A 71,711-nucleotide genomic window follows, 5' to 3' on the forward strand; every position below is an offset into this window, starting at 1 on the left:
AAAAAAAAAGGTTACAACATGTATGAATAGGAATTCATATCCCTAATCTTCAGAGCTCTCAAATGCTAATAAAAAACGACTATATCAATATACAAATACACAAATCACTCAGAAGTAATACAGGAAAGAAAAAATGTAAATTGCCAATAAACATGAACTGTTTTAACTCTCTCTAGAAATTAACGAACATTTAAAAATAAACAACAAGAAGACATCACTCTCAGTTAACAAATTGTCAAAAATGGTACAGGTTAACAAGGACATGCTGAAATGAATACTCAGGTTCTTTTGGTGGAATTCAAACTAGTGTAATCTTGGGCAGTCTGGCCCAAGGACATAATTAGGTATGAGTGCAAATGTGTAATACAGATGTTGTGACTCCGGACTTTTAACTAACATATATTTAAAAACTATACACAACTTGAGTATCCATCACTAAAGGCTTGTTTAAAAATTCTATTGGCTGGGCACAGTGGCTCATGCCTGTAATCCCAGCACTTTGGGAGGCCGAGGCAGGTGGATCCCAAGGTCAAGAGATCGAGACCATCCTAGTCAACATGGTGAAACCCCGTCTCTACTAAAAATACAAAAAATTAGCTGGGCATGGTGGCGCATGCCTGTAATCCCAGCTACTCAGGAGGCTGAGACAGGAGAATTGCCTGAACCCAGGAGGCGGAGGTTGCGGTGAGCCAAGATCGCGCCATTGCACTCCAGCCTGGGTAACAAGAGCGAAACTCCGTCTCAAAAAAAAAAAAAAATTCTTCTATTGGCCAGGTGTGGTGGCTCACACCTGTACTCTCATCGCTTTGGGAGGCTGAGGCAGGTGGATCACCTGAGGCCAGGAGTTTGAGACCAGCTTGGCCAACACGGTCAAACCCCATCTCTGCTAAAAATACAAAAGTTAGGTGAAGCTGGGCTCAGTGGCTCAGGCCCGTAATCCCAGAACTTTCGGAGGCCTAGGTGGGCAGATCACCTGGGGTCACTAGTTTCAGACTAGCCTGACCAATATAGTGAAACTCCATATCTACTAAAAATACAAAAACTAACCGGGCATGGTGGCAGGCTCCTGTAGTCCCAGCTACTTGTGAGGCTGAGACAGGAGAACCGCTTAAACCCAGGAGACAGAGGTTGCAGTGAGCCAAGATTGTGCCACTGCACTCTAGCCTGGGTGACAGAACCAGACTTCATCTCAAAAAAAAAAAAAAATTAGGTAGGCTTGGTGGTACACACCTATAAACCCAGCTACTCAGTTGGCTGAGGCAGGAGAGTTGCTTGAACTCAGGAGGTGGAGTTGCATTGAGCTGAGATCACCCATTGCAGCTCCTTCAAGCTGCCTCCCAATCCCTTGTCCCCTACCCCTTGCCCTGCTTCTGCGGAAGGTAACCCTGCTGTGGGTTGGAGAGCCAGGCTGCAGGCACAGGGAAACTTCCTTCCCGGTAAATGGATAGCAGGGATGGGACAGGAGAGAGGAGTTGAAGAGACGAGAGGGATGCAAAGGGAAAGGAAAAGACCCAAGAATAAAAATCGTATCTAGAGACACAAGAAGTAAATATTAAAAATTTTAAAATCGGCCAGGCACAGTGGCTCATGCCTGTAATCCCAGCACTTCGTGAGGCCAAGGTGAGTGGATCACCTGAAGTCAGGAATTCGAGGCCAGCCTAGCCAACATGATGAAACCCTGTCTCTACTAAAATTACAAAAATTAGCCAGACATGGTGGTGCACATGTGTAATCCCAGCTACTCGGGAGGCTGAGGCAGGAGAATTGCTTAAACCAGGAGGCAGAGATTGCAGTGAGCTGAGATCTTGCCACTGCACTCCAGCCTGGGTGACAGAGTAAGACTCAATCTCAAAAATAAAAAGAAAAAAGAAAAATGTTAAAAATATTCTTCTGTGAACCTGCCAATAAGAGAGGTAAGCCTACATATAAATAAGTAAATAATGAGTAAAATAAGTGCATCATAAGCAATATGGTATAAAAATTGTGCCATGAACTAGGTTCCATGGTGTTTCTTTTGAGAAGGCTCAGACCAAGGCATTTCCAGACAAGGCAGGTCCCTTCCTGGGAATGACCCCTTATCAGCCTCAGATGGTTTGGTCTTAGAAATGTTTGCCCTAAATAGAATGGTTTCTTCTCTGTCAGAAACCACATGTGTTAAAATGTGCCGCTGATTTAAAAAGTTAGTCAAAGGCAGATGCTGAAGACTTCTACAGGCCAAACTAATCAAACCTTATTTATGTGTTTTTTTTATAAGACATTGGAGAGCATTCCTTGATGTTCAGAAATTCCACAGGTTTGTTGGAAGTGGGACAGACTAGAGCTAAGGGAATCTATGTGGACAATAAGTCAGAAAATACAGAGCCAGAAAAAGCCAAGGGTCTGCTGGAATGGAAAGGAGGGGGCACTCTCAAGAGATGAATAAACAAAAGTGAGTGACTGATTGGGATGGCGGGTGGGCGATGGGGAAGGGATGTATAGGTAGACTCTAAGTCAAAAGCCTTACTGAAATCAGCCAGAAAGAGCTGGATGTTCTTCAGTCATGATCTCAATTAATGAAGGCCCAACATCCTAGCCCTTCAATCATCTCCACTCCCCAGAAACTGTCTCCGTCAGTATCACCCTTCACCAGGCAGCTCCATGGAGACATCTTTCCCTGCCTCTTCCAGTAGCTCACCTCCCCAGATTTCCCCCATTAATCACTGCAGTAAGAATTCACCACGATCTCCCATTTTTAAATTCCCAATCGTTGAGCTGACCCTCACCATACATCTGCTTCATGAACCACAGAAGAAAAGGAAGCCACCCCATTTCCTTGTTTTTTCACGAGAGTCACAGGCTGGGGATCACCTTAGCAGTGCTTGTTTGTCCTTAGTTCCAGGACTTGGATGGCTCAAGGCTGAGGGGGAGCATGGGAGGGGGCGGGGGGCAGGGCAGATGGCCGGAAGGGGTTGGGTTCAAGGTAGGGTACCAGTCCTCAGACTGGTGTGGCAGAGCAAAGGTGCCTCCTGTGGAGGGCTGGGAGGGGAAGGCGTGGCTGTAGGGGTGAGGGAAGCAGGTCACTGGTGGAGGTGGCGTTGTATAGGAGTAGGGGCCAGCAGGGGACTCTGGCAAGAAGCCAGAGAAGGTGGCAGGAGACAGATGGGCCAGGGGCTGGAGCAGTGAATGCTCTTGCTTCCGTTGCTTAGCTCTGCGGTTCTGGAACCAGACCTGAAAAGGGCGAGCAAACACATCAGAGCCTATACCTCAAACAGGTGGTGACAGACACCCTGCTCCAATGACAAGAGGTGCAGGGACAGGGAGCAGGCCTCTCCAGCATGGCCAGAGGCAGTAAAGCCCTTCCACAAGGCCTGGCTGAGCCCGGTCTGCTGATTCAGGAACCCACAGACTTATCCCCAATCTGTGTCCAAATGTGCCCATTTCTACCGCTCTAGGCGAGTAAGAAATGTCAGCTTCCAACAAGGAGATGACTATGGTAACAATGATGTTTCCCTTCTCCAGAGAATGGGACGTTTCCCCTAGGGTTATGTTTAGCCATTAAGACTGGATAAATCTAATTATTATAGACAAGTTTGGATTTAGGGTAGGGTTTACCCTTACGGCTAACCAACTCTGTGGTTAGGATTGAGGGAGCATCGGGCCGGATGAGTTTCAAGGCTATGGTTAGGGACAAGGTTCAGTTAGGATTGAATTTCTGTTGGAATTGGCATCATTATTGTGGTTCTTTTTTTTCTTTTGAGATGAAGTTTCGCTCTTGTCACCCAGGCTGGAGTGCAGTGGCATGATCTCGGCTCACCGCAACCTCTGCCTCCTGGGTTCAAGCAATTCTTCTGCCTCAACTCCCAGAGTAGCTGGGGTTACAGGCACCCACCACCATGCCCGGCTAAGGTTTTTGTATTTTTAGTAGAGATGGAATTTTGCCATGTTGGCCAGGCTGGTCTTGAACTCCTGACTTCAGGTGATCCACCTTGGCCTCCCAAAGTGCTGGGATTACAGGCATGAGCCACGTCACCCAGCCAGAATTGGCATCACTATTAAAAATTGGGGGAAGGCGTTGAAATTCAAGTTAGATTAGCTTACAGCTAGGGTTAAACTCAAGGGATATTCTCGATGCAGATGCTCTGATGCTGGTGGTCAGATGAGGCCTGTGTTCTGGTGACCATTTTGCTTAGGCTTATAATGCCTAACATTCTATGAAAGCACCAAAGAAATCTGCATTTCTTCCCTGAGGGAGGAGGGATCCTGAGCATCACCTGGATTCGGGCCTCACTGAGACCAGTGTCCTGGGCGAGACTCTCTCGGGCCCAGATGTCTGGGTACTGGTTCCTTCCAAAGGCTGACTCCAGCTGTTCCAGCTGCACTGCGCTGAAGGTGGTGCGGTGGCGACGCCGGGAGTGTGGGTGGCCCCTCTGTCCTCCTTGCGGGGAGAACCTTGGTCTCCCTACTCCTGCACTGGGGAGCTTCCTGGAGGGTGGAGCACTCAAGTCTGAGGAGGGAGAGAAGGGAGAAGCAGCTTCTGAGTAGGACGCTCCTCGGTGCTGGACCACATGCACCAGTCCTGGATTCCGCTCAATGCTTCCTGTGCAGCTCCACTCTTACTTTATTTTCTCTTTTTTTGAGACTGAGTCTCACTCTGTCACCCAGGCTTGAGTGCAGTGATGTGATCACAGCTTACTGCAGCCTCAAACCCCTAGGATCCAGTGACCCTACTGCCTTAGCCTCCCAAGTAGCTGGGACTACAGGTGTGCACCAACACACCTAACCAATTTAAAAAAATTTTTTAGAATGGGGCCTTGCTCTGCTGCCCGGGCTGGTCTCAAACTCTTGGGCTCAAGCAGTCCTCCCATGTTGGCCTCTTAAAGTGCTGGGATGATAGGCCTGAACCACCACACCCAGCCCTGCCTCACTTTCATTTGCCTTGCCCCACCAGGAATCTTTTAACTGCCATAGCCTGGTTCCTGCACCCTGCTCAGCCTCGGCCCCTGGTTGCCTCTTAGTCCCTGACACCAGACTGTGCTGTCTACATAGGGCACGCCCTCAGACTCATTCCTGGCCCCAGTGCCTCACGCCCCGTCTACATGCAACTCTGTCATCTGCCCACTTCCTAATGCACCTCCAGACACATGCCCCGCCATGTGCATTCCCCTGTTTGGACACACACGACCACCTGAGGCTCACTCTGCGGGTCTGCTGCCTGGACCTGCACCCAGCAACCATCCCAGCTGCTCACGGAAGACACCAGTGCTTGTCCCCGGCTGGCGAGGCTCATGTTCAACTTGCGCTTTCTTCAGACTGCTGCCATCCTCCTGCACCCCTCACCTGGGAAGATGAGCACCCCCCTTTCCACCCAGACATACCCTCCCTACTTACTTTTCATCTTCTTCGGACCCTGCCCTGGCCCAGCCACCAGGCTGCAGGAACTTGAGCTCGTGGGAAAGGCTTGCCTCTCCTCCCCACAGGCTCCCTAAGCCCCCACACTAATTAGTCTGAGAGCTGCTGGGAGGAGAGAATAGGGAGGGAAAAGGACACACCTGGAGGGTGCATACCAAGAAAAGATGTCTGGAGCTGAGGCACTATCCCCATGGGGACCCAAGGGTGCGGCCCCTCCTAAAGCTCACTGTCCACCATGGGGACACACACACTGAGCCTGCTCTCCCTGGACCCAAAGCCCTGGCCCCTCCAGCTCCCTTCATCAGAGAAGGTAGTGCCCTGGGCTAACAAACTTTGAGGTCAGGAGTGAGGGGACAGAGGCAGCTGCCTCACACCTGCACTGCGATGAGAGCTGTTTGGCCGCCCCTCCTTCCAAAGGCTCAGTTCCCCAGTCTATAAAGCCAAGGGGTGCTCTGGTCCCTTACTTTCAAAGGTTCCCACAGTTTTCACATGCTAGATTCTGGGTTTATTTTTATTTATTTATTATTTTTTGAGATGGAGTCTCGCTCTGTAGCCCAGCCTAGAATGCAGTGGTGCGATCTTGGCTCAGGGCAACCTCCACCTCCCGGGTCCCAGTTCAAGCAATTCTCCTACCTCAGCCTCCCAAGTAACTGGGATCACAAGCACGAGCCACCATGCCCAGCTAATTTTTCAGTTTTTTAATAGAGACAGGGTTTCACCATGTTGGCCAATCTGGTATTGAATTCTTGACCTTGTGATTCGCCCACCTCGGCCTCCCAAAGTGCTGGGATTACAGGCGTGAGCCACCACGCCCGGCCCAGATTCTGTTTTTAACTCCTCCTCCTAACCTTCACGGAGCCTATGCTTTGAGCCTCACACCCGCTGCCTCCTCAGGGACCCAGGCACTCTGGGACAGTCACTCACCCACCATGGTGGTCAGGGTCCCGGCGGCCGGGTGTCTCTCCAGCAGGAGGCTGCTGCAGACTCGCCCCTTCTCCGGCTTCCCTGGCAGGCTCCTCCTTTCTGCTTCCATGGCTCACCGTGGGGACCAAGTGTCCCTGAATCTCTGATTCAAGATTCCTCTGCTTCGCAGGTCCTCCCCACACCTGCTGTCCCCCAACTTCTCCCTCTGGGTATGCCACTCCCTGGGTCTCTGTCTCTGAATGTGTGTGTAGGTGCAGGTAGCTATCTTGGACTTTTTTACTGTCTCTGCGTTTTTTCTAATTATTTCCTAATTCCCCATTCCTTGGCTTGAGTGTCATCTCATTCTCCTGGCTTGGCCTCACCGGTTGCTCTGTTTCTGACCCTACTTTTCTCTGCCTGCCCCTTCTCTCCACCGGGATGCTGCTCTGTTCCGTCAGCTGCCTATTTTCCCATACCACCCCTCAGTCTTGGAGGAGTGACCTCCTCCTCGCCCCTGTGGGCCCATCCAATCACCACACGGTCACCAGAGCCCCCTTGCTCAGGGAGGATCACAAGCCGGATGAGGGAAGGTGTTCTGTCGGAGGGTCCAGGGACTGAGGCCAAGGGCTCGTATTCCCAGAGGACCGGATTCTTTTGTCCTGTTAAATCCCCTCCTGGGAGCAGGCAGGGAGAGGAGGAGAAAAATGCATTCCTCCTGAGACCCCTCCTCAGAACCCCACTGTGGGTAGAGGAACAAAGAATGGGGGAAGGGGACCCAGGATCGGGGCCTGCCTGGTATCTCAGTATGGGGGTGATACCCAAGGACCTGTTTCCAGGAAATTAAGAAAGGAGAGTCACAAGTGCATGCCAGCCCCTCTTGGATACCCTGATAGTTCAGAATGCACCAGCCACTGCTCAGGCCAACCTGAACCCGCTCAGGAGAATGGGCCTCCAGGACACCTTAGCTCTCAAGTACTCTCTGATTTCCTCCCTCAAACACCACCTCCTCATTCACCCAGGACCCCCAGGACACCATAACCTTCCAAGGTCACCCGGACCCTCTGAAAACCCTGACCTAAGGAACACCTGCATTCCAGATGCATCCTGACCCCCACCCCACCTCAGACTTCAGGACTCGGAAAGAGACTGAGATTCCCGTGACACACTACATTCTGATTCTTCAAGGAAATCCTGACACCGGGAATCCCTGAGCAGTCAGGATGGCCCAGTCCCATAGTCCTCTGTCCCTTGAGGTTACTTAGACCCAGAAAGTACATTCTGACATCCCCAGGACACCCTGACCATTTAAGAACAGTGTGACAGCCCAGGACCTTAGGATCCCCCAGGACACACTGACACCCAAACACTTCACCTCTACTTCTCAGGCCACACTGACCTGATGAGGACACATGGACCGCCCCTGGAACACACTGTGCCCACAGGACAGTCTGATTCCCACAGTCATGCCGTCATACAGGTCCTTTAGAAACATCCTGATGATTCAAGACAGGAAATCAGAATCCTTTAGGATCTCAGTGCTTACAGTGTGGTCCATGGATCAGCAGCAGCAGCAGCAACGGGAGTATGTTGGAAATGCAGAACCCGGGGCCCCAACTCCATCCCACTGAGTCACAGTCTGCACTGTAACAAGATCTCCAGGGGAACCGAGTGTATGTGGGTCTTAGTCAGCTGGGGCTGCCTTGACAAAATAGCAGAGACTGTGTGGCTGAAACAGTAGACTTACTGCTCGCAGTTCTTGAGGCTGGAAGTCTAAGATCAAGGGGTCGGCCTATTAGGCTCACCTATGAGGGCTCTCTTCCTGGCTTGCAGGTGGCTGTCTTCTCACTTGCCTTCACATGGCAGAGAAAGAACCAGATCTGGTTTCTCTTCCTTTACCTGTAAGGACACTATTCCCATCATGGGGTCTCACCCTAATGAACTCATCTAAACCTAATCACCTCCCCAAATCCCCACCTTCACATACCATCACATTGGGTGTTAGGACTTCAACATGAATTTTGGAGGGACACAAACATTCAGTCCATACCAACAGTGAAGTTGAGAAGCACTGCTCTAATACCAATCCTTCTCCTCCTACCCTATGACACACTACGACCCCCTAGAGCACCCTGAACCCCACGGCAGTCCTAACATAGCAAGACCCAGTGACATGCAGTCAGCTCGGACTCACAAGAGAAACTGAATTACAATGCACCCTACTGCCTGGGAGTACCCATTTCTGGCCCTGTCAGGTCCTTGAATCCCAAGAGCACTGAGGATACATTCACTCTCTAGGATACACAGACCCTCCAAGGGGCAGTGACCTCAGTACCTTAAAGTCACCATGATAGCTTGGGCTCACATGGACTCCATGACCCTCTAAGACACCCAGACCACAAGGACATGGTGAGATTTGGGAAATTCTAACCTTTTAAGGAATTCCTGACCTTACAGAATCTAGACAGTTAAGGGTATCTTGTCTTCCTGCCAATTAAGAGCCCCTCGCTTGCTTGAATCTTCCAAAGTGAATACTGACACTGAAAAACCACTCAGTGTGGTTTTTCCCAAGCCAGGAAATACCGTGACCACACTCGCCTGACCCGCAGGACATGCTGACGAAGTAAAGACATATCCTGGCCTACCAAAGCACTCTGACCATCCAACATACCTTTAACATATGGGATGTCTTAATGCCAGCACTCTCCAACCTTCCAGTGTACTCTGGATGTCTCAGTCCTAGAGTTGTCAGTAGGCACCCTAATCACTGTCACTGCTCACCTTCCCAACATGCAGACAGCCCAGCACAACTTCAACTAGGACCCCCTGGATCCAACAGGCGATTATTCTAAGCCTCAAGAAATTCTGTCCTCTCAAGGGTTCTATTCCCTGCAAGACACTCCGTAGAATACATATCCCCAGAACTGCGAGAATATGGTGACTTCCTGCATACTCTCACCCCTGCCTAGCACACTCTGCTCATCTAGAACCCCCTGACTTCCTAAAAATGCTCTGATTGTACAAGAATACCTTGACACTCTACTCCATGATAGGTCCATTCAAGTCTATCCAAACCTTCAAGGACCACCTGAGCTCCAGAAAACCTTGATCTCTCACATTCAGATACCAAAAGGATATGCTGACCTACCTGGAAATCTTCACAGCTCTGACTCCCAGCACGTCTAGGAGTTTCTGAATCACACAGCCAGACCAACCTTCAAAACACGCATACGAGCAATGTGATCTTCCAGAACAGGCTGACCTCAAAGCCGGTGATGATGTAAGGATACTTCAAGTGTTCTGACATAATAAAAATGCCTGTAGGCCCAGAACACCTGCCTGCCTTGATACCCTGTCTGTCCAATACCCCTGCCTTCCCAGGATTCTCCAAGTCACCCAGACTCTCTGACTTTCACTGTTAAGATCTCATCTGATCCTATGTGGTTTCTTGGAATCCTCTAAATATCCTGTTCCCCAGGGTCCTCTGACCTTTTAGAATCCTACAAGATGCCAGGCATGGTGGCTTATGCCTGTAATCCCAGCACTTTGGGAGGCTGAAGCAGGTGGATAACTTGAGGCAAGGAGTTCAAGACTAGCCTGGCCAACACGGTGAAACCCTGTCTATTAAAAATACAAAAAAAAAAGTAGCCAGGCATGGTGGCACATGCCTGTAGTCTCAGCTACTCAGGAAGCTGACGCTGGAGAATCGCTTGAACCTGGGAGGTGGAGGTTACAGTGAACCAAGATCATGCCACTGCACTGCAGCCTGGGTGACAGTGAGACTCTGTCTTAAAAAAAAAAAAAAGGATCCTACGAGGCAAACCCAGAAGACACTATTCTGACCATACAAGGACCCCCTGAGTCTCCAGTGGATGAGGTCTCTATGAGGACACACTGATTGCCCTGAATACCATAAATCCTAGCTTACTCTGAGCACATGAACACCCTACCTTCTAGGTTATTCAACCCTATAGGATCATGTGTGTGTGTGTGTACACACACACATATATGTATACACTTTTTTTTTTTTTGAGACGGAGTTTTGCTCTTGTTACCCAGGCTGGAGTGCAATGGCGTGATCTCGGCTCACTGCAACCCCCGCCTCCTGGGTTCAGGCAATTCTCCTGCCTCAGCCTCCTGAGTAGCTGGGATTACAGGCACGTGCCACCATGCCCAGCTAATTTTTTGTATCTTTAGTAGAGACGGGGTTTCACCATGTTGACCAGGATGGTCTCCATCTCTTGACCTCGTGATCCACCCGCCTCAGCCTCCCAAAGTGCTGGGATTACAGGCTTGAGCCACTGTGCCCGGCCATGTATACACTTTTTTTGAGACAAGGTCTTGCTCTGTCACCCAGGCTGCAGTGCAGTGGTGTGATCATAACACACTGCAGCCTCACACTCCTGGGCTCAAGTGATTCTTCCACCTCAGCCTCCTGAATGACTGGGACAACAGGTACGCACCACCACATCCAGCTAATCAGATGCAGTCTCACTACAATGCCCACGCTGCCCAGAGGAAGAGCTTAGTGTACCAAGTCACTCTGATTCCTAGAGCATTCTAGTCATCCAAAGTTACTTAGACCTTCCAGTGCCTCTGACACCTCAGGAAACTCCAGCCCCATCAGGACACCATCCCTACCTAGTCAACTGTGATGCTGCAGAAAACTTTTTGAACAGGAAAGAAATTCTGCCCCTTAAGGACACTCCGATCCTAGAAGAACATCCTGCAGGTTGGGTTGTCTGAATTCAAATTCTAGAACCAGCCCTTACTTGCCGTGTGAACATGAACACGTTATTTCATCACTTGAAGCCTCACCTTCCTCATTTGTAAAACGATCACAATACTAGAACTTTCCTTCTGTGTTCAGGCAGATATGAAGAATGCCTTATGAAGACGCTATCAAAGAAAGGAATTCAAGTTTTTGTTTAGCTCGTCTGTTCAGAGAAGAGAATGTAAAGACACTAGTATATTGAAATAAGGAAATACATTAGACATATGAGTAGAATGAGGTCCTGGAAGTCAGATGTTAATCTTAGCAAAGAGAAGAGAATAGGCTCATATTAATATAATTTATCACATCAGCCAATTAAACAACCATATGATTATCTAGTATTTGATAAAACTCAACATTTATTCAATATTTTTTGAGACAAAGTCTCATTCTGTCACCCAGGCTGGAATGCAGTGTTGTAGTTTTGGAATCACTGTAACCTCTGCCTTGAGGGTTCAAGTGATTCTCCTGCTTCAGCCTCCTGAATAACTGGGACTACAGGTGCCTGTCACCAGGCCCAGCTAATTTTTGTATTTTTAATAGAGACAGGGTTTCATCATGTTGGTCAGGTTGGTATCAAACCCTTGGCCTCAGGTAATCTGCCTGCCTCAGCCTCCCAAAGTGCTGGGATTACAGGCATGAGCCACCACGCCTGGCCTAAACTATTTTTTGTGAGACAAAAGTCTCACGCTGTTGCCCAGCTGGAATGCAGTGGCACGATCTCAGCTGACAGCAGCCTCTGCCTCCTGGATTCAAGCAATTCTCTTTCCTCAGCCTCCCCAGTAGCTGAGATTACAGGTGCATGTCACCACTCCTGGCTAATTTTTGTGTTTTTAGTAGAGACAGGGTTTTGCCATGATGGCCAAACTGGTCTCAAACTCTGGCCTTAAGTGACCCAGCCACTTCAACCTCCCAAAGTGCTGGGATTACAGGTATGAGCCACTACGTCTAGCCTTATTCAAAAATTTTAAATGACATAGCTATTAGTAAAATATTTAATAAAAGCTATCCATTAAAACTTACAAGATATTTTGATAAAAGTGATCTGTCAAATACTTGCCATTCTTAAATGACAAAATGTAACTAGCATCCTCCTAAAATCAGAAGAAACACAGGGTTGGCTGCCTTTACTCCCTCTATGCAGCACTGTGTAATGTCCCAGCCAATCCAACTAGATAAGATAAAAATAAGAGGTATAAGGATTTGAAAGAAAGAAAATTGTTTTCATTATTTGTAGATCATATCTTTGTCATATAAAGCATTCAAGAGCATGTACATAAAACTGTTAGAACAAGACAGATCAACACATTTCTAAATACAAGATTTAAAACAAAATCAATTACATTTACATATACCAGCAATAGCCAATTAAATAATGCAATAGAAAAAAATTCACAGTAGTACATAACTAGCAATATTACCAAACATTTGTAAGAAACTTAGAGAATAGGCCGGGCTCGGTGGCTAACACCTGTAATCCCAGCACTTTGGGAGGGTGAGGCAGGCGGATCACGAGGTCAAGAGTTCACGACCATACTGGTCAACATGGTGAAATCCTGTCTCTATCAAAAAAAACCAAAAAACAAAAAACAAAAATTAGCTGGGCATGGTGGCTCGTGCCTATAGTCCCAGCTACTTGGGAGGCTGAGGTAGGAGAATTGCTCGAACCGGGACCCAGGAGGTGAAGGTTGCAGTGAGCCGAGATTGTACCACTGCACTCCAGCTTGGGGTACGGAGCAAGACTCCATCTCAAAAAAAAAAAAAAATTTAGAGGATAAAGAAGTTATAAAAATGATACTAGGCCAGGCACAGTGGTTCACATCTGTAAATCCAGACCTTTGGGAGGCCAATGCAGGTGGATAACTTGAGGTCAGGGGTTCGAGAGCAGCCTGGCCAACATGGTGAAACCCTGCCTCTACTAAAAATACACACACAAAAAATTGCTGAACATGGTGGTGTGCACCTGTAATCCCAGCTACTCAGGAGGCTAAGGTAAGAGAATTGCTTGAACCCAGGAGGCAGGCGTTGCAGTGAGCCAAGATTGTGCCACTGCACTCCAACCTGTGCAACTGAGCAAGACTCCATCTCAAAAAAAAAAAAAAAAAACACGAAAAACAAAAAATTATACTGAAGGACATGAAAGATAACTCACAAATTAGAAGATGCTCCATTGACAGAATACTCAATATTGAAGGGTGTCAATTCTCCTTCAAGTTAATCTATACTTGATATAATGTCAGTCAAAATCTAAAAGCTTTGTCATAGATTTTGAATGCCTGATTTTAAAATATGTATGGAAAAGTAAAGGTGCAAAAAAGCCAAAATTATTTTAAAAACAAACAAAATCAGACAAACAAAAAACAAGAAGAAGGAATTTGTCCTCCCAAATATCAAAAGGGTTTTAGAGGTGGAATTTTCCTTTTTTCTTTTTTTGAGATGGAGTCCCACTCTGTCGCCCAGAATGCAGTGGTGTGACCTCGGCTCACTGCAATTTCTGCCTCCCGGGTTCAAGTGAGTCCCTGCCTCAACCTCCCAAGTAGCTGGGATTACAGGCGTGTGCCACCACACCCGGTTAATTTTTGTGTTTTTAGTAGAGACAGGGTTTTGCCATCCTGGTCAGGCTGTTTTGGAACTCCTGACCTCAGGTGATCTGCCAGCCAAGGCCTCCCAAAGTGCTGTGATTACAGGCATGAGCCACCAAAGACAGATTTGGGCAGAAATATTTAATAGTAAAGAGGATTAACAGAGCAGAACAGAGGGTCCTGAAACAGAACCAATAAAAGATGAAACCTTAATATATTATGGAGTAAACATTATTAAACAACAAGGAAATGATTCCACAAGGATGTTTTATTATTATTTAGCTAGCTTTCCACATGAAAAAAAGTTCAATAGAAATGCACGAACATTCCACTGGCCATTTAGGTCAAAATAATTATCAGATGGATTAATGACCTGATGTGAAAAATAACACCCCACAACCATTAGAAAAAAAATTATGGAAGAACACATTTGGAGGGTAGGTTAAAGAAGAATTTCTTAAGATATCAAAATCAAAATTCTGAGGATATTTCAGTTAATTTGATTGCATCATATAAAGCGTTCTGTATGACAAAAGGCAGTAAGACAGCTTACAGAGGGAAAGCCGAAACCCGAAAAGGAACCTGTGGCATATGTAAAACACAGGGGATTAAAATCCAAAATATGTAAAAAATAAAACAAATTAATAAGAAAAAGATAAACAATCTATTAGCAAATGGGAAAAGGACATGAAAGAGCAATTTGGAGAAGAAAATACAATTTCCAATGAATGCATGAAAAGATGCTAAATTTCCCTATTAAGAAAATAAGAAAAATTAAAATTAAAGGAGAGCTACTGTTTCACAGCCATCACAGAGGCAGAAATGAAACCAAATGACAATGTCATCTGTTGGCAAAAAGCTGGAGAAAGAACACCTGTGCCACCTATTAACTGGTGAGAGTAAATTGTTACAAAAAAATTTAGTAAAATTGAATTCAAAAAGCCACCTTCATCACCCAGTACTTCCTCATCTATTGAACATAAGAAATTGCTATTTTTGTAGGTCAAAAAATTGGTCAAACAGCAGTTTCAGATGGTTCAACCTCATTGTTGTATATGTTAGAATTCTCCCTGCCATGGAGGATGTATGTACACTGCATCATTAATTTTTAAAAATTTCTTAAGTTTTTAAAGTTTTAATTTTGTAGAGATGTCGTCTCACTATGTTGCCCAGGGTTGCCTGGAACTCCTGGGCTGAAAGGGTCCTCCTTCCTTGGCCTCTCAAAGTGTTGAGATTACAGGTATGAACTACTGTGCCCTGCCACCATCACTTTTAATATTAAAAATTGGAGCAATCCAAATTTTTTTTTGAAACAGGGGCTTGCTATGTCACCCACACCGGAGTACAGTGGTGTAATCACAGCTCACTGAAGCCTCCACCTCCCAGGCTCAAATGATCCTCCGACCTCAGCCTCTGTAGTAGCTGGGATTAGAGGCACTTGCCACTACGCCCTGCTAATTTTTGTATTTTTAGTAGAGGCAGGGTTTCACCATGTTGGCCAGGATGGTCTTAAACTCCTGATCTCAAGTGATCCACCTGTCTTGCCTCCCAAAGTGCTGGGATTACAGGTGTGACCCACCGCTTGTGACTTCATGCTGAAAAATTGAGTCATCTGTGTCATAAGCAGCTCTTGAGGGTGTGCCAGCCACTCACTGGGCCATCTTAATTCAGGTAGATAAGCCTAGATTGGATGAGGACCTCATCCTGGATCCTTAGGGTGGGATACAATTTATACAGATGGTTGTTTCTTGGGCATTAGTGAGATCTGTTACAGGTTGAACTGGAGAGTCAGTAGAGTCATCAACAGATGGAGGTTTCTGATGACAGAGCCAACAATTAGTAAAATTCCCCTGTGGGGAGGGTCTGGAAAATGGAATTATCCTTCCAGGAAAAAGAAGAAAATAAAGCAAGAATTAGAACTGAGAAAAGGGTGTATAGGCCTGTTCTGGACATCTTGGGAGAAGCCATTTCCTCAGAGGCTATCTGCTTCACATCCTAGACATTTTTAGTTTTAATATGTTGACAGGAGCACAAGTCCACACTTAGGAGCTGGGTTTGGGGTGTTTATTTTTATTTTTTTCTCTTATCTTTTGTTGATTTGCAATAGTTGTACATATTTTGGAGGTGCGTGTGATATTTTAAAACCTGTATACAATGTGCAATGATCAAATTAGGGTAATTGGGATACCTATCCTCATTTATCTTTTCCTTGTGTTGTGAACATTATCATTCTTCTAGCTATTTTGTATTGCAATAAACTATTATTAACTATCATTTCCTTACTGTACTATCAAATACTAGAATTTATTCCTGCTATCTACTTGTACCCTTTAACCAGCTTCTCTTTGTCCTCCCTCCCCCATCTCTTCGTAGCCTCTGGTACCCACCATTCTATTCTCTACCTCTGTGAGATCCAATCTTTTGGCTTCCACATATAAGAGAGAACATGTGATATCTTTTTCAGATGAGATGCATGTATCCAGGAATCCATGCCTTTGCATTTGGCTATGCAGAGGTTGGTCAGCTGCACCTGGTGTGCACGTTTCTAGTGAGGTTGGAGGGAATCCTTTTGTAAATGTCTTTTCCAATAGACAACAATATCCTTGCTGTAGGTTGTGGTGTTTTAGGTCTTTGTCTCCTGGGAGCACACTGTAGAAAGACTGATGAGAGTTTATATAATCTGAGGGGTCCTCGAGGTCAGAAGCATTCTAGGCAGGGCTTTTGGCCATGGCAAATGTAAGGTTTCCATCAACTTTGCCAGTTGAGTCTTAAGAGGACTACTGGTGTGTTCCACTCGTCCAGAGCACTAGGGATGATAATCACAATCGAAGTGTTGTACAATGTAAATATGCCAGAGAGCACATGCATGTTTTATAACTTGTCCTGTAAGACAAGCTTCTCATTCACTGTGAAGTTCAAAGGGGTTACCCAGGTAGGGATTATCTTCTCTAACAGGGCGTTGGCCACTGCTAAGGCAGTGGCTCATCTACAGGAGATGCCTTCAACCTAACAGGAGAACATACGGTGCAAAACTAAAACATCGTTGTATTCAAACAAGGGAGGTGGCTGGTTAAAAATATATCCTCCAGGTCTTTCATGGCCCATCAGGGAGGTTAAAATGGCCCAGAGTTAGCTGCCATGGTGGCACGAGCCTGTACTCCTAGCTGCTTGGGAGGCTGAGGCAGGAGGATCACTTGAGCCCAGGAGTTTGGGGTTACAGTGAGGTATGATCACACAACTGCACTCCAGCCTGGGAAACAGAGCAAGATCCCGTCTTAAAAAAGAAAAATAAATGGCCAGAGGCTATGTGCACTGGCTTTCTAGGATTGAATTTAGGATGGGTGGGGCAGACTACATAAGCATTTTTGGCTGATTTATTGATGTTACCCCACCAGTATTGTTTCATAAAAGTAATAATCTGTAGGCAAGGACTTCATGACCAAAACACCAAAAGCATTGGCAACAAAAGCCAAAATAGACAAATGGGACCTAATCAAACTCCACAGCTTCTGCACGACAAAAGAAACAGTCACTAGAGTGAATCGGCAACCAACAGAATGGGAAAAAATTTTTGCAGTTTACCCACCTGACAAAGGGCTGATATCCAGAATTTACAAAGAACTCAAACAGATTTACAGGAAAAAAACAAACAAGCCCATTCATAAGTGGGAAAAGGATATGAACAGACACTTTACAAAAGAAGACATACATGAGGCCAACAAACATATGAAAAAATGCTCATCATCACTGGTCATCAGAGAAATGCAAATCAAAACTACATTGAGATACCATCTCACGCCAGTTAGAATGGCGATCATTAAAAAATCTGGAGACAGCAGATGCTGAAGAGGATGTGGAGAAATAGGAACACTTTCACACTGTTGGTGGGAGTGTAAATTAGTTCAACCACTGTGGAAGACAGTGTGGCGATTCCTCAGGGACCTGGAAATAGAAATTCCATTTGACCCAGCAATCCCATTACTGGGTATATATCCAAAGGACTATAAATCATTCTACTACAAGGACACATGCACACGAATGTTCATTGCAGCACTGTTTACAATAGCAAAGACCTGGAACCAACCCAAATGCCCATCAATGATAGACTGGACTGGGAAAATGTGGCACATATACACCATGGAATATTACGCAGCAATCAAAAATGATGAGTTTGTGTCCTTTGTAGGGACATGGATGAATCTGGAGAACATCATTCTCAGCAAACTGACACAAGAACAGAAAATGAAATACCGCATACTCATAGGCGGATGATGAACAATGAGAACACGTGGACACAGGGAGGGGAGCACTACACACTGGGGTCTATTGGGGGGAATAGGGGAGGGACAGCCGGGGGTGGGGGGGAGTTGGGGAGGGATAGCATGGGGAGAAATGCCAGATGTGGGTGAGGGGGAGGAAGGCAGCAAATCACACTGCCACGTGTGTACCTACGCAACTATCTTGCATGTTCTGCACATGTAACCCAAAACCTAAAATGCAATAAAAAAAAAAGTAATAATCTTTTCTTTTGCCCATAACTTAAATTGTATACTGTAGTTAATAACGGAAACTTCACCGGGCATGGTGGCTCATGCCTGTAATCCCAGCACTTTGGGAGGCAGAGGCAGGAGGATCACTTGAGGTCAGGAGTTCAAGATCAGCCTGACCAACATGGTGAAAACCCATCTCTTTTAAAAATACAAAGTTAGCCAGGCATGGTGGCTCATGCATATAATCCCAGCTACTCCAGAGGCTGAGGCAGGAGAATCACCTGAACCCAGGAGGCAGAGGTTGCAGTCAGCCGAGATCATGCCATTGCACTTCAACCTGGGCAACAAGAGTGAAACTTTGTCTCCAATAATAATAATAATAGAAACTTCACGGTGTCTGGCAGGAAAGGTTTTTTTCCTTTGTTTGTTGTTTGGTTTTGGGCCAAATCAGGTTCCTCTTTATCATTAAACCAGCAGTCATTATTTTTTCAATTTTCTTCTTCAGCCTCTGGTGCTCAGTTCTGTGCATCTTTAGTAATTGTTTTATTATCAGCCTTTGGGAATGTTTTTAGCTGAGCCATGACCGAGATTTGATCAGTGGGACATAGAAGGGCAGCGTTCTTTGCTTCATTATCAGCAAGGTGATTTCCTCTAGCTTCCACAGAGTCTAGTTTCCAGTGGCCTGGAAGCTGCTGTATTGCATCTAATAATTCTTGTACTTAAAGCTCATTCTTTATTTCATCTTCATTGAAAGTGAGAAAACCTCTTTGCTTTGACAACATTCCAAAATCATCAGCAACTGCGAAGGCATACCTACTGTCAGTAAAAGGTTTACAGTCTTTCTCTTAATAATGAGTCAGGCTCGAGTTGAGAGCAAACAGCTCTGCCTATGGGGCTAAAGTGGCTACAGGCAAAGTAGCTGCTAACACAACCTCAAAGGCATAGTGACTGTGTAGCCTGCACTGGGCCTACCAGCATCATTCTTTCCATGTGAGCCATCTGTGCACCAGGAGAGCCAGCACTGCCCATCGAGGTGGTCTGTCAGAGTTGGCAGCCGTGTGGTGTCTGGCCTGAAGGAGAGGGGAGGAGAGTCATGGGATTAAGGTTGTTGCCCGTGAGTGAGACGGACGGTGGGCAGCAAGTAGGCAAAGCTCGTAGGAAGTGAGGCTGGCAGGAAGATGCTGGGCATGGTGCAAGTGTGAGAGCATCCAAAGCTAGAGGCTCATGTACAGTTGAGGGGTCCCGTGGCTGACTCCTCAGTGGCCTTGACTAACAGGGCTACAGTGGGAGCTGCTGTTAGACGGGGGATTTCCATGGGCCACAGGACCCCATCGTGGACTATAGTTTCTTAGAGGATGGTGCTGGCCTCAATGCATGTGGGTTAAGATCCCAGAGTGGTTTTTTCCATTTCGTACACAAAGAGGAGAAAACGTTTACAATTAGGATGACCTAGAGCCGGAGGATTTACCAATTTCCTCTTTAGTTTGTTAAGAGCTTAATCTTCAGATTCTGTCCAAATAATGAGGTCAGGTTAGATAACTTTTAAAAAGGCAGTCAGGGGCCGGGCGCGGTGGCTCACGCCTGTAATCCCAGCACTTTGGGAGGCCGAGGCGGGTGGATCATGAGGTCAAGAGATCGAGACCATCTTGGTCAACATGGTGAGACCCCGTCTCTACTAAAGATACAAAAAATTAGCTGGGCATGGTGGCGCGTGCCTGTAATCCCAGCTACTCGGGAGGCTGAGGCAGGAGAATTGCCTGAACCCAGGAGGCGGAGGTTGCGGTGAGCCGAGATCGCGCCATTGCACTCCAGCCTGGGTCACAAGAGCGAAACTCCATCTCAAAAAAAAAAAAAAAGGCAGTCAGGGCTTGGGCCGCAAGAGGAAAGTCAGGGGCTCTGTGAGGACAATAACCAGTAAGCCCAAGAAACCCATGGGGTTGGTGTTTGGGTTTTGGCTGAGGAAACTGCAAAATGCCTTGAATCCAGTCTGGGGCTCGACGCAGTCCAGCGCTCGGCCTGAGATTCTCCTAGCTGCCTTTCTCTCCAGGGCCTTCATGACCTTTGGCAGCCAGTTGCTTTGGCAGATGGGCACTGTCTTTTCCACAGATTGCCTGGGAAAAAGAGGCAACCTGGGAAGGAGAGAAAGAAGGAGGTCATCTCTATATTGTAGTAAAGTGAAGCCTTGGGAAATCCCATATCTTCCAAGTCGGCCTCTAATATTCGAGAAAAATAGGGAGGGCTCTCAGTAAAATCCTGGGGCCTTCCTGTCCAGGTGAGCTGCTGGTCTCCCCAGGTGAAGGCAAAAGATTCTGGCTGCCTGACCCACTGGCATACTGAGAATGCACTGCACAGCTCAGTGGCTGCAAATCCCTGCTGTTCATGCATAGTGAGTTTGTTATGGTTTGAGGACTTGAAACCACTGGATGCCTTGCAGTGACAGCAGGTTTATTGCTCAGAGGTGAACCCACGGTTGCTTGTTTTCTTCATAGGCAGAATCTGGATACTACAAGGACGAAGACATGAAGTGATGAGGCCCGGTTTTCTTGTATTCCTCTGTAATGGGCTGAAGACTTTGTCATGCCATCTGGTTGAATGGATAGCGTTTACTATATAATCCAGATTTTAATAGAAAGTACACTGTGAATTTTGCCATTATCACTGGATGATTTTGCCCATAAAGAGACAGGTATTTGATTCAGCAGTGAAGGAGTGGCATTATTTTTGTTTTCTGAACAGAAAAGACAACACAACAAATGAGGCAACATGGGGAATCAGCGGACTTCAAGGTTGAGTCAGCACAGTTCGGTTTGTCAGATTCTAAAATTATCACCACCGCCCCAACCCCAACTTTTGGAAAACAGAAATTCCAGCATAACATTTTTCCAGAAAATCACATCCTAGGGGGTGCACAAGGCAGTATAAACAAGCAAAAAAGAGTGGGTGTCTTGAAGAGGGCCAAGGAAGAAAGGAACCTGCTGTGAAACAATGTAGGCAAAGGCTTGTTGAAAAAGCCCACCATTTGTATCTTTTTATTACACTTCAGTGGGGGCTGATTGAGGCTGGTCGGGTTGGGGGCTGATTGAGGCTGGTCGGGTTGGGGGCTGATTGAGGCTGGTCGGGTTAGGGACTGATAGTAGCTCTGTACAACGTAAAAATCACACATTTGTAAATTCAGAAGGGAGAGTGTGGTGACCATTCTGACAGGCCAGAAAGTACAGCCTCCACTTCCAGCAGACACCGGAAACAAGACACTATGGGGCTGGGAGGACAAGGTAGATGGAATAGGAATTTATGCTGAAAAGGTTGGCCAAGTATACATACTTAGCAAGTTATAGGATGAGCTATGAATATTCAAGAAGGGGGTTGTGTGCATGGAGGGCGAACAAACATGCATGTTACATATGACCCATGTTCACTTGGAAGTAGAGTCAACATTTAAATACATTACAATTAAGCCGAAGTGTCAAAAGGTGAAGCACGGACAGGAAGGCTCTCAAGCGTGTAGCCAGTGTAACCAGAACCAGGTCCTGGGCTCTCATCCGGAGAAAGCTGCTGAAGTCCCTCTCTCGCTCAGTGAAAGCTGTAGCTCTGGCAGGTTGAAGGGGCAGGGTCAGTCAGTCAGCATCTAGCTCAATGAGCGGCAATTGTTTCAGTATTGCATAGCTTGAGGTCAATGCTTCTTTACCTGCGGAGAAAAAGATAAACCTTGCCCAGTTACAACACTGTTTCTTCTTTGACTGCAGGGCTGCAGGACTCAGCCCTTGTCTGGCATGGCCTTAGGTCTTGTTTATAATTTGGTATCTTGATGCCACCAAGAGTCAGTTCTCTCAGTATTACCGTCTCTACTTTAACCTCAATGCTGGGCTGTTGTTGGAATCTAAACCACAAAAGGGAAAGAGTATAATGAGGTATATCTGGCCTCCTGCTGGCTTTGGCTAAAAATTCAGCTTTTAAGGCTTCTTTGGGATCTTCTTGACCAAGACCAGGGAGGGGGTGGGGTCCACTCAGTCAGATAGGAGGCTGAAGATTTTTAGTTCTCAGAACAATGAAGACCTTATTCCCAAATTGGTTTCACCCAAATGATTAAGTGGGAGAACCGGAGATTCTCTCTTCTGTGGCAGAGCCAGGAGTTATCTCTTTTCCTATTGTTATGTGTGTGTGTGGGGGGCTGCCTAGGCATAATCAGGGAGCCCCATACTTGTTTGAAGAAGAAACAATGTTGTAACAGCCACAAGGATTCCTTCCATCTCCCCCTACCTTCTTTCTTTCTGTCTGTCTTGCTCTGTGGTCCAGGCTGGAGTGTGAGCTCAGCTCACTGCAACCTCTGCCTCCCAGTTTCAAGCGATTCTCCTGCCTCAGCCTCCCAAGTAGGTAGGATTACAGGCACCTGCCACTACACCCAGCTAATTTTTGTATTCTTAATAGAGACAGGGTTTCCCCATGTTAGCCAGGCTAGTCTCAAACTCCTGACCTGAGGTGACCCTTTGGCCTCAGCCCTGCTGGGATTACAGGCATGAGCCACTTGCCTGGCCCACAAGGTTTTTCCTTGTCCCTGAAGCTAAACAGGCACTGGCTTCAGGTGTGTGGGCAGGCTGATGTGCCAAATTAACTAGATCAGAAGTTGGCATAGTTCCCCATTCCAGGCAGGCCCTCTTGATAAGCTGGGAAAGTTTTCTAGAGAGCGGTTCACAAACAGAATTAAAGGCTACTTGAGTAGATTCAGCATCCATGGGTCATCCAGAATTTTCTTTAAATATACTCTAGGGCCGACTGTAGTAGCTGTAAATGGGCTTGTCAGGTTCTTGGGTACAGGCCTGGATTTTATTCCAGTCTCAGGTTGGAGGAAAATACTCAAGAATAGACTTTTGGGGTGTTTGTTGTGTGTGTGCGTGTGCGTATGAGTGCGTGTGTGTGAGTGTACATGTGTGTGCGTGCGTGTGTGTGTGTGTGTGTGTGTGGTGTTTGTTTTGCCATGCCTTGGACTTTTTCTTAGTCTTTGGCATTTTTGCCTAACTATTCTGCAGGGTCATGCCAACAAGACTTGGCCATCCAGTGTCAAGCCTGGCTTTCACCAAAAAGTATGCGACCCAACTGGCGTAGGTTAGAAACACCAGCTGATAAACCTGAGCACTGTGCTGAATTCATCAGCAAATTGATGAGGGTCTTCAATGGCCTTAGGGAATTCCTTGGCAACAGCTTGAAATTCAGCCATGCTCTGTGGAACAAAATTAAATTTGGGTGTAGAAGAATCATTTGTGAGTTTGAAGGGAAAGGTTCAGGGGTGGTGAGAGCTGAGGAATCAGAGGGAAAGGCAGTTCAGCCAAAGCAGAGTAGAGGGGGACAGAGGACAGAGAAGGAAAGTCTCTTCCGGAAAGAAAAGAGCCTGAGACCCTAAGGCCTCTCAGTTAATTTTGAGATCAGGAGGCTCTTTTTTTTTTTCGAATCAGGGTCTGACTCTGTCGCCCAGTCTGGAGCGCATTGGCACAATCTTGGCTCAGTGCAACCTCTGCCTCCCGAGTTCAAGTGATTCTCCTGCCTCAACCTCTTGAGTAGCTGGAATTACAGGCATGCATCACTATGCCTGGCTAATTTTGTATTTTCAGTAGAGATAGCGATTTCACCATGTTGGTCAGGCTGGTCTTGAACTCCTGAGCTCAAGTGATCTGCCTGCCTTGGCCTCCCGGAGGGCTGGGATTACAAGAGGCTACCAACATCCCCAGCTAATTTTTTGTATTTTTAGTAGAGACAGGGTTTCACCATGTTGGCCAGGCTGGTCTCAAACTTCTCTGATCTCACATGATCCGCCAGCCTCAGCTTCCCAAAGTGCTGGGATTACAGGCATGAGCCACCAAGCCTGGCCTGAGATCAGGAGGCAATTTTAGAATCCTGAACGCACTTAGATGCTTTGAGGTACCAATTGAAGTATGCCTCTCATTCAGATAGTTTGATTTTAGGACCATGGTATTCTAATTTTGTCCTAAAAAAGACAAGTTTGGGGAACTCAAAAGACCTCCATAATGAAGAACAAAAGAGTAAATTTTTTTCACCGAAGAACAAAATTAGCCATCTGTCCATCCATTGACCTCCCTTCCTCCTTTTTTTGACAGAGTCTGGCTCTGTCGCCCAAGGAGTGCAGTGCCTCCATCTTAGCTCACTGGAACCTCTGCCTCCCTGGTTCAAGGGATTCTCCTGCCTCAGCCTCCTGAGTAGCTGGGATTACAGGCACCTGCCATCATGCCTGGCTAACTTTTGTATTTTTAGTAAAGACGGGAGTTCCGCCATATTGGCCAGGCTGGTCTCAAACTCCTGACCTCAGGCGATCCACCTGCCTCAGCCTCCCAAAATGCTGGGATTACAGGCGTGAGCCATCGCGCCGGGCCCATCCACTGCTTTTTAATTGTGCTCTAGAGAGGACCACCATTTTAGAACATGTAGCCAGCTGGAGTCCCAGAAGGGGAACGATTATTGCATCTTTTGGAATTTGGGGGATCTCCTTCTGCTTCTTATTAATCTCTCAAGAGCAAAAGAAAAATCCTGTAAGCCCTGTTAGAGAATGCTAGGGGGTTGACTGGTGTTTTGTTTTACAGTGTCCGATGTTGGTTTCACTTGGCAGACAAGCCTGTGCACTACGACCTGTAACTAGATTTCCCCTAGACGCACAGATTTTTTTCTAGACTGGCAGGCCCCCTAGTGGTCATCCGCGTACCAGTTTATCCTCAACACAGGCGGCTTTTTATTCGGAGACTAAGGTCCCTCGTAGAAAGGTGGTGACAGCCCTAAGGTTTCTTAAAGGGTGGCCTCAAGCCCACCATTTTTTTTTTTTTTTTTTTTTTTTTTTTAAGGCTAGTCTTGCGCTGTCGCCCAGGCTGGAGTGCAGTGGCGCAATCTTGGCTCACTGCAACCTCTGCCTCCTGGATCCAAGCGATTCTCCTGCCTCAGCCTCCTGAGTAGCTGGGATTACAGGCACACACCACCATGCCCGGCTAATTTTTGTATTTTTAGTAGAGACGGGGTTTCAGTATGTTGGTCAGGCTGGTCTTGAATTCCTCACCTCAAGTGATCCGCCCGCCTCGGCCTCCCAAGTACTGGGATTACAGGCGTGAGCCACGCACCCGGCCGAGCCCACCATTTTTATAAAAGAAAGATATTCAGAAATAAAGAAGAAAAGTCTAGCAACAAATGGAAGTATGCACACACACAACAAAACTGAAACCCCAACTGCACTCACCGAGACCAGAAGAGAAACTTTGTTGCAAGAAAGAACTTGCCAGAAAAGAGAAAAAGTCTTTTCCAGCCCTACAAGGGATGCAAGATTCTTTGTGAAGGCACCTTAGCCCATGCAGACCCCAAATAAGGCCAGCAGTGCGCTGCTATGGAAGGGTGGAAGTTCGACCTGAAAGAAGATTTACCTGAGCAGAGAAAAGGTGACCCGGGGCGGTGGAGAGTGCAAAGGGCTTAACTATGGCACCTCCCCGGCTCCAGGAGCCGCCAGGCCCCTCCAAAAGCCATCTTGCCTCCCGGAGCGCTTCTGACACCAGATCAAGTCAACTTAAGAAAAGACTAAAGAGAAAACTATCTCCAAAGGTGATGAATTTATTGGGGATAGAAAAGAAAATTATGATCTAGAATGCACTATGTCAAGCCACAGGGGCATCCAGTGAGGGAAAGGTAAGAGAGGAAGCTTTTATTGGCAAAAAGCGAGGTGTTCACATAGCTGCTTGGAAACAGAGGTCCTTGGTTCTTCCTCTGGCTCAAAGCCAGATTTGCCATCAGTTCACTGATGGAGCTTGATGTTACTGGGAAGTGTTTTCTGTCTTTCTTTCTCTATTTTTTTCTTTATTTCTGTCTCCTTTTCTTTTTCAGATGCAGTTCCGCTCTTTTTGCCCAGGTTGGAGTGCAATGGCGCCATCTCGGCTCTCCGCAACCTCCGCCCCCTCCCCGGGTTCAAGCGATTCTCCTGCCTCAGCCTCCCGAGTAGCTGGGATTACAGGCGCATGCAACCATGCCTGGCAGATTTTTTGCATTTTTAGTAGAAACAGGGGTTCACCATGTTAACCAGGCTTGTCTCGAACTCCTGACCTTAAATGATCCTCCTGCCTCTGCCTCCCAAAGTGCTGGGGTTACAGGTGTGAGCCACCATGCCCCGCTGGAAAGTGTTCTTTCAAGAGCATCTTACCAGAATTGCTGCTGTCCTGAAGAATGCCTCGCAATAAGCCTAGTCATAGAGATCTGTGTACATGTGTAAAATGTGCAAGCCATGCAAAGAAGATGCATGAAGGATGTGAAGGGCTTTCTTGTGGGGCTTTAAGAAAGTCCTTGGAAACAGTTCTCATCTTAGACATGCAAGCATGAGTTCCTTCCACCGGCTTAGTGTTTCCTGGCACTATTCTGTCTGGATCTAACAAGAGTGACTTCATTCTGGCATAGCCATTTAATGGAATTTTTTTCAGCAACAAAAAGGAATAAATTACAGCTACAGCATGGATGAATCTCAGAATAATTATGCTAAGTTAAAGAAACCAAACAAAACAATATGTATGGTATGATTTCATGTATATAAAGCTCACCAACAGTTTGTCACACAAAGGATATATGCTAGGGGGATGGATACCCCACTCTTCATGATGTGCTAATTTGACATTGCATGCCTGCATCAGAACATCTCATGTACCCCACAAATATATACACCTATTATGTACCCACAAAAATTAAAAATAAATTTTAAAAACCCTCAAGAACATGAGTTGCAAATTGTAGCCTATAAGCAAAAGCCAGCCCTCCGCCTGTTTTTTTGTTTTTTTGGTTTTTTGACACAGTCTCACTCTGTTGCCCAGGCTGGAGTGCAGTGACACAATCTTGGCTCACCGCAACCTCTGCCTCCTGGGTTCAAGCAATTCTCTGCCTCAGCCTCCAGAGTAACTGGGATTATAGGCGCCTGCCACCACGCCCAGCTAATTTTTTTTGTATTTTTAGTAGAGACGGGGTTTCACCATGTTGGCCAGGCTGGTCTTGAACTCCTGACCTTGTGATCCACCCACCTCGGCCTCCCTAGGACTACAGGTATGAGCCACCACGGCCAGCCTCTTTTTTTTTTAATTTAAAAAAATTTTTTTAAACTCCTCCCAACATAAGCTGGTAACCACTTGTTTTTTAAAATAAAGATTTGTTGGAACGTAGCCTGACCATTTGTTTAATATTGTTTATGGCTGCTTCCAGGCTCTGATGGCAGCACTGGTAGTCTCAACAGAGACCTGCGTCACCTAAAGGTTTTACTATCTGGCCCCTTACAGTACACGTTTGCTGAGCCTTGCTTTAGTGTACATGTTTTATCTGCATAGGAAGTAAGATGGGACCGGGTGCACTGGCTCATGTCTGTAATGCCAGCAGTTTGGGATGCCAAGGCAGGAGGACCACTTGAGTTCAGGAGTTTGAGGCCAGCCTGGGCAATAAAGTGAGACCTCATCTCTACAAAACAAAAAGTAAGGTAAATTAAAAACTAAAAAGAAAAAAAGATGGGAGCTATAAAATGTTCCTAGAATTAGAAAGTTAATTTTAGAACACAAGGCCAATATATAAAATCAATTATGTTTCCGGCTGGGTGCGGTGGCTCATGCCTGTAATCCCAGCACTTTGGGAGCCCAAGGCGGGAGGATCACGAGTTCAGCAGTTTGAGACCAACCTGACCAACATGGTGAAAAATTTAAAAAAAAAAAAAAAATTTTAAAAAATCAATTATGTTTCTATCCATTAGAAAAGAAAATAATTAGGAAATAAAACTAAAACATATTCAATTTGGAATAACATTGGAAAATGAAATACTTAGAAATAAATTAATTCTACCCAGATTGCTCAATCTAATCCAAATCAAAATCTTAAAAGGCATCCTTGAAGAAATTGGCAAGTTAATTTGCAAGTTTATATTGAAACGTAAAGGACCTAAAATAACCAAGATAGTATTGAAAAATAAGAACAAGGTCAGATCATTTACATTACGTGATTTCGAAATTTAACATAAAGCTTCAGGAATCAAGGCAGTGTAGTATTGGTTTAGGTTGGACATGGAGATGGCTGAAACAAAGCAAAAATTCTGAAAACAGACCTACACTTACATGGTAACTTGATTTTGAATAAAGGTGCCAACATAATTTAATGTGGAAATGGAAATCTTTCAACAGGTGATGCTGGAGCAACTTGTTATCCAGATAGACAAACACGAACACTAATCCTTACTCATTGGAGGCAGCGTACTCAAATATTCACAGGGGTGAATCATAAACTTAACACAGGACAAATTCTACTCAACCACTAGAAGACAACATGGTACTGCAACCTCCACCGCCCCAGTTCAAGTGATTCCCCTGCCTCAGCCTCCCAAGTAGCTGAGATTAGAGGCATACGTCAGCACAATCAGCTAATTTTCTTTTTTTCTGTATTTTTAGTAGAGATGGGGTTTTACCATGTTGGTCAAGCTGGTCTTAAACTCCTGGCCTCAAGGGATCCACCCATCTAGGCCTACCAAAGTGCTGGGATTACAGGTGTGAGGCACCGTGCCCAGCCTAAACATGGTACACAATCTTTTAACACTGACTCAGGCAAATGTTTTATAAATAGAACATAAAAAACATAACTCTAAAGAGGAAAAGTTGCTGGGTATAATGGCTCACGCTTGTAATCCCAGCATTTTAGGAGGATGTAAGGGGCAGATCACTTGAGGTCAGGAGTTCAAGATCATCCTGGCCAATATGGTAAAACCCCATCTCTACTGAAAATACAAAATTAGTCGGGTGTAATGGCACATGCCTGTAATCCCAGCTACTCGGGAGGCTGAGATGAGAGAATTGCTTGAACCCAGGAGGGGGAGGTTGCGGTAGGCCAAGATCATACCATTGCACTCCAGCCTGGGCAACGAAACAAGATTCCATCTCAAAAAAATAAAAGGCTGGGCGCGGTGGCTCATGCCTGGAATCCCAGCACTTTGGGAGGCTGAGGTGGGTGGATCACCCGAGGTCCAGAGTTCGAGACTAGCCTGGCTAACATGGTGAAACCCAGTTTCTACTAAAAATACAAAATTTAGCTGGGTGTGGTGGCAGGTGCCTGTAATCCCAGCTATTTGAGAGGCCAGTGCAGGAGAATCCCTTGAACTTGGGAGGTGGAGGTTGCAGTGAGCTGAGATCGTGCCATTGCACTCCAGCCTGGGCAACAAGAGCAAAACTACATTTCAAAAAAAAAAAAAAGGAGGTAGGGAGTAACAAGATGAATTTCATTAAAACTAAAACTTTTTTCTTCATAAGGCACAGTTAAGAAAATAAAAATGCAAGCCACAGACTGGAAATAAATATTTGCAAAATGTATATATGATAAAATGTTTGAATCTAGGATGTATAAAAAAATTCTTATAACTAAAACTGAGAAGACAAGTAACCCAATAACAATGGGCAGATAACCCAAAAAAACTAGGGAAAATATCAGATCATATACTTCACAAAGGAAGGCAGACAAATGGGCAGTAAGGACAAGATGCTCAACACTGCTGACATCAGGAAAATGCAAATTAAAACCATAAAAATACAGAAAATGAGATACTAGAATACATCAGTAGAATTTCTAATATTCAGAAGACTGACAATACCAAGTGTTGGTGAGGATGTAAAGCAGCTGGAGCTCTCATATATTGCTGATGTTGCAGTCTCTCCAATGCACCACAATGTAGTAGTCTCTCTTGTGAGGTACTACCAGGAGATCTTTGTCTCATATCCAGAATGATTAAGGAGCACAGACACAAGGGTGATATTGCAGTGAAAATTTAGTAGGTGAAAGAAGAATGCTTTCTGCAGAAGAGAGATGAGTCTGAGTGGATTGCTGTTTTTACAGTTAAATTCAAAAGCTTGTATAAGAAACTTCTCTCATGTCTGTAGCAGTTTGAGTAACTTATCAATAAAGCTGTCTGTGCCAATCCCCATATCTTATGCAGCTGCAGGTATGTCTCTAGGCAAGCACCATGTGCTGCTTTTTTGTTTGTATAATTGTAGGTTTGTTTTAGGTAAGCACCCCCTTCTCTGTGCAAGCCGCCACAGAGCCCACTGTGCACATGTCTGAAAAGGGGAGGAAACATTTTCCTGGGAGCTTGTTAATCATACAAAGAACAAAGGGCTTCTATGTTGGACTTTGCCTGTCTGCCTGTATATCTGTGGCTTAGCTATGCAGCTGCAGTCTGAATTTTCTCCAGGCTGCTCTATTTTTGCCTGTAGCTGTGATTTTTCAGAGAAGCAGCTTCTCTGAGGACTGGTCCCTTAGTTGCTTACCCAAGTAATTTTTCCTTTCCTTCTTCCTCGTTGATAGGAATGCAAAATGATAGTCATTTTTACAAAACGGTATTGCAGTATTTTATAAAGTTAAAAATGCATTTATCATATGACCTGGTAATCATATTACAAGAAAAATGAAAATACGTGCCTACACACAGACCTTACAGAAACATACATGGTGGTGTTACATACATGCTATATACATATGTAGGGATGTGCATACATTATTATATATAGTATCTCCAAATTGGAAACAATTCAAATTTCCATCAACTGTGGAATTGATATAAAAACTATGGATCTCCTTACGATGGAATACTTCTTAGCAATAAAAAGGAACACAGTGCTAGTAAATGCAGCAAATTAGTAATACAGCAACAACATGGATGAATCTCAAAGACATCATGCTAAGTGAATGAAATCAAATGCAAAAGACTACATATTTTGTGATTCCATCTGTATCAAGTTCTAGAAAGAGAAAACCATAGTGGAAAAAAGCAGATTGGTAGGCGAGGAACAGCTACAAATGGAAACAAGAGAACTTTTTAGGGTGATGGAATCATTCTGTATGTTTTTATTCTATTTCTTCCCTTTTTTTCATCTCAAACAGAGTTTCTAACCTTCTGTATCTTGATTGTGATGGTGATTACGTAACTGCACAAAATTATCAAAACTCATCAAAGTGTACATTTAAATTGGTAATTTGTATTATGTATCAATTATAACTCAAAAACCCCGAAAATTTAATTTTAGAATATGGAAAGGATAAAGTCAGAATAAAAGGCAAACATAGCAGGGTGCAGTGGTTTATACCTGTAATCCCAATACTTTGGGAGCCTGAGGCAGGAGTTCAAGACCAGCCTGGGCAACACAGTGAGACCCTATCTCTATGAAAAAATATTTTTAATTAACTGAGCATGGGGCATGTGGCTTATAATCCTAGCTACTCAGGAAGCTGAGGCAGGGGTATTTCTTGAGCCAAGAAGTTCGAGGCTGCAGTCAGCTACAAGCGCACCACTGCACTTCAGCCCGGGTGACAGAGCAAGATTTTGTTTAAAAAAAAAAAAATGGGCTGGGCTCATGCCTTTAATCCCAGCAATTTGGGAGGCTGAGAGAGGTGGATCACCAGAGGTCAGGAGTTTGAGAACAGCCTAGACAACATGGTAAAACCCCATCTCTACTAAAAATACAAAACATTAGCCAGCTGTGGTGCAGGCACTTGTAATCCCAGCTAGTCTGAAGACTGAGCCAGAAGAATTGCTTGAAACTGGGAGGCAGAAGTTGCAGTGAGTCTAGGTCACAGCATTGCACTCCAGCCTGGGCAACAAGAACGAAACTCCATCTCAAAACTAAAAATAAAAATTGGCAAGCCAGGCATGGTGGCTCAAGCCTGTAATCCCAGCATTTTGGGAGGCCGAGGCGGGTGGATCACGAGGTCAAGAGACTGAGACCATCCCAGTCAACATGGTGAAACCCTGTCTCTACTAAAAATACAAAAAATTAGCTGGGCATGGTGCCAGGTGCCTGTAATCCCAGCTACTCAGAGACTGAGGCAGGAGAATTGCCTGAACCCAGGAGGCAGGAGAATTGCCTGATCTTGCGGTGAGCCGAGATCACGCCATTGCACTCCAGCCTGGGTAACAAGAGCAAAACTCCGTCTCAAAAAAAAAAAAAAAATTGGCAAACAAAAAAGGCAACTATTTTTTTATCATTAACTATTACCTTCAGAGACAACTACAAGTTGTCCAAGAGAAAAAGCAGTATTAGTATGCCATTTGGCCCAACAGTAAACAACAGAGGCAGAGTATCAGTGATACACAGTGACTCACCGAAAAATTGTATGGGAAAGGAATGGGATGGTGAAGTGATGTAAGGTGTTACCCTTCACCTGCCATGATGGGAAGAGAGTGGATACAATATAACTGCAAATTGGTGTTTAAAAATAGCAGTACAAGCATATTATTAGGAAATACATAAAAATATTTACACTGGGAAGTGGGACTCAGCAGGGGAAAGGTGAGGGATAGGGATGGATTTTTTCATTTAAACATTTATTTAATTTTTAAGGCTGAGTGTAGTGGTTCATGCCTGTAATCCCAGCCCTTTCGGAGGCCGAGGCAGGTGGATCACCTCAGGTCAGGAGTTTGACACCAGCCTGGCAAACACAGAGAAACACCATCTCTACTAAAAATACAAAGATTAGCCAGGCATGGTGGCAGGCCCCTGTATTCTCAGCTACTCAGGAGGCTGAGGCAGGAGAACGGCTGGAACCCGGGAGGCGGCAGTGAGCCGAGATCGCACCATTGCACTCTAGCCCCAGCTGACAACAGTGATACTCCGTCTCAGAAAAAAAAAAATCTTTTAAAGCTATGTCAATATATGTATTTGACAAAATAATTTTGAAATAAAAATGCTTTTTATTTACTTTTATATTTTCTCATAGACAATAAACGCATTTAAGGCTACTTTACCATACATTTTCATTATTTTTTTTCTTTAATTTCTGTTGCCCAGGCTGGAGTGCAGTGGTGCAATCTTGGCTCACTGCAACCTCCCCCTCCTGGGCTCAAGCTATTCTCCTGCCTCAGCTTCCCGAGTAGCTGGGAATACAGGTGAGCACCACCATGCCCAACTAACCATTTTTTTTTTTTTTTTTTTGTATTTTTAGTACAGACAGAGCTTCCCCATGTTGGCCAGGCTGGTCTCCAACTCATGACCTCAGACAATCAGCCCCCGTTGGCCTCTCAAAAGTACTAGGATTACAGGCATGAGCCACTGTGTTTGGCCTCATTTTTTCTTTTCTTTTTTCTTTTCCTTTTCTTTTTTTTGAGATGGAGTCTCACTCTGTCACCCAGGCTGGAGTGCCATGGTGTGATCTTGGCTCACTGCAACCTCTGCTTCTCAAGTTCAAGTGATCTTCGCACCTCAGCCTCCCAAGTAACTAGGACTACAGGCGTGCACCACCATACCTAGCTAATTTTTGTATTTTTAGTAGAGACAGGGTTTCACCATGTTGGCCAGGCTGGTCTCAAACTTCTGACCTCAAGTGATCCACCCACCTCAGCCTCCCAAAATGCTGGGTACATTTTGATTTTTGATTTATAATTTTTGGCTTTGTAATAAGAGGCTGTAAGAGAATACACCTAATAGAATCAACGTTTAGAGAATTTATTAACATTTTTGTTGTAGCCAAGAAAATGGTCAGTATTTGTCATTGCTCCTTGGGCATAAAAGAAGAATATCTATACAGCAAAGCTATAGTAACCCAAATAGCATGGCACTGTCAATAAAACCAACACATAGGCTAATGGAACAGACTAGAGAACCCAAAAATAAATCCACACATTTACTATCAACTCATTTTCAACAAAGACACCAAGAATATATACTGGAAAAAAGGACAGTCTCTCCAATAAATGCTGCTGGGTAAACTGGATATCCACATGCAGAAGAAAGAAACTAGACTCCCCTCTCTCACCATATAAAAAAATCAACTCAAATGGATTACAGACTTAAATGTAAGACCTGGAAGTATAAAACTACTCCAAGAAAACAATGGGGAAATGCTGCAGGACGTTGATCTGGGCAAAGATATTTTGGGATGAGACCTTGAAAGCACAGGCAACAAAAGCAAAAATAGACAAATAAGATTGCATCAAACCAGGAAGCTTCTGCACAGCAAAGGAAGCATTCAACAGGGTGACCAGACAATGCACAGAATGGGAGAAAATATTTTGCAAACTACTAATTCAACAGGGGATTAATAACCAGAATAATCAGTTCAATAGGAAAAAATAAATAATCTGATTAAAAACTAGGCAAAAGACCTAAGTAGACATTTCTCAGAAGAAGACATACAATGATTAACATCACTAATGATCAGAAAAATACAAATCAAAGCCACAATGAGATGTCATCTTGGCCCAGGCTGAAAGGCTGTTATTTTAAAAACAGCAGTAAGCTGAGATCGCACCATTGCACTCCAGCCTGGGTGACAGAGCAAAACTGCATCTCAAAAAATAAAATAAATTTCAATTTCAATTTAAAAAATAACTAACGCTGGTGAAGATGGAGAGAAAGGGAATGCTTACACACTGTTTGTGGGAACACAAAGTAGTACAGCCGTTATGGTAAACAACATGGAGTTTCCTTGAAAAACTAAGAGTATAACTGCCTTATGATCCAGAAATCCCACTGCTGGGGATATATATATGCATATTTATACATATATATATGCAAAAAACAAACAGGAAAACAGTGCATAGAAGAGATACCTGCACTCCCTGTTTATTGCATGACGATTCACAACAGCCAAGATATGGAATCAACCTAAGTGTCCATCAATAGATGAATAGATAAAGAAAATGTGGTACTTATACACAATGGAATATTATCCAGCCATGAAAGGAATAAAATCCTGTCATTTGCAGCAACATGGATAGAACTAGAGGTCATCATGCTATGTAAAATAAGCTAGGCACAGAAAGTCAAATATTACACGTTCTCATTCATAGACGGAAGCTTAAAAAGTGGATCATGGAAGTAGAGAGTAGAATGACAGTTACCAGAGACCGGGAAGGGAAGTGAGGAGTAAGGGTTAAATGGGTACAAAAACACAGTTATAGAAGAAATAAGTTCCAGCATTTGATAGTATTCAATAGTAGGGAAATTGACAAAAATGTATTTTTCAAAATAGCTAGAAGAGGAGAAGTATAATGTTTCCCACACAAAAAAACGATAAGTATTTCAGGTGATGGATATCCTAATTACCCTGATTTTAATGTTTTAAAAAGAAGTATAGCTCTGCTCACCTCCTGCTGTATGGTCCCGTTCCTGAGAGCCTGCAGGCTGATGCCAGTCTGTGAGCAGGGGGTTGGGGACTCCTGCTCTAACAGACCAGGTCCTTGTCCTCATGCAGAAAGTCCAAGATGATAAGCATGGCAACATTTTGGTAAAGCTAGAAAATAACATCATTGCGAGGAACGATCCAAGATCGCTAACATCTCGGGATTGCAGCTCCTAGTGAAAGCTCAGAGAACGAGAGGACACCACACTTTCAGACAAATTTTGGTCGCTCCTGGAGCAGAGGATTCCCAGTGGAGGAGTCACACAGGTCACCAGCACAACTCTTGTGGCCGGCGCAGCAGTTCTGCCTGCACCTTGGCGCGGCAGCTCTTGGTGCAGAGTAAATGGGACTGCTTCCCCTTCTGACTGAGGTTTGGAGCTCCGGGAAGGCAGAGTCACCTATTACGGACTCAAGAAGGAAGACAGACTGGAGATTCCCAGGCAGAAAAGCACCATCAGTCTTAATGCTGCTGTTTTGGCTGGCGCAGTGGGTTGCTCATATTTCAGCCCTGGGAATTAACAACTTGGACATCCATTGAGAGACCTAATTTGAAAGTTGGTAATTACAAGATGACAGGTGGATAAATTTACAATGATGGGAAGAAACCAGCATAAAAAGGCTGAGAATACTCAAAATCAGAATGCCTCTCCCTCTAAAGAGGATCACAGTTCCTCATCAACAAGGGAACAAGGCTTGATGGAGAATGAGCGCATCCCATTAATAGAACCAGGCTTCAGAAGATGGATAATAAGAAACTTTTGTGAGTTAAAAAAACATGTTGTAGCCCAATGTAAAAAAACTAAGAACTTTGAAAAAAGGTTTGACGAAATCCTAATGAGAATAGACAACTTAGAGAGGAATATAAGTGAATTAATGGAACTGAAGAATACAATACGGGAACTCCAAGAAGCATGCACAGGTTTAAACACTCGAATTGTTCAAGCAGAAGAAAGGATATCAGAGGTCGAGGTTCAACTTAATGAAATAAAATGAGAAGAGAAGATTAGAGAAAAAAGGATAAAAAGGAATGAGCAAAGTCTCCAAGAAATGTGGGACTACGTGAAAAGACCAAATTTACGTTTGATAGGTGTACCTGAATGCGACGGAGAGAATGAATCCAAGCTGGAAAATATTCTTCAGCATATTATTCAAGAAAAATTTCCTAAACTAGCAAAGCAGGACAATATTCAACCCCAGGTAATATAGAGAACACCACAAAGATATTCCTCAAGAAGAGCAACCCCCTAACAATAATCGTTAGATTCACTAGAGTTGAAACAAAGGAGAAAATACTAAGGGCAGACAGAGAGAAAGGTCAGGTTATCCACAAAGGGAAGCCTATCAGACTTACAGCAGATCTCTCAGCAGAAACTCTACAAGCCAGAAGAGAGTGGGGGCCAATATTCAACATCCTTAAAGAACAGAACTTTCAGCCCAGAATTTCATATCCAGCCAAACTAAGTTTCACAACTGAAGGAAAAATAAAATATTTTATGAACAAGCAAGTACTCAGAGATTTTATTACCACCAGGCCTGCTTTACAAGAGCTTCTGAAAGAAGCATGACACATAGAAAGAAACAACCAGTATTAGCCTTTCTAAAAATATACCAAAAAGTAAAGAGAATCAACATAAAGAAGAATTTACCTCAATGAATGGATAAAACAGCCAGTTAACATCAAATGGCAGTAATCCTAAATTTAAATCAACTAAATCCCCCAATCAAAAGATACAACCAAAACCCAATGGTATGCTACATCCGGACCCATTTCACACGCAAGGATACACAAAGACTCAAAACAAAGGGATGGAGAAAGATTTACCAACCAAAGGAGAGCAAAAATAAATAAATAAATAAATAAAAAGCAGGAGTTGCAATTCTCGTATCTGATAAAATAGATTTTAAAGCAACAAACATATAGTGGTAAAAGGATCACTGCAACAACAAGAGCTAACGATCCTAACACCCAGATACATAGAGACTTAGACTCAATGAGACAGAAAATTAATAAGGATAGCAAGGACTCAGATCTGGAGCAAGTAAACTCAATAAATATTTATAGAGCTCTCCACTTCAAATACACAAAATATACATTCTTGTCAATACCACATCATACCTACTCATAGGTTTAAATGAAATATTGATTGGCCATTATTAATACCCATTTTTTTTAGAATAAAGCAACATTTCTGTTCTCTCTCCCTCTTTTTCTTCCTCTTTCTTCCTCTCCTTCACCCCTTTTTTCTTTCCTTCTCTCAAAAAAAAAAAAGAAAAAAGAAAAAAGAAATCAACTTGTAGACCTCTAGATCTAGGTCAGCAATGTCTCTCTCATTGCCTGATTTCCTTCCTTCCCTTCTCTCCCTCCCTCCCTCCCTCCCTCCCTCCCTTCCTCCCTCCCTCCCTCCCTTCCTTCCTCCCTCCCTCCCTTCCTCCTTTCCTCCCTTCCTCCCTTCCTACAAAAAAAAAAAAATAAATAAAAATTAAAAAAAGAAGTGTATACATTTTGGCTTTATAGGGTAGAAATGTATGTATTTATATGCTTATATTTCCTTAATGTATAAATTTCTTCATTGTTTAAACAAAATTTCTGTCATATTTTTAATTACCTACTTTATCAAATTATAAGAAATGTATAAAAATGCTGAGGGCACCTGAAACTAAATTATTAAATCCTTCTCAGATCTCAGCCCAAGCAGAAACTTCTTAAAATAAATATTTATACAGGAATGAATCAATTTTATAAACATATATTTAATAAAAATGAATAAGCATTGAATACATTATGAAATCATAGATTCATGGAATATTTCTATCTTGGAAATCATGCCCTTTGCTTTCCTGACTCTCCTTACTTTTCAGATAGAGAAACAAATCCAGAAAAATTAAGTTGAGTGTCCAAACTCAAGCAACGAGTCCGTGCACTAAATTGAGTTTCCCCTTACCCTGAGATAGCTCTGTGCCCAGAGTACAAGCAAGAACACAGTCTGTGTGTCTCTAATGAGGACCTCTGAGGAATCAGCCCTAGGGGCACCCAAACTTAGCAGTTCTTGCTGCCCTGGTCCCATGGGAGGGAACCCTTATCTCCAGGGATGGAGGATCTGTTTACTTGTGCCCAATCATTCAAGCCCGACCCAAGAGAGCCACAGTGTCTCACTCTAAATGGTCTCCAGTGAGAAAAGGTTCTTCAATGCTCAGCCCCAGCTGTGGCTTTCCCATCATCCAGGGCCAAATGTGGAGTCTACAGAGATGGGAATTGCATGAAAGCATCTGACAGCGACAGAGAGCAGCCAGGTAAGGCAGGCTGGGGAAGGAGGTGAGGGCTCAGTTAGCCCCAACAACAGACGGACCCACACAGACACACACATAGACCGACATTTAGGAAAGCAGACCCAGTGAACCCCTCCACATCCAACTAAGTGCAAAGATGGGGCCGTCCCTTAGATGACATGTACCAGGCTTTCCCCTTTCAGGATGTGCCCTGCCCTGCAGAACAGGCAAGCCCATTTCCAAGGTGGAAATAGAGAGGAAGCCAGTGGGAAAAGGAAGGGGAGAGTGAGGGTTAGTGGTGCTAGGATCAGCCACCACGGGCCCCTAAAAGGTGGGCTCCCAGCCCACAGCCACCCACCCCACTACAAAAGAGAGGCTCTGTCAGACACCCACGCCCTCCCACTCTGCCCCCAGTTTCCACCTTTCTGCTACTTGCTTCTCTGTGTTCATCACTGTGGTCAGTGACTGCACAATAAAGGTGACTCATGGCAGGTGACTTGGACACATGCAGAGCCCACAGAGGGTTATTGGCTTGGGTTGAGGTCCAAGGGCTGAGCAGCCTTAGTTTTAAGATCCAGGAACACAAACACTCAATGCTAATGCTACAGAGATGCCAGACGCCTCAGACACGGCCACCCGCCAACAGACTCAAGGAGATTCAGGCACGAAAGCAGATGTCAACATATTTAAGTCAGACAAAGCGAACGTTATCGTCAAGGGGACTGGTTGGGCAGTCACCCTGTACAGAAGCGGCATCAACCTTGAATCAAATCCAGGGGATGCCTGAATGTCCAACCAGAGTAAGAGGAATTAGGTGCATGACTCATCACTATGTATCTAGTCTCCTGAGGAATCTCAGCTTGGAGTTTCTGGCAGGAAATGATAATATTTTTTCTAGTCACTGACCCTCTCACTGTTGGCAGTTCTCTCTCTCTAGGCTCCATAACAAGAGGGTGTAGTGTTCTCAGCCTTTGGCCTTAATAGCAATTTAAAGCCAATAGGAACAGTCTCACTTGGTATCCTGTCATCCCTCTTTCGTTCTTTCCCCATGTTTCTACTAGAGGAAGCTACCTACCCTTAAGAGCAGAATGCTTCCATCTGCTGGTGAAGGCCCTGTCCTGTTGGCTTTGCTGCACTCCCTTGCCCCTTGACTTCTGCAGTCCAGGCCAGCCACACTCCCTCTGGAGCATCCACTGGCTTCAGTCCAGTACTACTCTACTTTCCCTAGTTGTAGGAGCTCGTCCAGGAGAAAAGTGGCTTCACATCTGAGCACTTTTCCTTTAATTTCACTAATGCGATTCTCACAGTGTTAAGCACTTCACTGACCCCATATTATGTATATCCCATAACCAGTCTGCTAAAAGCATTCCCTACAATATCCTCTGCCCAGCTAGCCAAGCCATATCACACAGCAGCTGTCTGGCTCTCTTCTGCCTCTTTCCTTCTGTCCTTTGATCTCCCGGGGAATGCACCTCTTCCCCTTTACTGTTCAAGTGCCAAGAATTCTTCCAGCAGCATCGCATTCACAGTGCTTTATCTAACCCCTGCCTGTAATGATTTCTTAGTCCTGGGAATATCCTTGGATGTACCACATGAACTTGCTTTTTATCAGTCAGTAAATATCTTTCATCCAATAGCAAAAACAGTCCATATAAGATCTTTGCTCTTCTGACTAGCAGAAAGGTGAGGCCAGGCATAGTGGCATGTGCCTGTGGTCCCAGCTACTTGGGAGGGTCAGATGGGAGGAGAGCTTGAGCCTGGGAGGTCAAGGCTGCAGTGAGCTTTGTTGTGCCACTGCATTCCAGCCTGGGAGATAGAGCAAAATCCTATCAAAAAAAACAAAAAAAAAACAAAGCAAAACAGAAATAGAGTGGAAGAATGCCACACAGCCACCTGAAGAGCATGCTCAGAAGGCAGACCCAACAGGTATGAGCTACAGTGAAGACCTCATCATGGCAGCTAAAACGCTGAAGACAAACCACCAAGCAAGTCTTTCAAAGCCCACACATTTTCCAAATTCTGGAGAAATATAAAAGCCACAGATAAAAGTTGCAGGTTTATAATATGGCACTTAATAGAGTCTGCCACTTGGTTAAATTTTCAGCAAATGGGCCAGGCACGGTGGCTCACGCCTGTAATCCCAGTACTTTGGGAGGCCTAGGTGGGTGGATCACGAGGTCAGGAGATCGAGACCCTCCTGGCCAATGTGGTGAAACCCCGTTTCTACTAAAAATACAAAAACTGGCATATGTCTATAGTCCCAGCTACTCAGGAGGCTGAGGCAGGGGAATAGCTTGAACCTGGGCGGTGGAGGATGCTGTGAGCCAAGATCGTGCCACTGCACTACAGCCTGGGTGACAGAGCAAGACTCCGTCTCAAAAAAAAATCAGCAAATTATAGCTAATCAATATACAGCATAAAGAAAAACTACTTTAGCTGGTTTGGAACTCTAACTTTTATGGGCTCTGTGAATTTGGATAAATCATCTAACTACCCCAATCCTCAGCTTCTTCATCTATAAAATGAAATATAATACCTCAATTATTAGACTAAGTTCAATACTAGGCAGGGCACTGTGGCTCACACCTGTAATCCCAGCACTTCAGGAGGCCAAGGTGATCTTGAGGTTAGGAGTTCGAGACCAGGCTGGCCAACATGGTGAGACCCCCATCTCTACTAAAAATACAAAAAATTAGCGAGGTGTGGGGGTGCACGCTTGGCTACTCAGGAGGCAGGAGAATCGCTTGAACCCAGGAGGCAGAGGTTGCAGTGAGCTGAGATCATGCCACTGCACTCCAGCCTGGGTGAGAGAGCAAGACAAGACTCTGTCTAAAAAATAAATAAATAAATACTGTACATTAAAGTATTTTTATATGACACTCGGTAAATAGCAGTAGAAGAAAACTATAATAGCCATTAGTACTAAAACACTACCAAAATTAACCAGGCTTTTTCCATAAAATTACTCATACAGTTTTAGTTCATTTTCAACTGATGTGTAAACTCTTTCAAAATATAAAATTTGCTCAAGTGTTGGCATATGATCTTACCCCATGATGACAGTTTCTTCCCAGCAGATATGGATGGAGGCAACCAGACTAGAGTCGCAGAATTCCTTCTCCTGGGACTCTCTGGGCAGGCAGAGCAGGAAGAGGTCCTCTTTGGGCTGTTCCTGTGGATGTACCTGGTCACCATCATTGGGAACATGCTCATCATCTTGGCTATCAGCTGCGACGGTCATCTCCATACACCCATGTACTTCTTCTTGGCCAACCTCTCTTGCGTTGACATCTGCTTTTCATCAGTCACCATCCCCAAGATGCTGGTGAACCACGTGTTGGGAAGCAAGTCTATCTCCTACATGGGCTGTATGACCCAGATCTACTTCTTCATCACTTTCATCAACATGGATGGCTTCCTGCTGAGTGTGATGGCCTATGACCGTTATGTAGCCATCTGCTGCCCGCTCCACTACACCACGAGCATGAGGCCCAGACTCTGCATCCTTCTGGTGGCCACATCGTGGGTCATCACCAACCTGCATGCTCTTCTGCACACTCTTCTCATGGCCCAACTTGCATTTTGTTCCAACAATGCTGTGCACCACTTCTTCTGTGACCCTTACCCTATTCTAAAGATGTCTTGTTCTGATACCTTTGTCAATGATTTGATGGTCTTCACTGTGGGTGGAATGATATTTCTGGCACCATTCACATGTATCCTTGTTTCATATGCTTACATCTTCTCTAATATCTGGAAGTTGCCATCTGCCCATGGAGTAAGGAAGGCCCTGTCCACATGTGGATCCCACCTCACTGTGGTCTCCCTGTTCTATGGGGCAATCTTGGGGGTCTATATGCATCCTTCATCTTCCTACTCAGTACAGGACACTCTGGCCACTGTCATCTTCACAGTGGTGACGCCCCTGGTTAATCCCTTTGTCTACAGCCTCAGGAATCGTGACATGAAGGGAGCCCTAAGAAAGCTAATTCTCAGATTCTAACACTTAAACTTTTTAGAGCTGAGGGGACTCTGGAAAATTATACATTTCTTCTTTTTAGAAACAGAGAAGCTGAGGCTGCAGTCGGTACAAACTTATCCATGGTGGTTCCTTTAATTAGCAATGCATGACCATGATCCTAATTTAAAACAGGAAGTTGACAGGGCTTATAACTGATAAAACCATTAATTTGTTATCTATAGAAAGAACTGATTCTAAAACTCTCATTTGACAGACAAGAAAAACAGAATCAAACATATTTGATCTATATTTTGTGGATGGGTCTAGCAATCCTTTCAAACAATGATACGGGAATCCAGAGGACTTTAGGGCAGGCTGTCCTCAGAGTCAACAGCTCCCCGTGGCCTCACCTGAGGAGCTGCTACAATCTTCGTGTGGACTGAGTCTTGGAAAGATTACCCTGCCCAGGGCCGGGCGCGGTGGCTCAAGCCTGTAATCCCAGCACTTTGGGAGGCCGAGGCAGGTGGATCACGAGGTCAAGAGATCGAGACCATCCTGGTCAACATGGTGAAACCCCGTCTCTACTAAAAAAATACAAAAAATTAGCTGGGCATGGTGGCGCGTGCCTGTAATCCCAGCTACTAGGGAGGCTGAGGCAGGAGAATTGCCTGAACCCAGGAGGCGGAGGTTGCAGTGAGCCGAGATCACGCCATTGTACTCCAGCCTGGGTAACAAGAGTGAAACTCCGTCTCAAAAAAAAAAAAGATTCCCCTGCCCAGGACTGTAAGCCTAGCAATTGATGACAGAATGGTCCTGTCTACGCTCAGGATCTTTGGTCTTTCCTGGGTTACGTAACTCTTCCTCTGTCCTAGGCTGAAGTCCCTCCTCCACTGTTCACAACTCAGAACCCACCCTTAGCCCACTCCATCACACACACCAGTCGTTTTGGTATTTTGTCACTCAGCACAGGTATCAGTCAGGTACTGGTGTAAGGAAGCTTTGGATAGTAGCTCTTCTTCCTCATGGATCACTTGGGACCCTTCAGATTTAGATGGGCTGAGGGAAGCAGAGATCTCTTCACAGCTGAAGAGTCTAGAGTTACCATAGCACCTTAGGAGCATAGAGGCATGAGTTAATTACAGAATTTGTAGTAGAATCCAGGATTTCTGATTCCAAGTCCACTGTTTTTTCTACCCTGTGGGGCCAACTCTCCAGAGCCCGATCCCCTTCTAGCCTACACCTGAAGACTATAAGCCCCCACCATCAGTTCCCACCTTCTCTTTTCTTTCCTGATGTCTGGAGAGCACCCACCTAAATCTCCAGTGATCGGTCTCCTGTACCTCTCCCTCGCTGACCTTCTTGCCTCCCCCTTCTCTGCCATCTCAGTCTCCTCTGCTCTCATGGCCAGTCAGCACTCACTGGCCTCACTGGCAGCACCCTTCTCACTCGGTCCTGACACTGGCCAACTCTTGCCTTGAACACAGTCCTCATGATGAATCTCACTTTCTCCTGCCTCTCCATGCACATCTCTACTCTGCACACAGGATCAGTTTCACCTCCCTAAAACACAGATTCTCACCTGTCAGCCCATCCTTACAGAAAATATTGAAGGGAGAAGGGCATGGTAGCTCATGCCTGTAACCCTAGCATTTTGGAAGACCAAGACGGGCAGATCACCTGAGGTCAGGAGTTTGAGTTTAGCCTGGCCAACATGGTGAAACCCTATCTCTACTGAAAATACAAAAGGTATGATGGCGGGTGCCTATAATCCCAGTTACTCAGGAGGCTAAGTGGGAGAATTGCTTGAACCTGGGAAGCAGAGGTTGCAGTGAGCCAAGATCGTGCCACTGCACTCTGCACTCCAGCCTGGGCAACGAAGTGACACTCCCTCAAAAAAAAGAAAGAAAGGAAGAGATGGAAAGAAAGAGAGAGAGAAAGGGAGGGAGGGAGGAAGAGAAGGAGAGAGGGAGGGAGGGAGGGAGGGAGGGAGGGAGGGAGGGAGGGAGGATATTGAAAGCCTCACATGATTTGGCCCCAAGCTTCACTACAGCTCTATTTCTCAACACCTTATATATTTAACTCTTCCACAACTTGTCTCTTCTAATTCTCTTCCTCTTTCCTTTATTCATTTTCTGTTAAAAGACTCCCCTGATTTTCAAAAACTTGAATAACTGTGCATTTCCTTCAACTCCTTTACAAATCACATTCCACAGACATGCATCAAGCACACACCACAGCGCTTCTCACACTGGAGTATGTGAGCTCCCACGAGAATGCACTTGGTGCCAGTGGGAATCTGCCTACATGTGATAGACGGAATGTATTTTTCTGAACCGTCAGCTTTGTTTCAGAGGCAGAGGTCAGTGCAAGTGTTTGAGAAATAATAACACTGGCAAAGTGTTGGTGTTTGGGGGGATAGAACTCGTTTGGTCTCGTGTTACTATTATTATTATTTTATTAATTTATTGAGACAGTATCTCACTCTGTTGCTAGGCTGGAGTGCAGTGGCGCAATCTTGGCTCACTGCAACCTCTGCCTCCCGGGTTCAAGTGATTCCCCTGCCTCAGTCTCCTAAGCAGCTGGAATTACAGGCCTGCGCCACCACACCTGGCTGACTTTTTGTATTTTAGTAGAGACAGGGTTTCACCATGTTGGCCAGGAGGGTCTCAATCTTATGACCTCGTGATCCACCCGCCTCAGCCTCCCAAAGTGCTGGGATTACAGGCGTGAGCCGCCACACCCAGCCTATTATTATTATTTTTGAGACAGAGTCTCACTCTGTAGCCCAGGCTGGAGTGCAGTGGTGCAATCTCGGCTCACTGTAACCTCTACTTCCTGAGCTCAAGCGATTCTCATGCCTCAGCCTCCTGAGTAGCTGGGACTACAGGCACATACCACCGGGCCCAGCTAATTTTTCTATTTTTAATAGAGACAGGGTTTCACCATGTTGGCCAGGGGCGTCTTAAACTCCTAACTTCAGATGATCCGCCCGCCTCAGCCTCCCAAAGTGCTGGGATTACAGGCGTGAGACCGCGCCCGGCCGTGTTCGCATACTATTCTTCCTTGCATTACCCAGACCTGCACACGTGTCTCACCCATTTTCACATTACACACCATGTGAAGAAAGCACCATAGCGGATGCACAGACAGGTCCTCTGCAATGCTCAGCAGAGGTTTTGTTTTCCTAAATAATCATGTTTTGAAAAATAATTGATGATGTGGTAGGCAAATCTGATGGGAAACTGGTAAGTAAGCATTCCTAAACACCAAAAATCAGAGCAGTAAAATTTAAAAATCAGGACAAGATTACTCCAGAACACGGAAAGATTTAACTAAACTCTAGGACCCAAGAAGGCATCAGGGTTGAATGGGAAGAGCTGCAGTTTGGGGTACAGGCATTGTTGCCTAATCTCACTCATCTATCCTTAGTCAAAAATTGTGTGTGGTGGTTCATGTCTCTAATCCCAGCTACTCGGGAGGCTGAGGGGGGAGGATCTTTTGAGCCAGGAGTTCAAGACTGCAGTGAGCTATGATCATGTACTGTACTCCAGCCTGGGAGCCATAGCAAGACCATATCTCTAAAAATAAATAAATAAAAAGTTTGATGTGAGGTGGAGATGGGGATAGAGGAAAGTCTGTGAACTTACTAAAGGGTGCTGAGTTAAAGGGAAACTGACTCTCCATCCTGGAGTCCCACTCCTCCAACATGGCCCCAGTTCACCTCAGGGAGAAATCACCACTCACCATACAGAAAGGCCTGCCTGAAAGGGAAAAAGAAACTCCTGAAAGTTCAGCAGCATGGTGTGAGCAGAAGGAGGAAAGGCCTCCATCTTTGCTGGCCCAGCCATGGTGTGAGAAGTTATGTAGGATAATGCCACCTGAGCCTCAGGGATGGGGACCACCACCCACCTCAGCTTCACTGGCATTGCTTCCCACGGGCCAACCACACAGAGGCAGTGTATGGGTAGTAAGGAAAGGGCTCAGGTAGAATCAGCCATGGCTGCGGTTCACGTGCAGCCTCCTCACAGGACATGAACTGGTTCTAAGTTAGAGCTCAGCATTACGTGGGGTCTCTAGTGCCCCAGAAGCATTACGTGGGGCCTCTAGTGTCCCCCAGAAGCAGACACAGTGCCAGACTGGCAGAGCCCCTCTGAGGGCAACCAGGAAACCAGCTTTATCTGGTTATCTATTTAACCAGCAAATCTGCTGATTTGCTCTCCAGGGCCTGAGTTAGTAGAGGCCAGACCTGTGCCAGGAGCCTCCTTTCCTGTAGGGAGGACTCCCAGGAGGCACCACCACCTTCTTCCCTACAGAAGGGAATTTCCTCTAGTACTAATTAACCATTAGGGACCAGCTCTTCATGAGCCAATTACAACAACTTGAGGAGAAAAGTTCGACTTTAGCTCAGTGACTGTTGAAGTGGAGGTTCCTCCCTCTTCCCAGCTCCCCGGGGGAGCAGGGACTGCCCCATACAATTGGGGATATTTCCAACTTTCATGAAATCACCTCCCTCTAACTTACCTACTCCAAGGCTGGGCCTACCAGAAGCCTTCCAGGAGAGCCCAGTAATGTCTCCGATGAGCTGAAGAAGTCCTTCCTGTCATTTGCTAGTTATTGCGACCTTCTAGAGATTGTCATTGCCCTGCCCATATTATTTTGTCACCTCATGTTTCAGGGCAGAAGCTAAGCATTCTGTGTACCTTCAGCAGGTGACCCTGTTTTGCCACATGAATATTGAAAGCTGGTTTTATCTAACTGGTGAACTCTGACTCCTGACATCACTGATCATCTATACCAATTCTGCATGTATGAGCCTTGGTGCATTTCAGGCTGGAGTACAGTGGCGCAATCTCGGCTCACTGCAATCTCCACCTCCCTGGTTCAAGTGATTCTTCTGTCTCAGCCTTCTGAGTAGCTAGGGTTACAGGCACCCACCACCATGCCCAGCTAATTTTTGTATGCTGAGCCTATTTGCAAACAGGTAATCTTTTAGCTGTTCTGAACTTCACCTTTATTGTGTTGCTGGTCAAAAATTACTGTTTGGGCTCCTTGAATAAATGGCTAATTCTAGACCTGAGGCAGGGAAAGCATGAGATGAACCTGGGGCATCTTGTAATGTAAGAAAATAAGGAAGCACTAAAAAAACCAACAGGCCGAGTGTGGTGGCTCACGCCTGTAATCCCAGCACTTTGCGGGGGCTGAGGCAAGTGGATCACCTGAGATCAGAAGTTCAAGACCAGTCTGGCCAACATGACAAAACCCCATCTCTACTACAAATACAAAAATTAGATGGGTGTGGTGATGGATGCCTATAATCTCAGTTACTTGGGAGGCTGAGGCAGGAGAATTGCATGAATCTAGGAGGTGGAGGGTGCAATGAGCCAAGATCACACCACTGCACTCCAAGCTGGGAGACAGAGCAAGACTCTATCTCAAAGGAAAAAACGAAACAAAACAGAACAATGAACAAACAGAAAGCAGAACAGAGGATGGGTGCATGTCAAAGAGACACAGCAGCCAACATGAAAAAGCTACCAATGGCCAAAACCGAAACAATTCAAGCGATTAGCAGAGTAGTACGAGGGGACTTTAAAAGTTCATGGAAAAAGTGCAATTGAAAGATGAAAACAAAAAAAACAAAGTTTATTTCTTAACAGAAGCTCCATCAAGTTCAAGCCACTTTTATAAGTGATGATGCCAGCTATTTAGTCCATCCCTAAAGAACTGAGATTCCTGGGAATTCAACTGTGACAATGCAACATTTTTTACATTATTAGTGGAAGAAAAAAATGGGTGCCCTTTAAAGATTTTTTTAAGATTAGGAAACAAACAAACAACAACAACAACAACAACAAAAATGGAAGGAGCCAAATCAGAACTGTAAGGTGGATGCCTAATGATTCCCAACAGAAACACTTGCAAGGCCGGGCACAGTGGCTCATGCCCTGTGATCCCAGCACTTTGGGAGGCCGAGGTGGGTGGATCACCTGAGGTCAGGAGTTTGAGACTAGCCTGGCCAACATGGAGAAACCCTGTCTCCACTAAAAATACAAAATTAGCAGGGTATGGTGGTGCATGCCTGTAATCCCAGCTACTCAGGAGGCTGAGGCAGGAGAATCACTTGAACCCAGGAGGCAGTGAGCCAAGATCCCACCATTGCACTCCAGCTTGGGCAACAAGAGTGAAACTCTGTCTCAAAAACAAAAAAAGACTCGCAAAATTGCCCTTGTCTGATGAGAGGAATAAGCAGGAGCATTGTTGTGGTGGAGAAGGACTCTCTGGTGAAGCTTTCCTAGGCAGTTGTCTGCTAAAGTTTAGCCAACTTTCTCAAAACACTGTCATAGGCCAGGTGTTGTGGCTCACGCCTGTAATCCCAGCACTTTGGGAGGCTGAGGAGGGTGGATCATGAGGTCAAGAGATTGAGACCATCCTGGCCAACATGGTGAAACCCCATCTCTACTAAAAATACAAAAATTAGCTGGGCATTTGGCATGTGCCTGTAGTCCCAGCTACTTGGGAGGCTGAGGTGGAAGAACCGCTTGAACCTGAGAGGTGGAGGTTGCAGTCAGCTGAGACTGCACCGCTGCACTCCAGCCTGGCAACAGAGCAAGACTCTGTCTCAAAGAAAAAAAAAAACTGTCATAATGAGCACATGTTATTGTTCATTGGCTCTCCAGAAAGTCAACAAGCAAAGTGCCTTGAGTATCCCAAACACCATGATCTTTGCTCTTGACTGCTCTGCTTTTGCTGTGACTGGACCCCCCACTTTTTGGTAGCCATTGCTTTGATTGTGCTTTATCTTCAGGATCGTACTGGTAAAGCCATGTTCCATCTCCTGTTACATGACTTTTAAGAAATGCCTCAGGATCTTCATCCCACTTATCTAAAATTTCCATTGAAATCTCTGCTCTTGTCTGCAGCTGATCTGGGAGCAATGGTTTTGGCACTCATCGAGTAGAAAGTTTCTAACTTTAATTTTTCAGTGAGAATTGTGTAAGCTGAACCAGTTGAGATGTCTATGGGTAGGCTATTGTTTTTACTATTAATTGCTAGTCCTCTTCAATTAGGGCAAGAGCAAGATGAAATATTTCCTTGCAAATTGATGTGGTTAGTCTGCCCTGCAGGCTTCATTTTTTACATTATCTTATCTCATCCCTTCTTAAAACAATGTATCCATTTATAAACTGCTGATTCTTTGGGGCATTGTCCTTATAAATCTTTCACAAAGCATCAAAGATTTCACCATTCTTCCACCCAAGCTTCAATTTGATGTTCCTGTTCCACAAATTGAATGTTTGTCCCTGTTTCAAGTTTAGCAGAATCCACTTTGTTCTGATAGGGGCTCTTTTCAAACTGATGTCTTATCTTTCCTAATGCCTCAAACTAGATTCTGTTCAGACGTGTTATAACATGTTACTATGAGTTTATTTTGATGCAAAAAAAAAGAAGTTCAAAGTCCATGTTTAGTTTTTTCATAATATTAATACATACTTTCCATAAACTTTTTGAAGACCTTCATATCGGATTATAACCCAAAGTATGAAATAAATATTAACAAGTCCATACTGATGAAAACAGGTGATTAAATAAATAAGTGTGGGAGAAGAAACAAACTTTCCTTACAGAATTCCAGATGACATCTGTGAACACTTTTCCTACCCCCAAACCCACCCACTAGAAGGTAAAGCTTAATCCTCGCCTCCTACTTGAGGGTAGGCTGGACTTAGTGACTTGCTTCCAAAGAACGAAGTATAGAATGGGAAAAACAATCTGTACAGTGGAAAAGCCTGGTGAACATCACCTTAAACAAGTGAGGAAGGTTAACATTATCAGTGTTAAGTCATGCTGATATCACCTATCTCTGCTGTGATAAAAATATTTCACCTCTGTGGGATTATTCCCCCCAAAACCATAATGGCAGTTAAAGGAGTGGAAGATATGCTATCCCAAAATACACTGAATTGGTGTATTAATTATTTTGAATTGAAAACACTGGGGAAATTGTAGTTTCAGAAAGGGCTAGCTAACCTGTCTCTTCCTGCATGCAGCAAGCCATAAAGTTTCCTCCTGGTGACATGGCAAGAAAGTAGTCCCTTATCACCAGAGACTGGGAATTCGGACTGCAATAGACCTGAAAAATCAATTTCCTGCAGCAACCCTTACTTACTTACTTTCTTTCTTTCTTTATTTTCAGATGGAGTCTTGCTCTGCCACCCAGGCTGGAGTGCAATGGTGTGATCTCAGTTCACTACAACCTCCACCTCCCAGGTTCAAGGGATTCTCCTGCCTCAGCCTCCTGAATAGCTGAGATTACAGGCACATGCCTCCATGCCCAGCTAATTTTTGTATTTTTAGTAGAGACGACGTTTAACCATGTTGGCCAGGATGATCTCAATCTCTTGACTTCGTGATTGGCCAGACTCAGCCTCCCAAAGTGCTGGGATTACAGGCGTGAGCCACCATGCCTGGCCACAACCCTTACTCGACACTGGCTCGACACCTCCCATATATCTCCTAGTGACTCACTAGAATTAACTGCACCAATGGGTCCCCTTTGGACTGTCATTTCTTCATAATCTAATCATTCCTTGTATAAAAAGTATGAAAGCATCTTGCAGGACAGCATCTTGCTTTGGCTGCTTCTTCAGCCATCACTCCCTTATGAAGAGCCCCATGTGGGTGCAAAAGTAATTGCGGTTTCATACCATGAATTTTAAAATCATTATAACTAGGCTCAAACACACCTCTATTAATCAGAATAGGAACCATTACAATCAGCACTTTTTTGCCAACAAGAAATAAGTTTGTTTATTTCTGTAGCATAAAAATCTGTGCTTCAGGATTCAACGAAATCTTGGAAAGCATTTTTTGCATCCTGCTGGTTATGGAAGCATTTTTCTGCAACAAGTTGTCCAAATGCTTGAAGAAGTGGTAGTCGGCTGGGGAGAAGTCAGGGGAATACGGCAGATGAGGCAAAACTTCACAGCCCAACTTGTTCAACTCTGGAGGCATTGGTTGTGCACATGCAGCCAGGTGTTGTCATGGAGAATTGGGCCCTTTCTGTTGACCAATGCTGGCTGCAGTTTTTGGTGCACCTTGTTAATTTGCTAAGCAAGCTTCTCAGATGTAATGGTTAGGCTCGGATCCAGAAAGCCATAGTGGATCAGACCGGCAGCGCACCACCAAACAATGACCATGTCCTTTTTTTTCGGTCCAAAATTGGCTTTAGGAAGTGCTCTGAAGCTTCTTCTTGGTCCAACCACTGAACTGGTGGTGGCCGGTTGTCATATAAAATCCACTTTCTGTCGCATGTCACAATCCAATAACAGTTCATGGTTGTTGCACAGAACAAAAGAAGAGAACACTTCAAAATAATGATTTTTAAAAATTTTTGCTCAGCTCATAAGGCACCCACTTATTGAGTTTTTTCACCTTCCCAATTTGCTTCAAATGCCAAATAACCATAGAACGGTCGATGTTGAGTTCTTTGGCAACTTCTAGTGTTGTTGTAAGAGAATCAGCTTTGATGATTGTTCTCAGTCGTCATTGTCAACTTCCCATGGCCTGGCACTACGCTCCTCACCTTCAGGGCTCCTGTCTCCTTTGCCAAATTTCTTGAGCCACCGCTGCCCTATATGTTTACTAGCAGGTCCTGGGCCAAGTGCATTATGGATGTTGCAAGTTGTCTCTGCTGCTTTATGAACCATTTTGACCTCGAATAAGAAAATTGCTTGAATTTACTTTTTGTCCAACATCATTTTCATAGTCTAAAATAAAATAAACAGCAAGTACTCTCATTAGCCAACAAAAGCAAGAAATGTTCATTAAAATGATGTATAACATAACCACATTCATTTAAGAATGTATTCTAATATCAAATGGCAAATTTCAACAATGCCAAAACCACAATTACTTTTGCACCATTACACGTGAAACTGATAAATTTTGTATGCTTTTCTCTTGTCAATCTGCTTGGTGTCTATTCGGTTCCTAGATCCAGTCTGAGAGCCCACGTAAGAAGTAAGGGGAAGTTGGAGGTGATCTTTCCCTGCACAGTCTAAAGATGAGAAAAGTTAGAGAACCCCTAATAGAAAGACATTGTACAAAATTCTTAACCAGGACTCTTCAAAAGTGTTAGGGTCACAAAAAACAAGGAAAAAATTGAGAAACTGATATAGACAGAAAGAAACTCAGGAGATGTAGGTTTTAATGATCTCTGGGAATGAAATGGGAGATGTTCAGATGCTGTGCATTTATTTTACTTTACTTTTTTTGAGACAGAGTCTTGCTCTATTGCCCAGGCTGGTGTGCAATGTCACAACCTCAACTTGCTGCAATTTCCACCTCCCAAGTTCAAGCGATTCTCCTGCCTCAGCCTCCTGAGAAGCTGGGATTATAGGTGCTCGCCACCACTCCCAGCTAATTTTAGTAGAGACGGGGTTTCACCATGCTGACCAGGCTGGTCTCAAACTCCTGACCTCTAGCGACCTGCACGCCTCGGCCTCCCAAAGAGCTGGAATTACAGGCCTGAGCCTGATCCCAGCCCAGATGCTGTCCATGTAAATGCTGTTGACACTGCAGTGATTCCAGATGAGAACATGCAGTGCTCGCTGGCCAGCCCTTCAGCGAGCTAGGACACGAATTACCAGGATAAAATACAATCTTGCCAGGATGTACCATGGCCACTGAATTAACTGAAAGAGCCCTCTTCTGACTCACTTCTCGAAGCAAGAGCTGAACTACGCAACAGGTGGGTCCCAAGAAGATAAAGGGAATGTGGTAGATGTTCATGGGTGGGGTGGGGGACGGGGGGCTTTTGATAACCTGTTACTCTTTTTGCTTGTTTGTTTGTTTGTTTTGAGATGGAGTCTTGCTTTGTTGCCCAGGCTGGAGTGTGATGGTGGGCTCTTGGCTCACTGCAACCTCCGTCTCCTGGGTTTGAGTGATTCTCATGCCTCAGCCTCCCAAGCAGCTAGGATTACAGGCACCCACCATCATGCCTGGCTAGTTTTTTTTTTGTATTTTTGCAGAGACAGAGTTTCACCATGTTGGCTAGGATGGTTTTAAACTTTTGCCTCAGGCGAATCACCCACCTCGACCTCCCAAACTTCTGGGATCACAACTGTGAGCCACCACGCCTGGCCTGATAACCTGCTACTCTTAATTGATCTTGGGCTTCACTATTAAGTCCTATGGGCTAAAATGAGATAAAAATGGAGGAATAATGAAGTTCTGCTCATTTCTTCCCACTTCCTTCCTCATTCATTAAGTTGGGTGGAGGGGGCTGACTCCCACACTGTGGCCAGGAACTGCTGTGAAACTGCAGGCCAACAAAAGGAAAGGCTGGATGCTTCTGGACTGTGTGCCTAGATCTGTTACAGAAACCAAGACTAGACATATTGCCAATTAGCTTCTGAGGAACGTGCTTCGTGTGACACATAAACAAGAAGGTCATCATGACATCCTTGGTATGGTTTATTTCATAAATGCATCAATCTCAGTCAACATCAGAACCAGAGCAGACATTAGGCAGGTGGCTTCCTAATTCTCCAAGCAGAACATCATGAGAGGTTTTCATCACAGGAGTTCCAGGCTCTGGTAAATAGAGACTTTGATATCCCCCTAAGTATAGCCACAGAAGTAATCACAATGGCTGTCAAAATTGCTTACAGTGTCAAACGACCCCATGGAAGCTGGGAAGGTAGACTCTGACCCCAATAAACAATAGGGGACTGGGAATCCCAATCCCTAACACTCAGTTGCATCCAACCTGACAGAGGCCACCGACCAAGCCTTGTCTATTTCCTGGCACAATCGCCCCATCATGTGACAGCTGGTTCTTAACATCGTTTGCTATTCTAACCACCCCCTTAAAATATACATTCTGAGCAATCAGAGGATAAGGTAGATCTGCTCTAAATTATGACCTGGATACTTCACCTCTCTCCCCAAACTTTCGATGAGTGTAAAATGGTACATAGAATATTTGGAAAGGACGTGGTCAGCCCTTTTCAGTGTGAGATTTAGAGAGGCTCACACCCCAGTCAGGGATTGAAGTACCCTTAAAAGTCCCAAGAAAAACTCTATAACCCTGACCTGCAATATGAACACTAATCTCCTTTCTTTCTGCTTCAGCCCCTGGGGAGATGGATTCAATTGTGTTCTGCAGAACCCAGACAAATCCCCTGTGTGTTGTCTGTAATAGAAACTCTGGGGGTTCACTCTATGGCAGGGGCCATAAAAACCCTACTCACAGATGGAAAGGGACTGTGCTCCAGCCCAGAGGATACGAAGACTGAGCTGCCAGGACCCCAGGTATTGCTCCCATGCCCCAGGCTCACTATGACCCTTCTCTCCCTAACTTGCAGAGTCTATAACCCTGCAAGTCTATAACCAGATGACTTCCTCTCAAACTTGCTGAGCTTTGGCTCTGGATCTACGGGGTGATTGCATTTGCTGTCCTACCCACTTCTCTCACAGGGCTACAGAAAGCTAAGTCAGGTAATGCAAGGGCAAATCTTCACATTTGAGCCAGCCAGACACTTTTAGCTGTTATTCAATCATGGCCTATGAGTGTTGTGCTTCATCATTAACTCCATGTGGAACTCGGGGTACAAAATTCAGTAACAGGTACGGTGGCCCTGACATGTCCAATCTTGCTGAGGGAACTGCAGATCCCACATCCCAAAGCAAGACCTTGCCTTCCACACAATGACTTGATTGAGTTTCCTTCAAACAACAACCCCACAAGCCAATGAATAAGACCTCAGGATAACCTTGAGCCACCAGTTCATAGAAACTTTTGAACAAAGGAGTTCAAGAAGGAGCAGGTTCTTTGGGAGGCCGAGGTGGATGGATCACAAGGTCAAGAGATCAAGACCATCCTGGTCAACATGGTGAAACCCTGGCTTTACTAAAAATACAAAAAAAAAAATTAGCTGGGCATGGTGGTGCGTGCCTGTTAATCCCAGCTACTCAGGAGGCTGAGGCAGGAGAATTGTCTGAACCCAGGAGACGGAGGTTGCGGTGAGCCGAGATTGCACCATTGCACTCCAGCCTGGGTAATAAGAGCGAAACTCCGTCTCCAGGAAAAAAAAAAAAAAAAAAAAGAAGGAGCAGGCTGCTGTGGGAAGGAGCAGGTGCCCATCACTTTGGCCATGCAGGATGATCAAGCACCGTCACCTCCAGAGATGCTCCAGAGAAAAGGGTTTCCCCAAGGGTGAGAGGTGAACCATGCCATACCCGGTCACATCTCTGGCCGCAACTGCTCCGGGTGGGGCAACCACCTCTGTCAGCTCCCAGAGGGAAATGAAGGTGGGAGCGCTGGAATCAGGGGAAAGGAATTAAGTCAGCACAGGCAACCAGGTAAGACCAGGGCACGCCAGGATGGTAGAGTGGCTCAGGCACAGGCACCACGTGGATGTGAGTTTAGTGGACTCAGCCTCCTGTCACATCAGCTTCCACCCAAGCGACTTCTCAGTGTGAGAGATTAGCCTCCAGGTTGCTTCCCTCAGTGTCCAGCACTACTGCTGATGGGAGCTGAAGAAAGGGTGCAGCAGCTGTAGCTACAGCCCCCTGCCACCTGCCCTTCCAGGACTGTGCCAGGTACTAAACACACCCTCTCCCGGCTCCTCACCATAGCGCACCCACTGGGTAGAGGAGGAAACGGAGAAGAGCAGTTTGCTCAGGAATCAAATCTGCTTCTAGACTATTAGCAGAGGTGGGGTGAGGAGTTGCAGAGTCGCCTGCCTTCCTCTGCCTCCACTCCCTGCCATGTGGGGAGGTACAGGGGACAGAGTGGGAGCCTCGGAGAGGGCCCTGCATAGCCAGATGTTTTCACGTAAGACTGCTAAACAACACAGTAGGCAGAGTGGGGTTTTTTGTTTGTTTCTTTTTTTTGAGACGGAGTCTTGCACTGTCGCCCGGGCTGGGGTGCAGGGAGTGATCTCGGCTCACTGCAACCTCTGCCTTCCGGGTTCACGCTATTCTTCTGCCTCAGCCTCCCAAGTAGCTGGGATTATAGGCACGCACCACCACACCCGGCTAATTGTATTTTCAGTAGAGACGGAGTTTTGCTATATTTGCCAGACTGGTCTCAAACTCCTGACCTTGTGATCCGCCCGCCTCAACCTCCCAAAGTGCTGGGATTACAGGCGTGAGCCACTGTGCCAGGCCTTTTTTTTTTTTTTCCTTGAGATGGAGTCTAGCCTTGTCTCCCAGGCTCACTGCAACCTCCACCCACCAGGTTTAGGCAATTCTCCTGCCTCAGCCTCACAAGTAGCTGGGATTACAGTCACCGGCTACCACACCCACCTAATTTTTTGTATTTTTTAGTAGAGATGGGGTTCCACTATGTTGGCCAGACTGGTCTCGAACTCCTCACCTCATGAACCACCCACCTCGGCCTCCCAAAGTTCTGGGATTACAGGCGAGAGCCACCACTCCTAGCCGATAATGTGGATTTTTAAAAGCAAATGTGTGCAAGCACATTCTATTATCTTACATTCCCCACAAGCCAGGAGCCATTTCCTATGACAACTCCTCATGAATTTCCAGCCTGTCTCAATCCTACCCACTCCTCCATGACTTTAAACAACATATCAACTGTGAGTCTAGTTAGCGCTTCCCGAATGGCAGGGTCTGGTCCCTGTTCTCTACTGCTTGAATGTGCATGGAAGTAGCTACAGATGTCCCTTAAGAATTTACACTCAGGTCATGGTGGCTCATGCCTGTAATCCCAGCACTTTGGGAGGCCGAGGCAGGAGGACTGCTCGAAATCAAGAGTTCAATACCAGCCTGGGCAAAATAGTGAGACCCAATCCCTACTAGAAAAGAAATAAAAAATTAGTAGGGCATAGTGATGCACACCTTGTAGTCCCAGCTACTCAGGAGGCTGAGGCAGGAGGATTGCTTGAGCCAAGGAGTTGGAGGCTGCAGTGAGCTATGATTGTGCCACTGTACTCCAACTTGAGTAACAGAGCAGAACCCTGTTTAAAAAGAAAAAAGAAAAGAATTCACACTCTGGTGCCAATCAAATCCCACACTAAAAAAGCATAATTACAGCACAAATTACCTGTAGAACATGATGATATCAAAAACTGCCTGGTGATCCAGTTGTTTCAAGTAATTTATATTATTTCAAAATTCATCTATGTCTTTAAGATTTTTTTTTTTGAAACAGAGTGCTGCTTTGCCATCCAGGCTGGAGTGCAGTGGCACAGTCTCAGCTCACTGCAACCTCTACCTCCTGGGTTCAAGTGATTCTCCTGCCTCACCCTCCCAAGTAGCTGGGATTACAGGTGCCTGCCACCACACCTAATTTTTTTGTTGTTGTGTTTTTAGTAGAGATGGGGTTTCACCATGTTGGTCAGGCTGGTCTCAAACTCCTAACCTCAGGAGATCCACCCGCCTTGGCCTCCCAAAGTGCTGGGATTACAGGTGTGAGCCGCCACACCTGGCCTATGTCTTTAACATTTATCATAACAAGACAAAAACTAGTCTTAAGAAATCATTTCTTTTCTTTTTCTTTTTTTTTTTTTTTGAGGTAGAGTCTCTCTCTGTCGCCAGGCGCCAGGCTGGAGTGCAATGGCGCAATCTCAGCTCACTGCAACCTCCGCCTCCTGGGTTCAAGCAATTCTCCTGCCTCAGCCTCCCAAGTAGCTGAGATTACAAGGCAGGTGCCACCATGCCCAGCTAATTTTTTGTATTTTTAGTAGAGACAGGATTTCACCATGTGGGCCAGGATGGTCTCGAACTCTTGACCTTGTGATCCGCCCACCCTGGCCTCCCAAAGTGCTGGGATTACAGGTGTGAACCACCACCTTATATAGAAATCATTTCTATATAAGATTTTGGTTGAAAAAAATCATTCAACGCACAATAGGTCAATAAACTACCCTAACTTGTCCACTACATGAAGAACTGCCTCAGAGGGCAGGAGGGCAGGAGGGAGGGAGGAGATGGGGCAGAATGCTGACAACGATACGTTAAGGCTCCAGGCGAATGTTTTATTTGTTTTTTTTTTTGCTTAAAATTGTAGATGTGAACAACTCTGTGTCTAAAGTCAAAGCAAGCTTTCCCCGACTTACTGAACTCTACAGATTCTTCATTCTAGCTTTCAAAAATCCTTCAGAGTTTAGACTTTCTGGGGATAAGGAAATTTCACGGAATCAATGATAGCTTCCAGTAGATCCCAAAAAGGAAGCCATGTGGAAAGTGAGTCAACTTTTTCTGGGTGATTCCAGGGGCCAGAACAGATGGCAACCACGTTGATAAAAATCTGCTAGTACAGGCACCCTGGAGAGGAGGACGGCAACTCTGCCACCCTGGGGGAGTCCCTGGACTCTGCTGTGCCTCCCGCTGCCTTGTGCAAAATGAGGACGTCGTAACCTCCCACAGAGGCCAGCTCTAAGGGATACACTGGGACTCTGTACACAGCTAAGCCCAGGGCTTGTGTTTTGCATCGTGAGCGATCAGTGCGTATTTTCCAGCTGATTGCAGCGCCGCAAGGACAGGAGTCCAGTGTTACTAGGTCTGCCTATTTACCAAGAATCAGAAATGCAGATTTTTATCTGGAATCTTTGCTTTTTAAAATGTCAGCCCATGTGAGATGTTTTGTAAAACATGAAGGGTCCAAACTAAATACACCTGCAAGCGAGGTCTGGCTTACAGGAGCCAGTTTGCCCCTGTGGTCTACACTGGCCACAGGTGCTCGATCACATGGAAGCCACACAGGTCATCCTCCCCACAGGTACAGCTGTGGATGCTCCTGTCGACATGTGACCACGGGCTTTCTCACACTGACACTGACTGCACACTGCCTCCCTCTCCTCTGCGCACTTAGAAAGGGCTGCACTTTGTGCTTTAAGTGATCATTTTATTTCTTAAATGCATTCCAAACATTTCTTTTTCTGGTGTGTGTGTGTGTGTGTGTGTGTGTGTGTGTGTGTGTGTGTGTGTTTGAGATGGAGTCTGGCTCCGTCGCCCAGGCTGGAGTGCAATGGCATAATCTCAGCTCACTGCGACCTCCGCCTCCCGGGTTCAAGTGACTCTCCTGCCTCAGCCTCCCAAGTAGCTGGTACTACAGGTGCCCACCACCATACCCGGCTAATTTTTGTATTTTTTAGTAGAGACAGGGTTTTACCATGTTGGCCAGGTTGGTCTTGAATGCCTAACCTCAGGTGATCTGCCCACATCAGCCTCCCAAAGTGCTGGGCAGGCATGAGCCACCGCACCTGGCCTCAAACATTTCTCATTGAACACCATGTCTGCATCTTACACAAGTACATTTTGATATATAATGCCTTTGTAATAGTTTATTATTTTATTTGATGGATTTATTGAGCACCTACTATGTGCCAGATATTTTTCCTGTCACTGAGGACACAACAGTGAATGAGACTGATGCAACCCTGTTCTCAAGAGAGCACAGCATCATGGGGGAAATAAGCCATAAAAGAATCAGTGAACAAGATTACCTTGCACAGAGATACATGCTACAAACACAATAAAGCAGGATCCATAGAGACTTATGGGAGGAGGGGCTACTCAGAATCGGACAGAGAGGCCTTTCCAAGGACGCACTATTTGAGTGAAAGCAGATGGCAAGAAGGCAGCAGCCCCGTGACGGTCTAGCAGAGAGAATGCCAGCTGAGAAAATATCCAGTGCAAAGGCCCAGGGGCAGGGAGGGATTGATGTCCCGAGTGGCTGGCAGGAGATACAGTCGGAAGAATACATGGGAACAAGCCAAGAAGGGATCGCCTGGCTGAGGTCAGGAGGCTTTAGTCTGAGTGTGATGAACTTCTATTGGGGAGTTTTGAGCAGAAGAGTGTCAGGTTCCCTTTGCAGTTTTTTTGTTTTGTTTTGAGATGGAGTCTTGCTCCCTTGCCCAGGCTGGAGTGCAGTAGCATGATCTCAGCTCACTGCAACCTCTGCCTCCCAGATTCAAAAGATTCTCTGCCTCAGCCTCCTGAGTAGCTGGGATTACAGATGTGCATCACCGCATCAGGCTAATTTTTGTAATTTTTAGTAGAGATGGGGCTTCACCATGTCGGCCAGGCTGGTGTCAAACTCCTGACCTCAGGTGATCTGCTTTCCTCGGCCTCCCAAAGTGCTGGGATTTGGATTGGATCAGGCCTGAGCCAATGTGCCTGGCCACCTTTGTGTTTTTAGCAGATGATGTCAGCTGCTGAAGGGAGGAAAGCCAGTAGCCTGGCACGGGTGGAAACTATGTCCGCAGTGTCCTAGGTGAGAGATACTGATATCTTGGACCAGAGTGGACAGATGTAATTCTGGGCTTTCTCGAAACTCTACTATGTAAGACAAGGGTCATGCAAGGTTGATCTGTTGGGTTTCATAGGATGGAATCCTGAAAGTCTGAAGGCCTGGCCCTTTGGGGACTTTAGGGGTCACTGTATACAAAGCTTTTGCAGACAACACAGTGAGGTCCAGAGTAGAGAAGGAGCAGTACAAGGTCACACAGCTGGTCAGTTGGGAAGACCAGGCTGGGAACAGCATCTCCAGGCTGTGGGACATACATTTTCTAGTGGACAAAACCCAGACAGTCTAGAAAAGGCTCATACATAGAACTGAGCACCATGGTCTGCAGGCTTCCGGCCAGTAAAGCCTGCTCCAGGCCTTCACATGCTGGTCACATCTTCCATCATGACATTTTGGGAGGGTTTACCAACATCTTTTCACACTAGGCTCTGCCTCCCTAACTGTCAGCACTTTCAGATGAGAGCCCATCTCCAATTGCCATTGACTCCCTCCACTTGTTGTGTGACAAGGACATGCTGGCTGAATTGAGGTCAAAGACTTAGGGATGGTGCCTTCAGTCCCAGCATATGAGAACCAGGTAGGCTGACCCTCTGTAGCATGATGACTGATACACGGGCTCAGGATTCAGCAGATGAAGTAACTGAGCAAATTGAGGATACCAGGCGTGGTGACTGACTCCTGTAATCCCAGCACTTTGGGAGGCTGAAGCGGGCAGATGACCCGAAGTCAGGAGTTGGAGACCAGCCTAGCCAACATGGTGAAACCCCATCTCTACTAAAAATACAAAAATTAGCTGGGCGTGCTGGCAGATGCTTGTAATCCCACTACTTGGTAGGCTGAGGCAGGAGAATCGCTTGAACCTGGGAGGCAGAGGTTACAATGAGCTGAGACCATGTTGCTGCACTCTAGCCTGGGCAACAAGAGCAAAACTCTGTTGCAAAAATAAAAATAAAAAAGCACTGAGTAAAAAATAACAGTTGTTACAGCATGAAAGCTCTGTTCATTTATTCAATTGCAAATGAACTGCAATCTGATTCGGAACATAAAGCAAGCCCAGCTCTGCTGAGTGACTTTCCCTGTGGTCTGCGCAGCCTGCTACCTCCCTGAGCTGCAGCAGGATGTCCAGCGGGAAGGAGAATGAGATGACAGTTGGCGAGTTCCTCCCGCTCGGCATCACCAGTGACCCAGGGCAGCGGCAGCTCCTCTTCCGGCTCTTTCTGTGTGTGTACTTAGTCACTGTGGCTGGAAACAAACTCATCATCCTGGGCATCAGCTCCGACCCTCACCTGCACACCCCATGTACTTCTTCCTCACCCATCTCTCCTTGTCGACATCTGCTTCACCACCAACCTATTCCCCAAGCTCCTGGCCAACCATGTGGCAGGAACATGGATGAACTCTTATCCCCACTGCCTGACTCAGATGTACTTCCTTATCTCCTTTGCCAACGTGGACACCTTTCTGCTGGCCATCATGACGCTGGACTGCTACGTCGCCATCTACAGACCCCTGCAGTACTGCTCCGTCACCACCCCCCAGCTTTGTGGGGGGCTGGCCACACTAGTGTGGGCGGGCTCCAGCCTCATCTCCCTGGTCCACACGGTCCTCATGAGCAGATTGGCATTCTGCTCCTCTGCCAGGGAGATCTCACATTTCTACTGCAACGCCTACCTGCTCATGAAGATTGCCTGCTCAGACACACGTCAGTCAGCGTGTGTTCCTGGGGGCTGTGGTCCTGTTCTTGGCCCCCTGCGTGCTCATCTTGGTCTCCTACATCTGCATGGCTGCAGCCATCCTCCATATTCCATCTGCCACAGGAAGGTGCAAGCCATGTTCCACATGTAGCTCCCACCTGTCTATGGTCACCCTGTTCAACGGAACTGTCCTGGGGATCTACATATGACCCCCAGACTCCTTTTCAGCCCAGGACACCATAGCAATCATCATGTACACCATGGGGACCCCCATGCTAAACCCCTTCATCTATAGCCTGAGGAACAAGGACGTGCAGGAGGCCGTGAGAAGGCTCTTCAGCAGGGACTCATACCCATGACAGTGCTGGTGAGTGCTGGACTGATGTCCCAGGAGGTTCAAGATAGGAGGAAATGGAGGCTGACTCGAAGTCACCTCAACAACATCTCCTTCCACACACCCATTTAGACTATTTTTAGAGAAGGGAAAAAAACCTCTGAAATTGGAAGAATAATTAGAAGAGAAGTTTACTATTAGAAGAGATATGCCTATCTCTGGGAATCTAAATCAGCTGCAGGTAACAGAAAATCCCAATTACACCTAGTTAAACAAGATGGGGTTTATTTTTGTCTTCCATAATGACAACTCCAGAGTAGGGAGTCCAAGGGCAGAAATGTGGCTTCTTCTAGATCCCTCCTCCACCAGCCATAGAGTGAGGCTTTCATCCCTATGTTTCCAAAATGGCTGCTGGGGATCCCACCATCTTGTCTTGTCCCACTGGAAGAATGAGGAGAGAAAGGGCAAAAAGGCTTTATCACTTTCAAGAGATTTCCAGAATCGCCACTCAGCATCTTCTTTTCACATCTCAATGGCCACCTGCCTGCAAAGCAGGCTGGGAAAGGTAGTTGTCATATGTTGCTGTTGTTTGTTCACTTATTTGTTGGGGTTAGACACATTGCCACTTCCAATAAAATAGAGATTTTCTTAGAAAGGAAGAGAAGGAAGTGAATAATGGACAAACAACAAGAAGGTATGCTGCAATACCTGACTTATTTTGCCACATTCACAGATGTGAGATCATATTGTTATTTTAGGAATTTTGTACATGGATTCCCTCTGGACTGATTATGTATTAGGAGGCAAACCGGATGCATTTCCACACTCCTGAGACTACAGAATCAAAAGGCAATCCCATTGTTCTCCTAAACATCGGAGTGAGGTTCCTTCTGGTGGAGACAGCAGTATGAGGAAAAGTGATAGGGAGATTTTGTGGCATTAACTTTTTGTCAGACTATAATTTTTAAAGGAGGAGTAGATTTTATTTGAGATTTGTTTTTCCTCTGTGGGAACATTTGTTTGTTAGAGTTTCACTCTTGTTGCCCAGGCTGGAGTTCAGTGACATGATCTCAGCTCACTGCAACCTCCACCTCCCGGGTTCAAGCAATTCTCCTGCCTCAGCCTCCCGAGTAACTGGGATTATGGGTGCACACCCACCATGCCCAGCTAACTTTTGTGCTTTTAGTAGAGACGGGGTTTCACCATGTTGGCCAGGCTGGTTGCAAATTCCTGACCTCAGGCGATCCATCCGCCTTGGCTTCCCAAAGTGCTGGAATTACTGGCTTGAGTCACCGTGCCCAGCTCCTCTGTGGGAACTTAATATGGGAAAAAATGTATACTGTTCAAATTTTGCATGTTATAATATTGATATAAATTGCTCTTAAAATAAAGCACCAAAATACTCCAAATGTAATAAAGGACACAGTAAAGCATATAGTAAAATATCAACATTATAGTAAAATATCAAATATTTCACAAGGCTTTGTGGAACATATATTTTCCAATATCAGGTCCAATATATAGGTCCAATATCAAGGGCTAAATCAATACAATTTTTAAAAAATCGGCTGCATGAGACTTTGTAATTACTATGCCTTCCTATTTTTTCTATGCTCTGATGTTTTGACATTGAGGGCTTCTACAATGGGAGAGGGACTGACCCTCCCAGAGCTAGGTAATTCCTAGAGATCGCAAACAACTCAACCAGGGTGGTGCCTTCGACATGCAAGCTCATCATTCCAGAACCCAGACCACCCCCAGCTCCTCACTCTGGGCCAACACTCCGCTTCCATAATTATCCCAAGTCCCGGTATCAGGCCGTTAGGTACAGATCCTATGCCCAGAGCTCACTGAAATTACTCAAATCAGCCAATCCCAAGCCTGTGTAACCTGCCTCTCCCATTCCTGACTGCAGAAACCACAACAAAGCCTCTTCCCCATGTTTCTTCTTGCTTCCTCTACCTCCTGACCAAGGCTAGCACTTCCCCCGTGGCCCTCCATGGCATTCTGTGCCTCCTGTTTCCAGCAATCTGTGATATAAAAATGTCTTCCTTCAAGACAGTCATTTCTGTGTCTGTGTGTCTTACCATACCTGATTAAAACAAATCCTAGGAATGTGTTTATCCCGATGTGACTGTTTGTTTGTTTGTTTGCTTGCTTTTATATATATATATTTTTTGAGATGGAGTTTCGCTCTTGTTACCCAGGATGGAGTGCAATGGTGCGAACTCGGCTTACCGCAACCTCCACCTCCTGGGTTCAGGCGATTCTCCTGCCTCAGCCTCCTGAGTAGCTGGGATTACAGGCACGCACCACCATGCCCAGCTAATTTTTTGTATATTTAGTAGAGACGGGGTTTCACCATGTTGACCAGGATGGTCTCAATCTCTTGACCTCCACCCGCCTCGGCCTCCCAAAGTGCTGGGATTACAGGCTTAAGCCACTGCACCCGGCCTGCTTTTGTATTTTTAATAGAGACAGGGTTTAACCATGTTGGCCAGGCTGGTCTGGAACTCCTGACCTCAAATGATCTGCCCATCTCAGCCTTCCAAAGTGCTGGGATTACAGGAGTGAGCCACCACACCCAGCCCCAATGTGGTAGTTTTAAAATTGAGAATATCTAGTAAGCTTGGAGTGGTAAAGTAGGTGCTTAAGGTATGAATCAAAGGTAAATCAAACTGTGATTGATGGTGATATGGAGAGGCGTCAGGGAAATACTGGGTAGAAGAGGGTGGTTCCCGGCAAAGTCTCTACCCTCAAGCCTGAAGACCTGTAGCCATAAGTGAGGACAGGCATTTCTGTTTTCATGCCCAAAAAGTTGCCTTTTGGCCCACCACACCCCCCTATCCTGTGCTCATATAAACCCAAGACCTTAGCAGGCACAGACACAGGTGGCTGGATGTCAAGAGGAGCAGCGGAACAGACCAGCAGACACCAGCAGAAGAGCAATGGTGGAATTGCATTGGCAGCAGAGAAAGAGAGAAGAGGAAGGACATCTGAACACCAAGGGGAATTCAACTGGGGACAATCAGAGAACAGTCAGGCTGACTCCAGGAGAAGACCACCTTCTCACTCCATCCCCACTTCCAGCTCCCCATCCATCTCACTGATGGCCACCTCTGCTGCTCAATAAAACCTTGCACTCATCCTTTCAGCCCATATGTGATCTGATTTTTCTGGCACACTGGGCAAGATCTCAGGCTGTCACACTGGCCCCCTGCCCTTGCAATAAGGCAGAGGGTCTATTGAGCTGATTAACACAAGCCATCTGCACAGTGCTTCACGAAGGGGGAAGCTACTACACTTTGGTACCAGAGCAGCATGTATAATCAGCTACCACTCCTCCTCCCATCATTTCTCATCCCCACTGGAGTGTCAGACTGCTGCCAGATCAGAAAGACGGGACCTTGTCTTGCAAATCTGGGGGTTGTATAACAAGTATTGGGTGATCTGAATAGTATTCTGAGGGACCAAAGCAGACATCTGCTTTGGTTTCATCCCACTTGGTTACAGTAGCTTCCCTAAACCCCAGTGGCATTCATCAGATAATTTAAAGAGGCAAAACCTCTTTTTGTCCCCTTTTTGGAGGCAGACATTTAAGAGACTCTCATTAATTGATGCAGGTAGAGGGCTCACTTCATTTATTTCCCTTTACTCAGTGATTAGTGTCCTTTACCATTTGATGCCCAGTGCCCTGAAACCAACAATTCATACGTTTTGTCCATTTTTAGCTGTTCACTGTCTGTTACTCCACTCTAGCCAGAAGTGGCTAGATTATCCAGGTAACTCTTTTTTTTGAGACAGTCTTACTTTGTTGCCCAGGCTGGAGTGCAGTGGCATGATCTCAGCTCACTGCAATCTCTGCATCTCAGGTTCATGTGATTCTCCCCTTCAGCCTCCCAAGTAGCTGGGACTACAGGCACCTGCCACCATGCCTGGCTAATTTTTGTATTTTTTTTTTTTTTTTAGAGGAAACAGGGTTTCACCACACTGGCCAGGCTGGTCTCAAACTCCTGACCTCAAATGATCCACCCACCTTGGCCTCCCAAAGTGCTGGGATTACAGGCGTGAGCCACCACACCCACCCCAGATAATTTATTTTTGACAAAGACCTCAATGCTATTAACTGAAGAAAAGGGCAATCATTACAACAAGTGATGCTGGAACAACTGGATTTCCACATGGGAAAAAAATGAACTTCAATTCCTCCCTCACATCATACATGAACATTACCTCAAAATGGATCATATGTAAGGGCAAAATTATAAAGCTTCTAGAAAAAACGGCAATAAATTAGACTCTGTAAAAATTAAACATTTTTCACCAAAAGATATCCTTAAGAAAATGAAAAGGCAAAAGCAAGCCACAGAGCAGGAGAATGAATATAAATATGTATGTTCAAGTATATATTATATACTATAAAAATTGTTTATATATTCTGGGAGGATTTTTACCCAGAATATATAGACAATTTACACAAAAAATTAAAAGACAAACAATGTAATAAAAATGGGCAAAGGACTCTGTGATTTGGGTCAGGGCAGACTAGTTTTGATTTGGGTCCCTGAAGGACATGAAGCTATGCCAACATTGGGTATACAGAGTGCCTGCACACAGTGAAATGATTGCTAGTGAAAGTTTATAAACAACACGAAATATTCAGTAACAGTGCACATACACCTGTTAATGTATACAATCCAAACAGGCATTTCAGGGTGCTTCTCACCTGTGATGCCCAGAAAAGACAAATAAATTTGTTAAGAAAAAATTCAGGGAACTTAACTATAAATTAATCTGCCTAAAAGGCAGTTTAAGTTCATAGACTGTCATGAAGCTTGGTGAAGTTGAATTGATGGTTGGGGAAATACAAAGCAACGCCTCTAACTAATTGGGGCCTCCAGCATCAGCACACCCCTGACTCTCTTCAGACAGGCTGGTACCCTTTGCTGTCAACTAAGCCCCATTTGTAGAAATATTTGAAATTGATTTTTTTTTGAGACAGAGTCTCGCTCTGTCCCACAGTCTGGAGTGCAGTGGTGTGATCTCAGCTCACTGCAACCTCCACCTCCTGGGTTCAAGTGATTCTTCTGCCTCAGCTTCCTGAGTAGCTGGGATTACAGGCATGCACCACCATACCCAGCTAATTTCTGTATCTTTTGTAGAGACTGGGTTTCACCATGCTTGCCAGGCTGGTCTTGAACTCCTGACCTCAGGTGAACTCCACCTCAGCATCCCAAAGTGCTGGGATTACAGGCATGAGCCACTATACCCAGCCTAGAATTAATATTATATTGATATTATATTTTTGGGATCCATGGAGTAGCAAGTTGAGTTCCAAACTGATCTCACAGTTTATCTGATTAGTGGATGAGATTAAATAGCGGTTAGAGGTGCAAAGCATGAAATCTTTGGTGATCAGAGGACAAAGAATTATTGCCTCATTAGGACAATGTACCTATATCATGGGCATGGCATGGTGCCTTACGCCTGTAATCCTAGCAGTTTGGGAAGCCAAGGCGGGCGAATCACCTGAGGTCAGGAGATCAAGACCAGACTGTCCAACATGGTGAAATCCCGTCTCTACTAAAAATACAAAACTTAGATAGGCATTATGGTGGGTGCCTTTAATCCCAGTTACTTAGGAGGCTGAGGCAGAATTGCTTGAGCTCGGAAGGCAGAGATTGCAGTGAGCTGAGATTGCACCACTGCACTCCAGCCTGGGTGACAGAGCAAGACTCTGTCTCAAAAAAAATGGGGGTACCACAAGGTGGTTCCAGTCACTCTTGGGCTCATCCCCATGTGAAAGCCTCAGAGAGTAGCACCTGGCAACTTCATCTCATCCCCATCACTCCCACTGGGTAATGGGCAAGCCCAGAGGACCAGGTATGAGGACAAAGAGGAAGGAGGGCAGGAAGCCTAGGACACCATCGTGTGGTACTATATATGAAATGGCTGGGTCCTCTCTAACCTCCAATCCAGTAGGAAGAGCACCCAAGAACTCTCCACGCAGGCATGCAAGAGAGAAAGAGCAAGTGTCTGCTGGCTGTGCAGTGCTGGGTGGGCTGCTGAACATCCTGACTCAAGACCCACAGCTGCTCAGTGTGATGGGACTCTGGCACCACAGGTGGGAATCTGGCAAAGGTGGCTGAGCTCCTGTGGATAGGGTTAACCCAAATGGTCCAGCAAGAAGTCTGGCAAAGTTGGCTGGAATCTAACCAATGATCTGTGCTGCCATGTAAGGAAAAATGTTGGTGATGCAAATTAAGGAAAAAGCTTTTCTGAAGTAGTAATTAAAATAGGCTTTTTGAGAAACTATAAAAATATTGACTGGGTATTTTAACAATATGAACCAGAAAGATGTGAGCATAAGTTTGTTCTTTTCGGACTGGGGAGAGTTGTGCTTCCACATTTGGAAACATCCTATTTTACTAGTGGATCAACATGGAGTATGAGAAAGAAAAGTGAGATCAGAGAGAATCTCAAATTTCTGACCTGAGTAGCCGAAAGGATGGAATTGTCATTAACTGAAAATTTTTTTAAAAGTAAGCCAACACAAAGGCCTGTCCTAATGTCAACAGGACTTTGGGTGATACCGACACGTCAATGTCAGTTATTCAGCTGCAACAGATGTACCTCTTTCTGGCCAGGCGTGGTGGCTCACGCCTGTAATCCCAGCACTTTGGGATGCCGAGGCAGGTGGAGTACCTGAGGTTGGGAGTTTGGGACCAGGCTGACCAACATGGAGAACCCCAATAAAAATAAAAAATTAGCCAGGTGTGGTGGTGTGCACCTGTAATCCCATCTGTTCAGGAGGCTGAGGCAGGAGAATGGCTTGAACCCGGGAGGCAGAGGTTGCAGTGAGCCCAGATCACATCATTGCACTCCAGTCTGGGCAACGAGAGCAAAACTCCATCTCAAAAAAAAAAAAAAAAATGATATATACCTCTTTCTTTTCCTCCCTTTCTTCCTCCCTCCCTCCCTCCCTCCCTCCCTTCCTCCCTTCCTCCCTCCTTTCCTCCCTTCCTTCCTCCTTCCCTTCCTCCCTCCCTCCCTTCCTCCTTCCCTCTCTTCCTCTCTCTCTCTTGCTTTCTCTTTATTTCTTCTCTCTCTCTCTCTCTCTCTTTTTTTTTCTGCATCTTGCTCTGTTACCCAGGCTGGAGTGCAGTGATGTGATCACTGCTCTTGGCAGCCTTGACCTCCCAGGCTCAAGCAATCCTCCCATGTCAGGCTCCTGAATAGCTGGAACTACAAGCACACGGGTTTGGCCATTTTGCCCAGGTTGGTCTCAAATTCCTGGGCTCAAGTGAGCCTCCCGCCTCAGCATTCCAGAGTTCTGGGATTACAGGCATGAGCCATGGCACTGGGTCACTCAAATATACCTTTCTTGCAGGATGTTAACAGGTAGGCTGTGAGTGTGTGGTACAGGGGGCTATGAGACCTGTCTGTGCTTCTGGCTCCATTTTGCTATAAACCTAAAAACAGCTCTAAAAAACAAAATCTGTTTTTTTTTTTTTTTAATATGGGTGAAACTGATTTGGGAAAGAAGACAAAATATCTATCCATGTTTTTAAAATAAACATGCTGGCAGGCTAAGGCAGCCAGATCACCTGAGGTCAGGAGTTCGAGACCAGCCTGACCAACATGGAGAAACCGTGTCTCTACTAAAAATATGAAAAATTGGCCAGGCATGGTGGTGCATGCTTGTAATCCCAGCTACTTGGGAGCTGAGGCAGGAAAATCACTTGAACCTGGGAGGCAGAGGTTGCAGTGAGCCAAGATAGTGCCATTGCACTCCAGCCTGGGCAAAAAGACCAAAACTCCATCTCAAAAAAAAAAAAAAGGTTAATTTTGAGATATCTAAAAGAGACACTTGCTAAAGTATGAAACTGATAGAGGAAATGGGGAGATATGAGTCAAAGGACACAAAATAGCAGATACATGGGATGAACGAGTCTAGACATCTAATGTACAACATGAGGGCTAAGGTTAATAAAATTGTACTGTACTAAGGATTTGTGTTAAATAGATTCTAGCTGCTTGTCACAAAAAAGTAACTATGTTCGATGATAGATATGTTAATCAGCTTCACTATAGTAACTGCTGTACTAGCTCTATGTATCCCATAATAACATGTTGCAATCCTCAAATGTACACAATAACATTTAGTTTTAGAAGACAAAGTGATACTGTACTCTGGTTTGATATGTTATTTCTGTCAATTAACACTACATTTGGCATGTTAAGCACTGTTATACTACTATATAATATTGCTTATAAAAATATTATGGATATTATGGAATTATTTTGACCCAAACAATGATGTAATTTTTTTTTTTTTTTGAGATGGAGTCCCTCTCTGTCACCCAGATTGGAACATAGTGGCATGATCTCAGTTCACTGCAACCTGTATCTCCTGGTTCAAGTGATTCTCCTGCCTTAGCCTCCCGAGTAGTTGGGACTACAGGCGTGAACTTCCATGCCCAGCTAATTTTTTTTCTTTTTTTTTTTTTTTGAGGTGGACTCTTGCTCTGTTGCCCAGGCAGGCTGGAGTGCAGTGGCACAATCTCAGCTCACTTCAACCTCCACCCCCCAGGTTCAAGTAATTCTCCTGCCTCAGCCTCCCGAGTAGTTGGGATTACAGGCACACACCACCAGGCCTGGCTAATTTTTGTATTTTTAGTAGTGATGGTGTTTCACCATGTTGGCCAGCTGGTCTCGAACTCCTGACTTCAAGTAATCCCGGCCTCCCAAAGTGCTGGGATTACAGGCTTGAGCCACTGCATCTGGCCACAATGACCTATTATTTGAGAAATAAATTGGATGTTAATGGCCCATTTTATAATTCAAATCCTGGTAGTCATGAGTACATTAACTTATATTCTTTTCTATA

The 71,711-nt window shown here is 45.4% G+C and overlaps 2 protein-coding genes, 1 long non-coding RNA gene and 1 pseudogene across 3 annotated transcripts; 2 read left to right on the forward strand and 2 right to left on the reverse strand.

Annotated features, from left to right (window-relative positions):
- Positions 1–1,904: 1,904 nt before the first annotated feature.
- Positions 1,905–6,739, reverse strand: PROP1 (PROP paired-like homeobox 1). Its single transcript, XM_003732291.6, has 3 exons — positions 6,313–6,739; positions 4,251–4,483; positions 1,905–3,207 (listed from the first exon to the last, which is right to left on the reverse strand). The coding sequence occupies exons 1-3, from the start codon at positions 6,419–6,421 to the stop codon at positions 2,869–2,871; spliced, it is 681 nt and encodes a 226-aa protein (XP_003732339.3). The 5' UTR covers positions 6,422–6,739; the 3' UTR covers positions 1,905–2,868.
- Positions 6,740–13,894: 7,155 nt separating this feature from the next.
- LOC118151358 (uncharacterized) lies at positions 13,895–35,302 on the reverse strand. The gene is made up of 3 exons (XR_008479490.2): positions 35,251–35,302; positions 21,583–21,819; positions 13,895–17,586 (listed from the first exon to the last, which is right to left on the reverse strand). It is a non-coding gene; the product is annotated as an uncharacterized LOC118151358 (long non-coding RNA).
- Positions 35,303–38,438: 3,136 nt separating this feature from the next.
- Positions 38,439–42,555, forward strand: LOC100392137 (olfactory receptor 1f45-like). Its single transcript, XM_002744529.6, has 2 exons — positions 38,439–38,576; positions 41,616–42,555. Exon 2 carries the CDS (start codon positions 41,632–41,634, stop codon positions 42,553–42,555), a length of 924 nt encoding a protein of 307 aa, XP_002744575.2. The 5' UTR covers positions 38,439–38,576; positions 41,616–41,631.
- Positions 42,556–61,911: 19,356 nt separating this feature from the next.
- On the forward strand, positions 61,912–62,846 carry LOC100395765 (olfactory receptor 1f45-like; annotated as a pseudogene).
- Positions 62,847–71,711: the final 8,865 nt, after the last annotated feature.

This window comes from Callithrix jacchus, chromosome 2 (assembly GCF_049354715.1).
Source record: "Callithrix jacchus isolate 240 chromosome 2, calJac240_pri, whole genome shotgun sequence".
Lineage (NCBI taxonomy): Eukaryota > Metazoa > Chordata > Mammalia > Primates > Cebidae > Callithrix > Callithrix jacchus.

Coding starts and splice junctions, on each gene's coding strand:
- PROP1 (XM_003732291.6), bottom strand. CDS start 6,421: ATGGAAGCAGAAAGGAGGAGCCTGCCAGGGAAGCCGGAGAAGGGGCGA. Junction 4,484..6,312: donor GACCCTGACCACCATGGTGG/GTGAGTGACTGT, acceptor CTCCCTCCTCAG/ACTTGAGTGCTCCACCCTCC. Junction 3,208..4,250: donor TCAGTGAGGCCCGAATCCAG/GTGATGCTCAGG, acceptor CGCCCTTTTCAG/GTCTGGTTCCAGAACCGCAG.
- LOC100392137 (XM_002744529.6), top strand. CDS start 41,632: ATGGATGGAGGCAACCAGACTAGAGTCGCAGAATTCCTTCTCCTGGGA.